The 63,826-nt window shown below is 44.2% G+C and overlaps 2 protein-coding genes across 2 annotated transcripts; one reads left to right on the forward strand and one right to left on the reverse strand.

The window, feature by feature from the left end:
- Positions 1–9,274: 9,274 nt before the first annotated feature.
- Positions 9,275–20,876, forward strand: LOC142198472 (centromere protein H-like). Its single transcript, XM_075269507.1, has 10 exons — positions 9,275–9,315; positions 9,854–9,994; positions 11,294–11,349; positions 12,882–12,924; positions 14,505–14,576; positions 15,337–15,393; positions 15,948–16,011; positions 17,395–17,446; positions 19,183–19,340; positions 20,790–20,876. Exons 1-10 carry the CDS (start codon positions 9,275–9,277, stop codon positions 20,874–20,876), a joined length of 771 nt encoding a protein of 256 aa, XP_075125608.1.
- Positions 20,877–23,446: 2,570 nt separating this feature from the next.
- LOC142197321 (ADP-dependent glucokinase-like) lies at positions 23,447–36,428 on the reverse strand. Its single transcript, XM_075267518.1, has 6 exons — positions 35,761–36,428; positions 29,465–29,624; positions 28,803–28,993; positions 27,538–27,634; positions 25,868–26,004; positions 23,447–25,195 (listed from the first exon to the last, which is right to left on the reverse strand). The coding sequence occupies exons 1-6, from the start codon at positions 35,942–35,944 to the stop codon at positions 24,528–24,530; spliced, it is 1,437 nt and encodes a 478-aa protein (XP_075123619.1). The 5' UTR covers positions 35,945–36,428; the 3' UTR covers positions 23,447–24,527.
- Between the last annotated feature and the right edge of the window lie 27,398 nt (positions 36,429–63,826).

The following is a 63,826-nucleotide window of genomic DNA, read 5'->3' on the forward strand; positions in this document are numbered from 1 at the left end:
CAAGTTAGCTGCTGAACAGGTGACCAAAAAGGCTCCTGTTTCTTACACTTAAAAAGTGGTTATACGCCGAAATCCATGAACCCCATAGATCAAAACGAGGTCCGCCAGGTTTCTGCCTGGTTTCCGCCGATTTTATACTGAAACGAATGAAGAGAAAAGTCGTCCTTGCAGGACTTTTCTCTCCACCGATTTTAAGTGGGATCTACAGCGAAGTTTCGTATAGAGACTCCAATGTAGATGTGAAGTAAATCAGAATCTAGGGTAGGTGCTCAGTCATTGGACAGTTCAATAGAAAAGTAAAAGTAATGCAGCACCAATAAATAAAAAATAATAATACAAAAAAATTAATATTAAAAATAGAAAGCGACAAATGCAAGAATATCTGTAAATTTATCCTAAGCCTGATATTTCACCAGATGTCTACTGCATTAGCATTGGAGCAAGGGGAGACAAGTGACACAAAATTGGCACATTCATAGTCCAGTTCACATTTTGCATTTTGGTTTATCGGCAGGTTTTTGGTTTTGTTTTTTTTCAATCTGAAAATAAAAATGAATGTCTGTTCTTTTCCTGCTTTTGACTCATAACCACACTGTAACTAGGTCATAGACCTTGTTTTCCTTCCACAGCTGTTGGATTGCATTGTGAGAGGTCAAGTACTAACTTTATTGTTCTTTTCAAGTGAAGGTTCAATCTGTAAATCATCTAAGGGTGCATGCACACTGAGTAACGCCGGGCGTGTATGAGAGCCGTACACGCCGGCGTTACAGCAGGGCTGCCGAACACTTCCCATTCACTTCAATGGGAGCGCTCGTAACAGCGGCGTTTACGAGCGCTCCCATTGAAGTGAATGGGAAGTGTTCGGCAGCCCTGCTGTAACGCCGGCGTGTACGGCTCTCATACACGCCCGGCGTTACTCAGTGTGCATGCACCCTAAAGGTGTTTTTTGGGACTTTATTTAGCTACAGCTTATTCATTGTGTAATGGAATTCTGCAGCTTTATAATATACTTTTATATTTAATCAGTTTTTATTGAAAGTGTTTTCATAGAACGGGGAAAAATAAGGACACTATAACAAAGCAAATAGAGGCGTGCAAGTCTCCAAAACATGAATAAAGGAACATATTAAGCAAATAAAGCTTATACCTTCTGTTCAACATAGATTAGAGGCAACTGGGGAAACAGAGTTGGAGAAGAAAATAGGGTGCGGGGACCTAAAAGAGGTCCAGTTTCCTAATGGGATGAGGGATGAATAAGTGGTAAGATCAAAACAGCGCCAAAAGTCCAGTTTCTTTAGTCCAAATCAAAGGTAGAGTTTTATTTTCACTCAAAAAGGTAGTGCAGCAACAAAAGGAAACAATACAAAATTAAATCCCTGCCCGGCTAGGCTCTAACTAAACATAGAATAGGTTACCTCACCTAGAATAATAGAAATCCAGAAGCCAGTTGAATCACTCAGGACACAGCTCCAAAAATATGACCTCTCTGTTGGCTCTCCAGCCAAGCTCTGCCCCCAGCCTGCTGCTGAAGCTGACTTCCTAAGCTCCTTTAATGAGCAGACTCTCTGTAGCTGAGTCATTGCCGGAACATCCCCAAAGTGTGGACTGGAGGAGGTGTAATGACAGGTCCCACTACCAACCTACCTGCCATTCCTAAAAAACCAGCCCAGTAACCGAAACTTTGAAATAACCCTCAGCAGACAATAGTTATCTGCTGAGAAACGTTCTTTCTGGAGTTTTCTCATCTCACCCACCTTAGTAGTCTGGGTGAGACGTACACCCCCTCCATTACCTGACCAGCCATCGGCTTACACTGTGGTCAGTGATAAGGAAGGTTTATTGACATCCAAAGTCCGAAAACGCTTTCAAGTTGAATCGTGAGTATCAAATCCATGCATCAGCAAATACTCCAGCTTGCTCTCCATTCCAGTAATAATCATTCTGCTCAGCAGATGATTTGAGGTTTTCCTTGCATAAATAATGCTGTATTTATATGTATTGTTTTAATTTATTTCTTCAATAAAAGATAAAGATATATTTAATGAGGTTGTAGGTGGTACGTTTAGTTTCAAAGGTATTTAAGCTAAAAATGCAGCGATCATCAAGGTAACACTAGATACCATTAGATAAAATACAAAGTAAACACGGGAGAAACAAAGAGAAAACATGGGATTCAACCTATGGTGATGGGGAAAAATATAGAAATAAATGGCGCTACTACGGTGTTGAGCAGCCAGAAAATTCTGCCCATTAGGTTGTACTCTGTAAAGGTATTCTAACAAATAAGTCACTCCCTTTCTCAGCCAGTTTGATCATATATTCTAGTGCACAGTGTGATCATATACTCTAGCGCAAAGTATGTGTATCTATTTATATAACATATAGACACTGATATGTCTTTGTTTTCTCCAGGTTTCTAATGCAAATGGAAATTACTTGATGTAGCACTTTTGTATAAATAATATAGTTTTACTTTGTAAATCTAATAGATTAAATGGTCACTAACTGTTCAGACAACTTAGTCTCATTTGATAGAGCATGTCATTCTAGACCAAAATATAATGCACTTTAATTAAAAATGTGTCGGCCTTCTGCCTGAAAAAATCTCACCTTCAACTAGGTATCTCCCTTTTAGCGCATTTGATGCCCACTCCTTGTTGCTAGGGAAGATCTGTCCATAGATACCATCCAAAGTCAAGATATCTTCACATAGTGAATGGAGAGGGGTGGGGTCGATGCATTTATCTTCTATTTGCAGTTCAATGTTCCTAGATCCCCTGTAGTATGGTTACTTGAGGTTTCTCAGCTATTTGTTTGCTATTATGCAGTTACTCCTGGGGCGTATTGGTTTGACATATTTATTTTAATTCGCAAGTCGCTAGACATATGAAAACTTAAACTAGGTTCACATCTGTGTCAGAGTCTCCATAGGAAACACCACTGCAGGTTCTGTTGAAAATCACAGAAAATCGTACGCCCAGACCCTGGCATCCTGAATCGCTGGACACATAACATACCAGATCACCTGGCACCATAATACTTGACCATCTGGTTCTATTCCTGACTACCGCATAACAGCAAACTAACTGTAAAGCCGGAACTCAACATGTATTGCACCTAACAAAGGGTTCACTACCCGAAACAATGTATCTCCATCTTAAATTAACTAGAAGCATAAACTTTTGGCATGCAATACAAGTTTGTTTACTCGATTGTAACACATTGGGTGGTGGTCAGCCCCTCAGGGAACGTGCACCGTCTTCTGTTTCTTGATCCATAACCTGAGTGCTGTCTGAACCTCTTCTTCTTGATTAAAGTGACAACAAAGAACTTGATCCAGAATAAACTCAATAAAACAAATAGATTTGCAGAACTCCAAAAATTCAGAGAAAAGGCTGATTCAGTTTCTTGGATTATCAGTAACAAATCCAATATAAACAATAGGAACATCACACCTGATAAGTCACTTAGTCTAGGTTCACATCTGCGTCGAAGTCTCTGTAAAAGACTCAGAATCCACTGAGAATCAGTGGCGAGAAAAGTCTTGCATGGAGGACTTTTCTCTCCACTGGTTAAGGCGCGGTCCACGTGGCGAAAACCGTGGCATAGTGAATGGAATTCTAGAAAATCTCTTTCACACATTGCAGAAAAATATGTGCAGCGGTTAAGCTGCGATTTCCAAAACCTATGGAAACATTGGTGTTTTCCCTATAGGTGTAATGGAAGCAGAAACTGAAAAGAACTGTGTGAAATGCATTGCTGTCGCAGTTTTTCCGGCAGCGCATTTTTGCTAAAGAGATCAAGTAGAAAATACAAAATGCCAATCAACATTTGATTTTCACTATATGTTATGGTCTGGGGATCCCTGACCACGGACTGGCCCCGGACTGATAACTTCTCAGTACGGTACAGGAAAAACATATATAAAAACCAACAATAATAAGTATGAGCAGTTTGGACTTCTAGTGTGGATCCTCCTACACCCTGCCTCGCACAACTAGAAGTAGCCGTGGGCCCGACTAACTTGCCTGAAGGGGCACGAGCACAGCCGGAGAAGTAGCTAACCTGCAAAGGGAAATAGAGCCCCTGTCTAGCTTCACGTTTACGAAGGAGAGGCAGATACAGAACAAGCCCCCCACGGATGTCCAGACTTGGACTAACGGTGAACGTGAGTAACGCTAAGCATAGGGAGAAAATAAACGTGAAACACAGAATAACTGAACTAAGCAAGGGATAGGAAAAAACAGTACTAAGTATCACACACTATAAAAACCCCTACCAAAAAAATTCCAAACCTCCAAACAGAAAAAATAGGGCTCGCTGCGCCCGGAACACTATGTCTGGATAGGAGCTCAATACTTAGCTAACCAGTCTTGTGTGAACAGGAGCAAGAAACTGGATGGGCCGGGATGCAGATGGTAACAGCTTCAGACAACAGACCATACTAGAGCACAGGTACAGACGTTTAAGACCGGCATCAGAGAACAAGTGCAACAGCCTTATATAGTAAGAGAAGGCCTCGCCCATGGCCTGTCAAGTATTAGCACTGCAGAGAACTTAACCCCTTCAGAGGCCAAGACACACCAGGCACTGATCCATCAGGCCACTCACCACGTGATCCACGCCCGAGTGCCAGAGCAGAAACTGCATGTCTGGTGTGAACATTCCCCTGCCGTGCATCAGGTGGTTCACGCGCTGAATGCCGTCCGGACACTCTGCGCCTGAACCTAACAGGCCGAGACTGCTGAGACCGGGTCATAACACTATAACACAGAACAGTTTGGTTGTAAGGGAATTGCAATAGGAGCAATTCCCCAGAAGCTGCTGGTGAAGCCTGGGGGTAGGGGCACAATAGACAGTGAGCCCTAAGCTGAATTGCCCCCACTGTCCCTTCCTGCTTGCCAGTCCTATACTAAGCAGTAAGCGGCAACTGGTCGACGGGCCCTTCCTATGTAAGTGACAATACAGAATGAAGACAAAACAAACAACAACAAGGGATGTCATCTAGCCAAGGGTCCAGTAACGGTTGAGAAATGCAGTACAGAAACAAAATCCAAGAGAATAGTCACAAGGGAAGCCAAGGGTCAGAGGTCAGTAATACACTAGTAGCAGAAAGAGGAGCTTAGCAGGGACAAAGTCTAAGGACAGAGTCACAATAGCCAGCAAGCCTGTGTGGGCGGATGGCTTACATAAAGGAAGCCCAGGACCAGCCCTAGGCTTGATTGGTAGACAGGCTATCAATCACACAGGCAAGACTAGAATTAACTATTTGATGAACCAAGGGAAACAAGGTTTAGGAGATGGTTGTGATGGAAATTCAATTACAGAGATAGAGCAGTGTTCAAACAGTGCAACGAAAAACACTAAGCAAATTATCAAACTGAACACGCCTCCTGTGCCGCAGCGTGCGAATGGAAGGTGGTGCAGAGACTCGAACAGGAACTAGCGGTAAATTCCGTGCGATAAAAAAAAAGCTAGCAGCACTCATTGAAGTCAACGGGAGGCTTTTTTTTCAGCGTGGAAAATTTGGCACCATAAACAGTGCCACATTCCTACTTGAGAATGGACCCTAAGGGTCCCTTTTGATGCAGTTGTTGAATCGAAACTCAAAATGAGGTGTGTGTCATAAAAGGAGAGAACATATTATTGACAGATATCACTTCTCTTTTTTCCATTTATATCTGGTTTTGTCTCAAAAACTGCATCAATAAAACTGCAAAAAACTGTCAAAACCTTAGCATAGCGTCTATAGTGTCTCATTATGACTTGCAATTGTGACAAGATAATTGCAATAAGTTAAACATTGTTGAACTTTAATCACAAGTTGACAGGCAAATCTAACAGCTGCATTAAAGGGGTATTCCCATCTACATAATCCTATTAATATTATAAATGTGAAAGTTTGTGGGTTTGTGAGTTTGGATGTTCGGATGTTTGTTCCTCAATCACGCAAAACCCACTCGACCGATTTGGCTGAAAGTTTCCACAAACATAGTTAATACACCCGATTGCGCAATAGGCTACTTTTCATCACAATAGCGCACATACGTTTGTGCCAGGACCCCCACAAAACCCAAACTCACACCACCATCTCTGCAATCTAACACACTTTGGACCATAGCAAGCCACAAAATTCATATTGCCCTCTCCAGCCTCGCCCCTAACCCCACACAATCACATATACATATACTTTACCACTCTGCCCGTCACCTTAACGATACTCCAGGAGGCGCTCTATAACGCTCCAGAGCAGCCATGTTTGCCGATCCCCACCGCTCTGACAATCTGCGACACCGCCCACCCATGTCAATACCCCTAGGCGGTCTAATAAATGCAAAAAAAAAAGTTTAAAAAAAAGTAAAAAAAAATATAAAAACAAATAAAAAGGATTAAAAATTCAAATCACCCCCCTTTCCCTAGAACACATATAAAAGTAGTTAAAAACTGTGAAACACATACATGTTAGGTATCCCCGCATCCGAAATCGCCCGCTCTACAAAGCTATAAAATATTTTTCCTGTTCGGTAAACGCCGTAGCGGGAAAAATGGTCAAAAGTGCCAAACTGCCGTTTTTTCACTGTTTTGATTCTGATAAAAATTTGAATAAAAAGTGATCAAAGCAATAACATTTCCCAAAAATGGTAGAACTACAAAGTACACCCGACCCCGCAAAAAAAGACGCCCTATGCATCCCCGTACACAGACGTATAAAAAAGTTACGGGTGTCGGAATATGGCGACTTTTCCCCAAAAAATTTTTTAACATAGTTTTGGATTTTTTTAAGGGGTCAAAATGTAAATAAAACCATATAAATTTGGTATCCCCGGAATCATAACGAAACACAGAATACAGGGGACATGTCATTTTGGCTGCACAGTGAACGCCGTAAAACCAAAGCCCGTAAGAAAGTCGCAGAAATGCATTTTTTCTTCAAATCCACCCCATTCTGAATTTTTTCCCTGCTTCCCAGTACATTATATAGAATAAATAATAGTGGCATCAGGAAGAAAAATTTGTCCCAGAAAAATTAAGACCTCATATGGCTCTGAGAGCGGAGAAATAAAAAAGTTATGGGGTTTAGAAGGAGGGGAGTCAAAAACTAAAAACCAAAATCACAAAAATGCCATCGGCGGGAAAGGGTTAACTTCAAATACTTCTGTCCCAAAGTCACTATGTAAAGTTTCTCAGAACACCATATATATATATATATATATATATATATATATATATATATATATATATATATAGCAGCTCAAATACAAATTAACTTCAACACAAAAGTCTCACGGATTCTCTGAATTACAGAAACAACAAGATACAAAGTTACATTTCATATCCCATCCCTTATACACAGTACGAAAACCTTACCCACGCCTGTATATACTCACTGCTACAATCACCGCTGACGAAGTCGCGGGTACCAGCTAGTTATTTTATAATTTGTAGATGATTAAAAGTTAAACATTTTTGCAAATGTAAGTAATTAAAAATTCTGCAGAGTTTTAAAGATTTTCTCTAACTTTCTTAGTGGTGACAGTCTGTTATCTTGATCGGTTGCCAGTGGATACGACCACTAATGCAGAAACTTTCTAAGGTCAGAAAATCAGCCATGATTTCTTTATTGTGGCCGTGATATCTTCTGATACATGTAGTGTCCCTGCCTGATATCCCGGCTACAATAAGAAAATCATGGCTGGGTTCCTGACAAGTCCCAGACCATAGAAAGTTTCTGCATTAGTGGTCGTATCCATGGCAATCGATCAAAATAACAGACGTCACCACTAAGAAAGTTAGAAAAAATCTTAAAAACGCTGAAGAATTATTAATAACTTATGTTTGCAAAAATGTTTAACTTTTAATTATCTACAAATATAGATATGATTATGTACAAGGGAATACCCCTTTAAGTTCACTGTATGTCGATGGGACTACTCACATGACCAATATTTTTCACAGATCCTTCATAGGATTATAGTTATCTACATTGCTAGCAGTCCTTGCCTCACAACAGAATATTGTTCTGTAGTGATCTCTTGGTATATTGTTCAGGCTGGTAAAACCTCCTCACACACAAATGTGTGAATGTAGCCATAGGCTGAAGACCCACATTGCGGAAACGCAGCTTTTTTTGTTGCGGCTTTTGGTGCATTTTTTTGAGCCAAAGCCAGGAGTAGATTAAGCAAGAAGTTAGAAGTATAAGAACTTCCTATGTTTTTCCAATTGCTTTTGTAGCCATTTTTGACTTTGGGTCAAAAAACCGCAGCAAAATCTGCAACAAAAAAAAGCTGCGTTTCTGCAATGTGGGGTTCATTCACATGGAGGAAAATGGTGCTGAATTTGGTGCTGAATTTAAGCGCTGAAAAAAAAGCCTCCCATTGACTTCAATGAGTTTCAATGGGTTTTTTGATCCGGAAATACGGGTAGCTCTCCACTCCGGATTAGGCCCAAATGAATGGACCTAGTTGGGAGGAGGGAGTGTCATCAGGTGGACTCGCGAGGCGACTCCACCTGAAGAATGAGCATGTCCGTGCCGGAACAAACCACTCCCAGAAAAAAGAACTGACCGGCTCCCATTGATTTCAATGGGAGCCATGTTTTTGGTCAGGATTCTGAGGCTGAAACGGCCTAAAAATCCTGACCAAAATGCTCCGTGTGAAGCAGCCGAACTGAAATTCTGCTAGCAGAAAAAGGAAACCATTGAAGTCAATGGGAGGCTTTTTCTTTCAGCGCTCAAATTCCTCACCATTTTCCTCTGTGTGAATGGACCCTCAGGCTCAGTTCACATGGGGTATTTTGGTCAGGATTTTGAGGCTGAATCCACCTGGCTGAATCAGGCTTATACGCTGGCTGAATCAGCGGCGTTTAAAACAGATCCCATTGCTTTCTATGGGAGCCGCCATACGTGAGCTCCCCATGGAAATGAATGGGCTGCTTTTTTCCAAAGCCAGGAGTGGCTTCAAAAGGAATGAGAAATATACAGGAAATTCTTCTACTAATCAGATGCCTTTTTTTCCAAAAGCAGCCCATTCATTTCTATGGGGAGCGCACGTATGCCGGCTCCCATAGAAAGCAATGGGATCTGTTTTAAACGCTGTTGATTCGGAAATTTCCTCCGTGTGAACATACCCTTAGGTTAATTTGAAGGCACAAATAAGAGCCATTCTTGACTGGCTGATTCCTAAGTGGGAGGATGTCAGGGTCTGATAAATAAGGGTGGGGTCCCTAGGGCAGTGATTGTGCAGTGTTCATGGGGTGGCCGCTTGGTGGAATCATCATGGCATCTAGGAAAAAAGCAGCAAAAAGAGATATGAACAGGTCAGGATTAGTAATGGGTAGTCACCTTCTATCTTCAGAAAGGAAATGCTGGGACCTGTAGTGCCATGCTACTATTGATGGTCTGTTTTAAAATAATTAGTGGAAAGACATATAAGAATATACATTTTTAAACTTAAAAATTTTGCTGCAATATCCATATATTATACAAGTGTATGAAATGCCATCACATCACAAAAAAAAGTCTCCAATACATGCTAAGTCTGACTTGTCCTTAGTCCTAAATTGGCGGTCTCTGAGCTTGAATTCTGGCTACCTGGCTCCCAACTAGAAGCATAAATAATAGAAACCCCACCATTGTGCATTAACTAATATTACTTGTATGACTCAGGGGGACCTTGGAAAGTTCATGTCCATGATGGAGGTCTCTAACTCCAGAGGGCATAAGTTTGTCTTTACTCATTGCAATGATTTATTGGGTTTGTGGTTTCCTTTAACTGGTTTTCTGCCAAGTCTGGAAACTCTGTAATAAACTTATACTTAATGTATGTGGATTGAAACCTTTAGTATTTGTTGACAGGGAGCAAGTACCTGAATTATTTGTCCAGATGCGTAACACAAGTGTCAGATGCCTAGAAATCTGCCTGTCTTGTACCAGGAGAGGACATAAAGACCCACAGAAAGCTGAAAAAGTGTCTGAATCCTATATGCAGATTGTTCGGTGAGTTGGGACAGCTTTGTATAAGCTTATACATGTGTTGCTTGTAAGTTTGCCTTGACCATAGTGAGGGGAATGAAGCTAGTCTCATCTTGATCCATTCCTTATGAAGCTTTGTGGCTTGCCTCTATGATATGTCTGTTCTTCTCATGTGTATTTTCCTGAAAAAGGGGACAAAAAAAGAAACCTAATATTCATATAATGCCCCAGTTCCCGTACTAGCCAGCAGGTGGCGTCCATTGCACCTCTAAGGCTGGGTTCATTTAATATGTTTGGCCAGCTTTCACCAGATTTTTCCCATATTGGTATTGTAGGGGGGGAACTGAAGACACAAAATTGTTCTATCTTGGTACACTTGTAGATCCGGTTCACAGGTTTTATTTGTAACTTAAAGTAGGAATGAATGTAAAAAGAAAAATAATACAGCCCATAAGCATTCCTCCATGTATGTATTCCTCATGCTTTTGGTTTTAAAACTACAGTGTGAACTACTCTAGATCCAGAGTCCAGATCTTCCTATTGTGACAGAATAGCACACCAAGCAAATCCTTTTGCTTTTGGGGGGCACCTGTAGTAGATGCATACTAAGGGATTGTTCACACAGCAGAAATTTTACTAGCTAAGGTTAAGGCCCCATGTTGAGCAGTTTTTTTTTTATGGCAGGTTTTGCCGCAGTTTTTTGAGCCAAAGCCAGGAGTGGCTACAAAAGGAATGAGAAATATACAGGAAATTCTTCTACTTATCCCTTCTATTCAATTCACACCTGACTTTGGCTCACAAAACCGCAACAAAATCAGCAACAAAAACAGCTGCGTTTCCGCAATGTGGGGCTTCAGCCTCAGGGTCTATTCACATGAAGTTTTTTGATGCTGAATCCACGTCAGAATCCACATGGAAAAACCGCCTCCACATAGAGTTCTATGGGTTCCACTCGCTTTATTTTTCCGCTAGCAGAAAAAAAAAAAGCTTCCTTCAGGTGGATTCCGCCTGCAGAAACCAATGCAGTCAATGGGAGATGGAAAATCCTCGTTGCGGATTTGGGCGCGGAATTGGCAAAATCTGCACGGAAAAACCGCAAGCAGTTTTTTCAAGGTCCATACACTGTGTTGGAGGAAAAAATAAAAACAAAAACAGACTCAAAAAACGCTTAAAATTTTTTTTTCCTAATTCCTGAAGCGGATTTTTCCTCAACAAAAAAACTCAGTGTGAATGGACCCTAAAAATTCATATTCTGTAGCACATGTAAGCATGAATACGTATTTATTGAACATGTAGATATACATCCGTCTTTGTTTCCTGCAGGTTTGGAAGGCAAATGAAGCAACAGTTGATGGATATGAAATCTGAATGTCATACAAGTTTGTATTAGCCAGCTTTTGTATAAAATATGTGGCTTTGTCTTTGTAAATCCATTAAAGAGAACCTGCTAGAGAACCATCCTAACTCTATACTATAGCTGCATTGTACATGCCACTGGGCAGTGGCGGAACTAGACTGAGCCCCCCAGCAAACTTTTGACTTGGGAAGAGGGGGGGGGGAGGGGCCTCCACGGCATAGTGCCCCTTTTCCTGGCACCCACACAGTATAACACCACATTTACACATACTATAATGTCCCAGAGTGGCCTCCAGACAGTATAATGCCCCACCATAACCCCTGCACATACAGTATTATGCTCCATAGTGGTCCCTGCACACACTATTATGCTCCATAGTGGCCCCTGCACACACTATTATGCTCCATAGTGGCCCCTGCACACACTATTATGCTCCATAGTGGCCCCTGCACACACTATTATGCTCCATAGTGGCCCCTGCACACACAGTATTATGCCCCATAGTGGACCACCTATGAACAATTATTATACTCTGGGGTCTTTTCAGATCGGAGACCTAGGGGAGGATACAAACATAAACACAATTACTAACCTCTTCCTGGCTCCTGCGCACTCCCCTCTGCTTTTGGCCCTCTTCAGTGTTGGTACAGACGTTACATGAGCCAGGTCAGCTTTGCTACCCATAATGACCCTGGCTTGGCCCATGAGACGTCTGGGACGTCACCAAATAGGCCCAAAGATTTCCAGAGCCCAGGAGAGGTAAGTAACAGTGTTATTTTATGTTCTCTCACCTCCCCTAGGTCTCCGATCATTATATTCTGGGGTCTCAAAAGACCCCAGAATATAATGATAGCAGTGGTTGTTGGGGTTCGCGGGCCCACGGCTTCACTTACCAATCACTGCTCCTGCTCACAGCCATCTTAACTTCCCAGGCAGTCGTGAACAGGAGTGAGGATCGATAAGTAAAAAAAAAAATAAAAAATTATGCTGTGTGACGGGTTATTACGCGACATTATACTGTATAGTGCCTTTATGGAATATCATATTATTTGGAGGGCTGCTATGGGACATAATTTTCTCACAGGTCTTTGGCATGAAAGGGGGATAGACTTTCTAAACAGCCCAGGGTTCATAGTACCTTAAATACACCCCTGAGTGCGGTTGATGTTAACAGGGTTTTTATTTTGTTTTGTTGCGTAGCCCCTGAGTCTGTAGGTCCTACCACCTGGGGGTATATGTGCCTCAAGCTGAGAACCACTGGGATTGTGTGCTACCTTTTTTTCTGTTGTATTATATGTGAATCTGTAAGATAAACTTCTGTTTTAAACATGAAGTATGCATGTTCCAATATGGGGACTCCTATGGGTGGTATATTACGGATGGGCATAAGGGCCTCCATTCTCCTGCACCAGTTTCCACTATAGCATCTGGTGTAAAGACTGAACCTTAGAACAGACATTGAGTCCGAAAAATTATTGGAAGCCATCGGAAATGTGAAAACTTTTGTATATTTGTGACCTCTTAATATACAGTACAAATGCATTCTCTTTCTAGGAGGACTCCCCAAAGGAGATGTAGATACATCCTTAAATGTGAGGTAGGCTAGTTTTCATAGTCGAGATTCACGTGGTATATATGTTGTGGTATATAGTTTCATTAGGCCTGTCTCTGTTGAGTCTGACATGACACACACAAATGCCGTCCATGTAATATAAGGCCAGGTTTACATGGGTTTTTTGGGCCGGATTTTGACGTAGAATCAATGGGAGTCGGTCATTTCCTTCTTCTGCGAGCGGTTTGTTCCCGCTCACGGAAAAAAAGAAGCGACATGCCCGTTCTTCAGGCGGACTCTGCCTCACAACACTCCCTCCCGACTAGGCCCATTCATTTGGGCCTAATCTGGAGCGGAATGCCACAACTGGATGGCGGTGCAGTAACCTGTGCTGTTTTCAGTTCATGAGTTGTACAACTTATTAATGAAAATGTCATATCTGATTACTACAGTGACCAGTCCATACTAAGAGGCTGAATGTGAGCAAGGCCATATGTTTACCACCCTATTTCCCAGTCACATGTAAAGAACCGTGCCTCATAACATTAGAGTCGTATACATATACAGGAATATTTTTTGCCATTCCCCATTTGTGACACAATAAAGGAGTTGTCCCAATGTAGAAAATGATGAACTAATTGCAAGATAGGAGATAAGTCTTTGACCACTGGTCCCATGTTCCCTGTTTGACTGGTGCGAAGATCACTTGAGTTCGCTGCTACTCATTCATCCTGTATAGGGGTGATGGAGAGGGATAAATAAAGTCATTGTAACTTTAATTCTTTTTATAGATTATGGTGCTGAGGGTCCCCTTAATATTTTTATGGGTCTGCTTAGACTCCTACTGCATGGTTATCGGCCCACTCCTCAGAGTACAGGGAAATCGAAGGCTGCTGTAATAATGCTTTAGACCAGGGGTGCCCAATAAGTCGATCACGATCTACTGGTCGATCGCAAAGGACGTATGGGTCGATCGCAGGATGCAGCCAGGGATCCCCGGTGTCTGCTTGTTCACAGTGCAGGATCAGAGTCGACTCTCAGCCTGCGCTGTGAACAAGCACTCCGGACACTTGCAGGCCAGGCAGCAGCAGCTCCGGGGGATGACGCGCTCCCCGCTCTTAGGGATGGAGGGAGCCGGGGTGCTGCTTGTTCACAGCGCAGGCTGAGAGTCATCTCTGGAAACTGGCAGGCGGGGCTGCCGCAGCCCCAACCTGCCAGTGTCCAGAGATAACTCTCAACCTGCGCAGTGAACAAGCAGACACCAGGGATCCCTGGGCGGCCACAGAACGCCGCCATCTCCTGCTCTCACACTCTGCCTGACCCTGCCCACATGCCCCACCCACAAGAAGTGGGTAGTAGATCTTTTGCCTTGGTCAGTTTATAAAGTAGCTCACATGCTGAAAAAGTGTGCGCACCCCTGCTGTAGACCATTCCCATAGTCAGAGCACAAGATCTGATAACCAGCCACATTTTGCACTATTTGTGATCTAGCAATATAGAGGTCCTCTTTACTTCTATACTCTGGTTTGGGCCTTTGTCGATTGGTGTGCACCTACTTTGCATTACTGCTGTGACCAAAAAGTACCATCCTGACTCTTTGCTTTTTTATTTTTCCCGGGGGGCAGTCTGAACCATTCTCATGTGCCTTTAAGAAATGAAATTTGTTCTGTGAGAAACAAAGCACTTGCGCTTATGCGGTGAGTAATTTCTTCACATCTACATGGCAGTGAGAGTTATATTAAACTATTGCACATTTGCTTTTTTTTTCCCATAGCCAAGGTCGTAACTTGAGGGGGTGCAGAGAGTGCAGTTGCACCAGGGGCCCAGGAGCCTTAGGGTCAGTGCACATGGAGTTTTTTGGCGCTGAATCTGTCTCAAAATCAGCCTCCAAAAAAGCCTCCCAATAGAACTATTGGGAGGCTGATTTTCAAGCAGATTTAGTGTCAAAATCAGCACCAAAAAACTCCATGTGCACTGAGGGGGGCCATAAGCACTGGCATCAGTATTAAGATTGCAGCTTCCATCTGGCCCATAAACCAAGGAGGCCCACAGATTACCCTAACCACACTAAGGTGGATTAAACTCCTTAGCACCCGTAACCATCACTATCAAGAATTTGCTGTAGGGTAGAGGGCCCCAGACAAAAGATTGCAACGGCGCCCATAAGACTTGAGTTATGCCACTGCCCATAGCTTTAATGTGGGAAAAACATATTGAATAGATTGTACAAATGTCCATTAAGTATACTTGTAGTAGGGGCGTGAACTACTTATCTGACTCTTGAGACCCCTTACGTACATTTCTATATTCATCATTGGGTACAAGTTGCTTAGTTTTTATTGCAGCATGCCTGGTATCGTTTACGGTTGTTGTACCCCATAGTCAGACACAACCATTTATTCATGTCATCAAATCATTTTATTATACAGATATCATGAATTTTATCAATTCTCTTAGGATGCAGACTTTCAACACCTTGCTGAGCACCATGAAAAAAGATGCCATCCAACGCCAGTAAGTGAAGCCATTTTTATGTAGTTTATTAGACGTTTAAAACTAGAAGTCTGACAAACGGATAGGAGGATTATCTATCTGAACCTATAGCGAGGGTTTTTTTTTTCTAGACATTTTTAATTTCAGTTTAATTTATGTGCTAGGAAAGCTCACAAAACATATAGTAAATGCATCCATAGACCCCCATTTACCTAACAGAGGCTACAAAAACTTCTGTTGGAATCCATTGGAGTTTGCATTTTTTGGGGGACATGGAAAAGTCTTTTCTGTTTAATGCAGTTGCATTTAGTTTTTTTTTTTTTTTTTTTTAAATGGGTGCCGGAAAAAAATATTGTTTTAGTGTGAAACACTCCTAAGAAAACAGATAACAAATTCTGACTTTTGCAAAAAGCACAATTTGCATTGTGTCAGATTGATACATTTTTCGCAATAAGAACTCTACTCCAACAAAACGGACTTTAAATATACCGTACATACAAATTCCCTCCTAAATATCTGTTAATGTGAATTTATTTTGTTAGAAATGGTTGTCCTCATTTTTAACTTTATTGTAGACCCATATTGGGAGTGATGAATCATTCCATGAATATTTGTACGCTGATTATGCTAATGAAACAGGTAAGCAGTTATTTGATAAAGGTTTTAATATCTCTTTCTACCTGGTTCTGCTCTACATAGAGATCTGTACTTTGAAATCACTGGGCGAAAAGTCCAGCAAGTGCGACTTTTTTATCCAGCAGTTTTAGCTTTAAATAACGGGCACCCGACAGATCCCATTATAATCAGTGTTCAGGAAAATACTTTGGGAAAGTATTTTAAATACAAATACTAAATACTTTCATCCCAAAGTATTTTAAATAGAATTACTACTTCAAAAGTATTTTAAAAATACTAAAATACGTGAAAAATTTAAACAAAAAATGTAATAAAAACAAAAAATGGAACAATTGAACATAGGCTAAAAGAAGCTAATTTACTGTATTTCATGACATAATCATACAGTAATATATTCCCGATCAGATACTTTAAAAAAAAAAAGTAACATGTTAAAAACGTAGAAATTGTTCGTTATCATTAATAAATTAACAGGTTAATGCAGCGTGAGTGAGATTCTCGTCAATTTTCCTGAATCTTGGGACACGTGAGAATTCTTTTGAACGTATTTTATTTGTTTTAAAAAAAGATATTAATTTTGTTTTTTATATTTCATATAATATTTAATTTGAAATAGTTTTTTTATTTAAATTTTTAATAGTGTGGTAAAAAATAAATAGTCCAAAAGGAAAAGGCTTTTATCACTTTCAGCTCACGCACCCCTAAACTGTATGTCCGGTTTTAAAAATTTGCTTCGGGGTTGGGGATTGCAAAATAAAAACCAAACCATGATGTAATTAAATATCTTACCCTTAAGTGCTTAAGGACGTTGGATGTTTAGTTTATTTGACCCGTGAGTAATTTGACAGGCCTTGTAGTAAGCAGACACTTTTTGTCCTGCCCCTGCCGCTTCGGATTTAGTCTTGTTAATTTTGAAAAAGTTCCGTCCAAAATTGCAGGGAGATGTGGGTCTTCGAGATCTCAATCATTGTCAGTTGCGTCCCCTTCGCTGGTATTACGATTTTCCTCCATTTTTGAAGTAATTTTACGGAATGGATTACGCGATTGGGATGATTAAAAAATAAAAATCACGCTTCACTACAAGGCGGACTAATTAAAATATGTGAAATAATTCCTAAAGTATTTTAATTACAAATACAAATACCTGACAAGTATTTTAAATACTCCCGAACACTGATTATAATTAATAGGGTCCATCAGGTTCTGTATGTGACCATTGTTGTATCGGTCTACTTATCCGTTGTTCTGATCCTCTGACGGGCTAGAACAAAGTCAAAACTAATGTGAACCTATCAGTAACAGTAATTGTATATTCAGGTTTATTGGTAAGTTTTGGTTATGAGAGTTACTACTATTATGTGAGATGGCTTTTACTCTCTTACTTAGAGCAATACACAGTTGGAGGAGCAATTGGCTGTAATACGTAGGCGCAGAATAGGTAAGTTCTGATTTACTGAAGGTAATGTGGTAGCCTGATGTATCGATTTAAAGGGGCTCTATCAGCTAAATTATGCTGATGGAGCCCCATATATGTGTGAATAGCCTTTAAAAAGGCCATTCAGGCATTGCTAATGCTATATTAAACTATCCAACTACCTACCCCACGTTTTAAAATAATACCCTAAAAAAGAATATGCTAATCAAACCGTATTGTGCACGCTGGGCGGGCATGCACGGTCCGACGTCATCTTTAGCCACACCTACATGTCCTTGCAGCGATGTCCTTGGGTCCCGTCTTCCTCGTCATCTTCTTCTGGCGTCATTGCTTGTAATCCCACGCCGGCACAGTAGCAGGGGGACTGAGTATGCTTAGTTTCCCTGCTACTATGCCAGCACGGGATTGAAGACGAGGAAGACTGGACCCGAGGAGTAGCAGGGGAACTGAGTATGTTCTAGCTACCTGCAAGTTTTTCACTCATATTCCAATGGCAATACACACAATCACTCCACTTGCACAATCCAACACGGATATCCAAACTGAGCTACACGCATCAGAGGATTAGATACACAGGTCAGCCAAAGGACTAGATACACGTGTCTGCACACAGTTTCAGATGACGAAGGATTAGATATGCGCGTCTGCACACAGTACCACACGACCGAGGATTAGATACGGGCATCTGCACACAGTTCAACATGCTGGAGGATTAATATATGCACCACTGCACACAATACCACCAGGGGGAGGATTAGATATGTGCCTCTGCACACAGTATCACATGCTGGAGGATTAGATACGCACGTCTGCACACAGTACGACACGCCGGAGAATTAGATATGCACCTCAGCACACAGTACCACACGCTGGAGGATTAAATATGCACCTCTGCACACAGTACCACACGCCGGATGATTAGCTACACGCCTCTACACAATACCACACGCTGGAGGATTAGATACGCGCCTGTGCACACAGTTCCACATGCCGGAGCATTAGATACGCACATCAGCACACAATACCATAAACCGTAGGATTAGATAAGCACCACTGGACACAGTACCATATGCTGGAGGATTATATACACTGCTCTGCACAGAGTACCACACAGTTTTACTCCAGGTTTCCCTAGCAACTCAGACATTTTTCTTCACTGCTGTATGTCAGCTTTAAAGAAGCAGGGCACTGTGGATTACGCAAGGTCACATTTACACAGCTTTACTCCAGGTATCCATAACAACTGATCGCAGGTTTTTCACTAATATCCAAAATATATGTATATGATCACATCACGCTTATGGACACACACAAACGACATACAAAATACACCATTGCAAAACTGAACAATTCTTATGGGGCCACTACACAAACAAAAACTGAAATATACCCGTGCAAAGCCGGGTCCTACTGCTAGTAAAGTATAAAAGTGAAGACTGGTTATATACTTCGTTTTTGTTTTTTTTTCATACATACAGATTAGTTAATACCAATTTATGCAAAAATACATACAATTTGCTTCCTTGCCATTTTTTTTTTTTTTTTTTAAACACAGCATGCTCTGGGATAGACTTTTTTCTTTCTAGGCATTTCCCTATAAACTACTTTTATAAGGGAGAAAAAGCACTGGAAAAAAAACCCCTCAAAAAAGTGCTTGCAAAAAATGCCCAAAAATTCTAGTAATAGTAGCATTTAAAAAAAAAAATCTTAAAGTTTTTATAAATATTATTTTCCACCAGAAACTCGTTTGAAACAGCAGGAACTCTATAAAAAATTAAAATTTTTTGAAAAGACAAACCAGAAAATCCGAGACCTGGAAACAAAGACACAGGAAAAAGGAAAGGAAACAATACAAAACGTGACACATAAAATCCTCATAATTCAGGAGATTTTTCAGGTACGCAAATTGTTTCTATGAATAATATAACACATGTGAAAGAGTAAAAGCCTCTGTTCACATTGGGTGTTAACTGAATTTTTGGACATTTTTTTTCATTGTTTGGCAGCATTTGTGACATTAATAAATCTTGTGATATACAAATTTTTTGATAGATCAAATGTTGGCATGTTTAGATATGTTCACACAGAGTTTTTTGAATCCGCCTTAAAATCCACCTGCAAAAAATGAGTCACTCGCATTTCTTTTTCTGCTAGCGATTTTTATCAGCTAGCAGGAAAAAAGTGGCATGCCCTATCTTCACGCAGATTCCGCAGCTGAGTTAGCTGCAGCGTCTGCGGCTTGAGACTCCCTCCTGCTTAGGCCCATTCATCCGGGCCTAGTCAGGAGTGGGATGCTGATACATTGCATTGGCATCCCGTTGTGGCTTGTCGCACGGAAAAGTCACATAGCAGAAAAGGTTTCCACCATGTGAACTTACCCTTTCTGTGAAATCCAGGACTGTTGTGCTCATATGCAACTGCATAGATCAAGAGAAATGGTCTGGTTCTTGGCATCTCTCGCTCTATCCTGCTGTGGGTACACATGACTTTTCACAGCAATGTGCACAGACGTGGTTTCTGAACTAATACTCATCATTGTATGGGGGCACTCTTGTATGGGACCGCTATTGATTTCCATGGATTCTGCAAGCTTTTTTTTTTCCACTAGCAGAAAATTCTGCTGGTGGAAAAAAAAATAGCTAGCGGCACCCATTGAAGTCAAATGGAGGCTTTTTTTTTTTTCAGCGTGGAAAATTCAGCGCAAAATAAAGTGCCATTTTCCCTCAGTATGAATGGCCCCTTAAAGGATTTGTCTGGGTTTTTTTGTTTCTTTTTATGGCCTATCCTCAGGATAAGGCTATAAATAACTGATCCATAGGCAGCCAACACCTGGAGTCAGACAAATGAGTGACCTCTTACAAAAACTGTTCATGACCCCATCGTTTTTATATGCCAAAGTTGCATATGAGTCTTTGTTAGAAATAATAGTTGAGAGCTTCTTCTTAAGCTGACAATGAAGCAAAAGAGATAATTTTGTGTTTTATTTTCCTGTTTTTGATCAACTTTTTCTGCGTGATACCTACTGGTTGTTTTTTTGTTTTTTGTTTTTTTTTACTTCTACCAGACTAGAGATGAGTGAGTGGTATTCAATAGAATACCTTGCCGCCATAGGATTGCGTGTAAGTGGCCGAACAAGGGGTTAAGTGCATTGAATATTCGATGCGTTTAGCCCCTTGGTGTTCAGCCGCTTACACGCATTCCTATGGCGGCGAGGTATTCGATAGAATACTACTCGCTCATCTCTATACCAGACTAGTAATATGTTGGTTTCAGACTTACAGTGCAGTGTTTCATTGTTCTAGCCTGAATCTAATGAAATGGTTCTGCTTTTGATTTTGCCGGACAGAGACTTATCTTGAGTACCCAGATGAACTGGGCTGAAGACCCCCATTTAAAGAATCTGTTACTGAAGATGAGGGACCCTCTATTTTAACCAGCTTTTACACTACACGATGCAGTCTGCTGATCCAGTCTAAGGAGGAAGAATGATTTCAGCAGGTGTTATTTATTCTATTTTCTTTACGACTTATTTATTTAATTACTATAATAAATGTAATTGTTCATCTTTCATTATTTACTCTTGTGCTGTTTCTTTTAAATGTTATTTAGACCACATAAAATTTATATTGGCTGGAATTTTTTATCCAGTTGTATGTAAAAGCACCAGACTTAGTAATCTGCCTTACTATGTATTTTTGCATTTATTTATTTTATTTAATTTATTTTTTATCCCTGAGGCCCAGTTCACATCTTCGTTTGGTATTCTGTTCGGGAAGTCTGCTTGGGGACACCCGAACAGAATAAGATAATCCTTTAATAGTCCCACCATGGGGGAATTCAGTGAGTTACAGCAGCATGGATAATACAGTGATATATTACAAGAAAGAACACATACAAGCTCAGAATAGCAGAAACAAAAGATACTAGGAGTCATAGGAAATTAGAAGAAAAAGAGAGACTCAGGATCATTTAGTTCTCTGTGCGGAGTGATCTTCGCTTAGCCTGAAGTTGATTGTACAGCCTGATCGTGGGATATTACGCATTGCACAGTACCTGTTCAAATGAGACTTGTCTGGAGGACCTGTCCTGAAATACATAGTAGATAGCTGGCTCATGAGCTTGCTTACATCACTCATGTGACTACTGTAGCCAATCACTGGAATCAGCAGTGGTGCTGGCCAAGTGAAATTCTTACTACTGCAACTACCACTGCCTTCGTCTCTGTCACCATTGGCGTAACTAAGGTTTTGAGGGCCACAGTGCTAACTTTTCTCTGGGGCCCCCTACCTCCTCCCTAGAGCGAATTCTTGATAGTGATGGTTACAGATGCTGCAGTGATATCTCAGATAATTGAAGGGGGTACAGCTGTAGTACCCACAACTGTGCTTTTCAAGAATACGGTGAGTGAGCAGCACCCAGCATATAAACAATACTGGGACAGTCTAATATGTTCCAGAGTGGCCCCCACACAGTATTACCATATGTACTCCGCTGTGGGCGCCACACAGTGTTATATGATCCCAAGAGCACCCCATCCCCCAGCCAGTGCCATTATTATACGCTCGGGTCTCCTCATTGCATTTTTCTTCCCTTCTTTTTCAAAAACTTAGTTTTGACAGGTTTTTTTTTTTTTATCCTCAATGTGTGCATGGGATTAGCCAGAATCTCATTCACTTTGCTGGTACCGTAAAATGCAGAGTTTCTGCAACATGGGACATTAGTCAAAATTAGATTATTGGATATGAAAAGGGTTAATGATCTTGTATTTCTGCAGCAATCTCGTTCACACAATGAGAAAGATTCTCCCCCACTCAAGATTTTTATTACTAATTTGCCTGTAATTGATTAGATCTGACTAAAGTTTGCTCGACTTCTCCTACTCCTAAGATTCTCTAGATGTATTGCAAGCTTTGCCGTGCTCCATTTCATGCAGTGATAAATAACACATCCATCCCCTACTTCCACCATCACTGATATGTCTTGTGTTCCACCCCACAACACCTCCATATACTGTAAATTACATCATCACTGTAAGGGGTCCACCTGCCACTGACTATTGGATGAGAAGCTGTCAGCTGATGTAAGGTGACACCAGAATGTCACAGTGACTCAGACATATGCAGACTTCTTTTTACTGTGTGATAAATGTAGTGCTGGCCATTTTAGTTTGTCTGAGATAGTTATTTGGTTTAGTTAAAAATCGAACAAATTTGGAATATTTGTGTTGAACTCGGCTCATGACAAATCTGATTGCTCAAGTCTAATCCCAAGAAACTGATCTATAAATGAAGATACAGATGTATGTAACCCAAGACAGTCACTTCTGACCAGAATTAAAATTTTAATGAGTCAAAACTAAGATCTTGGTCCTTACATGGATGAGAGGAATAAAACAGATAAAATGGTCCAGAATGCATCGGAAAGATTCCAAACAGTAAGACATTCGGAAACATACAATGAATGTTGATTTTCATTTAAAAGAACATAAAAACATATACACAGAACATGTGTGTTCACATCAGACACTTCTTGCTAGGGAACGGCGCACAACATGCTTAAAGAGGACCTTTCACCACTTTTGGGCACATGCAGTGTTATATACTGCCAGAAAGCCGACAGTCGGCTTTCCCGATCTGTGCCCGGTGTAAAGAGCTTACGGTGCCGGTACCGTAGTGCTCTATGGTCAGAAGGGCGTTTCTGACCATTAGCCAGAAACGTCCTTCTGCCTCCCCACTGTGGAGTGGGGAGGAACTCCCCCCTCCCGCTCCTGATAATGCTTGTCTACGGACGAGCTGTGTGAGCAGAGGGAGGGGGCGTTCCTCCCGGCTCTCTGTACAGCGCGATTGGCGCCGCGAGGCAGAAGGACGTCTCTGGCTAATGGTCAGAAACGCCCTTCTGACCATAGAGCACTACGGTACCGGCACCGTAAGCTCTTTACACCGGGCACAGATCGGGAAAGCCGACAGTGCGCTGAAATCAGCGCACTGTCGGCTTTCTGGCAGTATATAACACTGCATGTGCCCAAAAGTGGTGAAAGGTCCTCTTTAAGGTTTTCTAGGAGATTAAATGGAGTCTGTCAGCATTGAATTGCTTATGAACCTACTCCCAGCAAATTGTGCAGGTGATTCTACAGTTTCCAAATATGCCTTTGTTGTTCAGCTTTGGAGCCCTATTTTCAAGTAGATCACCATTATATACATATGTAAATCAGGGGCAAAGTATTTGGTCCTGGACATTGGAGCAGAGCCCAAACGCCCAAGGAAGCCAAGGAATGTGCAAGCTAAATAACGCAGCAATACTTGGAAACTTACATCACCTCTACAAGGTACTCGGATTAATTTTACAATGAATTTACGGCTCATAGACTTTCTTTAATAGGTTACCATTATCAGATCGGTGGGGGGTGGGGAGGGAGTCATACAGTCATCACCTCTGTAACCAACTGTCTGCAATAGCCAGGTATTGAATCCCCACAAATCTGATAGTGATGAACTATATTACAGATAAGTCATCAAATGTATTATCCCGGTATACCTACCCTGCATACAGCATATCCACATGATATGCCATAAATGTGAGATATAGATTACTGGCCACGCATGCTTGCCTAGATTTTGTACCTTTAAAAAGTACCATAAATGTAGATATCCATGCAAATATGGCCACTTCTCCATTCTCAGAGTCATGAGGCAGGTATTGGGCGTCCCTTTTTCTTGAGAAGTGGGTCTCACTTCTGGGACGTGCACCTATCAGACTTATATGGCATATCCTGTGGATGCCCCATACAGGATTAAGGTGGTCATACCCTATTAAGTCCAGGTCTCCTGCATTTCACCTACTCTAAGTTTTTAAATGACAAGCTTTGCCCTTTGATGTAATGAGTTCCTGCAGGCATGAGTTTGTCCTGATGTGAAGGCAGAATGGGTTAAGATGGTAAACCCAATGAGTTCTCCAAGGTAACAGAATTTAAATATGGCTCAGATCATGTCAGTTTTTGTTAACGTTTCCTTATTTCGCAGCATCAGAAATATAGCTATCCAGTTTGGTAAGATTTGTCAGTCATTGTGTACCCCATAAAGCAAATTTAGATTTGCAACACAAGTCCTGCAGCAGAAATGTTATCTCCGCCACCTGCGGTTTGGAATACTTCAGTACAGACCAAAACAGGTGCTAGACATATTTCATAAGTCTCCTCTTCCCAACAAGACACCGGGCGGCTTTCTTTGAAAGGTATCCTCTGGCTGCCCATTTCACGGCTGACAGAGAAAGAATCATCCATGATAAGTTTGGCCTTGCGTGTGTCAATCCGGGCAGATCCACACACATGTCTGTTGGCCGTCAGAGAAGCCTTAGCCGTAGCAGACATTGTGTTCTTCCACATAGATCCTTTGGTCACCATCATGGCTTGAAAAGCTAAAGTGTGTACATGTAGTCGGGTCAGTTGTCTCTGACCCTTTTTAGGTTCTTGGGATCGGAGTAGCTGATACAGTTCCCGCATTTGGTCCAGAATGGAGGCCACACGAGGATATGGGTCTGATAACACTGTAATGTTTCCTCCTTTAATAAGACTCAGCAGATTGGGAAGCTCCTGTTCATTCATACCCAAAGAATCAGAGTAAGGAATTACATATTCCAGCAAATCCCTCATTAGACTTTGTTCCACAAAAGAGGCCATCTCGAAGTGGCTACCAATATTCTGGTCCATGGACAATAACATTTCTTGAAGTGCTCTAAGTCTGGCTTCACGCTGACCTGTCAGATAAAGACAGAACTGTATCAGAAAATAGCACGATCCCTTCAAATACTCTAAAACCGTGATGGCGAACCTATGGCACGCGGGCCAGAGGTGGCACTCAGTGCCCTCTCTGTGGACACCCATCTGTGGAACACTTTGTACTGTGTGGGGCCCACTGCGGAGCAAATTGTACTGTGTGGGGGCCCACTGCGCAGCAAATTGTACTGTGTGGGACCTATTGTGGAGCAAATTGTACTATTTGGGGGCCACTGTGGGACAAATGGTACTGTGTGGGGGCCACAAAGTATCTGTTTTATAGCAGACAAGTGATATTATCACAAACCGTCAGTACACTACCGATCCGAACAGTATTAAGGTTAAATTGCCGTGTTGGCACTTTGTAATAAATTAGGAATTTTTGGGTTGCAGTTTGAGCACTCAGAGCAGTGATGGCGAACCTTTTAGAGACTAATACATTTCTTTAGTTATTAAAAATGATAGGGAAAAGAAAAAAAAAAAGTAGTTTGGGGCAAGTGTGTTATATGTGGATCTGTACCATGTACAATCTCTAGAGCTAACAGCTCCCAGAAATAAACTAAAGCAGATCAAAACCACGATCTGTAAAAGACACAACAGAAAATTCTCAATTATTACATAATCCACTAGTTTTACAGTCTGGATGAACTTACCTGCTTTAAAGGGAAAGCTGTCCATCATCTGTAACCCCCCAATCACAAGGAGATCGGGCTTGAAACCTGCCAGTTGCGATTGAAAATCTTCCAGGGAATCAATCAATGGATTGTGAGAGTCACTGTGCACTATGTACCTGTGTAAAACCAAACACATGCATTAATAAGCCCCTATCCATTTCTTAATACAGAATATCCCTTTAGTAATGGCACCGATTAGGATTAATAGCTATTTAGGCAACACCCTTTAAAACCCACACCCCTTTTGAGTATGTGTTGGGCAAACCTTGCAAGGTTCATTAGGCAGTTTTCATTCAGATCATTAACGATATTATATTCCGGGGTCTCTTAAGACCCCAGAGCATAGTTAGTGGAGGCCCAGGGAAGGTGAGCAAACAAAGAAAATAGTGTTGCTCACCTCCCCTGAGCTCCGATGCTACTTCTGATTGTCTTCAGGTCCCCTGAATTACATCAGGAACCGCTGAGGAGAGCAACTGGGCCTTAGCAGTCACAGGGCGTCATGATTGGTCATGCAATGTTGTGTGATCATAGTTATCACGTGTTTATCTGTGTTTCATGGTGCCACATGACCCCTGAGGCCCAAAAACAGGTCTCAGCAGTCCCTGATGTAATTCAGAAGCCTGCGGCAGAGCCAAGGAGAGGGGAGTAACACGGTTTTTATGGTTTGCTCACCTTCCCCAGGCTTCTACTTATACTCTGCTGTCGGAGGAGACTCCACAGTATAATAATAGGTCGGATTTTCAGTCCGAATAAAACTGCAGGAAAAAGCTTGGGAATAACGCAAGAACCGAACCGAAATAAGAAACGCCCAAAATTGTGTCAGTTATCTGGAGAATGGTCAGTTGCAGGTATTTGTCGATTACCTAAGCCCTATGATATAGTAGTTGTTTCATGAAGACAACCACTGTCCATATACTGTATTAGGGGGGGGGGGGGGGGGGGGTTCTGGAACTTACATATTAATGACCTATTATCAGGATGTGTCCTCAATATGTGATTGGGGGTGTCGTGTATTTGACTCCCACCGTCAATCAGGTTTTGAAAAGGCCACAACACTAATAAGCATTGCAGGCCATTCCCTGTACCAATAACGTCACATGTTACGGCAGCAGATCAGTCCAATTCAGGTGAATGAGGCTGAGATTTAATACCACGCATAGCCCCTACTCAATGTACAACGCTGTGCCTGATATCCAAGGAAGAGATCACAGCACTCCCAGAAAACCTCTAAGTATCGTCTTCTATGGGGGACTACATTTGTCCACAGCAGAGGATATATGTGATCAGAGGAAACTTTCCTTGGCAATAGAACCCGATTCCAGGAATTGGACCCCTTATATTTAAGAACACGTGTGTGAAAGAAGCAATTGTCTTTCTCCTTTAATTGGGCTTATGATTGGTGGAGGAAGGGTGGGGGTTCAACATTGAGAACCCCACAGACCCAGAGAACAGGGTCCCATTTTAACTGTATGCATGAAGCCGCAGGTTGAGCAAGCAGTTTCATTCATCTCTATTAAGTCTGCCAGAGATAGCTTCCCTTGCTAACCCGGTTTAACCCCCAAATAGCCGCAATAATAAAAAGTTGTGGCTTTTTGTTGTTTGATTTTTTTTCAAATTAAGTTGGGTATATTAATGTGGTATATGGTCACCTGTTGGCACGACGCGATATGTGATTTCCCCATTTAGCTCCAGTTGGATATTCCATTATGAGGTGAATGTCGGCATCTGTTAGTGGTTCGCCAGCAACTGCGAATAAGGAAATTAATTAATGCCCAAACAAAGTCCTCACATGGCGTGGTTATTACAGATTATTGTTATGGATTCCGCACTGAATATTATGCTATAAACTACAATTCTAGGTAATCTAGTCCTATGCCCCTTGATTTAGAGAGCCCATTCTGGCCAACCACTGATGGATATCAATCCCCAAAGACAGGTGATAGGTTGTTTATTGGAAAATCCCATATATGAATTATATGATATATATCGTCACACAAACTAGGGCAGCCATTCTGGCAAATCCTGTCCACACTTTGCAGAAAAATATCTGCAGCGGAAGTGTGTTTTTGTAAATGACAGCATGTGAATCATATCTACAGAAATGTGTTTTCTGTGGACGTTCTATGAAAAGAGCAGTGGTCTTTTCTGCAGCATTTTTCAGCTGTGGTGTGCTAAGCAAAGCCTTAAAATCCAATAGACACTAGTTTAATTCTGCCGTAATACTTCACATGGTGCAACTGCATTGCTGGGGGTGTTAATTGAATAATGTGGATGAGACTTGTAGAAATCTCATTCACAATGTTTCTATGTTATATAGCTGTGATCAATCCCTGTGTGTCCCCGACATTACAAATGACAGCGCCAGAGTTGGGGGATAAATTATGAATGCAGAACATTATTATTAAAAAAGCAAAACACCCACAGGTCTTGACATACTGTATCTAACGTTGACCATACTGTACACATAAGCATACAGTTGGGCCAACATCTATCTTATCTTCTCCATAAACATGTATGCTTAAACCAGCTGAGCATGCACAGGGAGATAAACCACTGCCAAACTGTTCTGGCACCTGTTTATTTCCGGCAGGAACATAGGACTAGGTGCAAGGCCATTTAACACATAGATAAATGTCCTCACTCATGGCCCCCAACATAATGTCCCCTATGTGACCAGTGAATCAATATATTACATACAAGATAATAAAAAATAAAAAAGTTAAAAAGTCAGCATTGCCTTTAAGGCTCTGTTCACATAACGGTCAAGATTTCCACTTCTGACTGTTCTTTAATAGATAGAAGCGGAGCAATAACAGATCTCAGCGCACTTTTTTCCAATCTTCTGCTTTTGACAATTATTATTGTTGGGTTATGCTGATAATACACTGAATTATTATTTATCATGGCATCTTACCTGTGATTCGTTCAGACAAGACACTAATTTCTTCTGTACTCAGACGTCCCCCAAGGAGAATGTCACATCCTTCAGCAGCTAAGCGATTGGCCATAACTGGAGCATTCCCGCCAAGAGCCCAGCGCATTTCTGAAAGTCTTTTTGATGCATCTACAAGTTTCCTAAACAAGGTCTCATTGGACACATATCGCCTGTTTAGATGGAAGATGACAAAATATAGTCAAATATGTTGTTTCATGAGCACAACCCCTAGATGGACTACCCTCTTCTAGCCAAAGTGGAGAGCCGCTGACTGTTTTATGATGGAGGACAGAGTATCTGATCAGTTGGGGTTGACAGCAACCCCTGCCCAGATCAGCTATTCAGGGGTGCATTCAGTGCATGGATGCAGAAGCAGATCGCTTCATGCCCTGTATAGTGGCAGGACGCCATTACTGCAACTTGGTTCCCAGTGTCCCTTAAGGCTCCATGCAAATGGAGTGCTGCGGTACATGCATGGCTACTGCACATGACTGACAGAACATTATATTCGGCAATGTCAATAAGTCAGTAAACAGAGCGTTGGCCATGCATGCCCACTACTGCGCCATTCACATGGGGCACTTGGGATCTTCCTTTCTCTTGTTCGCTGCGTAAGGGGCTTGAGGGAAGAAGTTACTTACTCTGAAGCAGCGCCTGGAGGAAAGAAGTATGCAAAGCTCTCAGCCAGTTGTGCTTCCGTCTCTATAAAGTTATGGTGGATAGGGTTGTAGCTCGGTTCTATGGCGGCCTCCTGCATTAACGCCACTCCATCTACTATGATGTCGAGGCAACCTCCAAAACCTACACGGAGAAAAGGAAAGTTTTACAGAGACATTTGCAAAGAATAGAATGTGATTTATTGGGAACAAGCAAACATTATAGTAAATGGCAAGATGAGAAATCAAGAAGATTAAGCCGACCTGTAAGTCATTTGGATAAGGTCACTTGACATTGAAATACATTTCCATGAAACTATCAACGGTATTGTGTAACTGGTGTAGAACTAGATATTGGAGAGCTGCAAGTCCTCATCTGCCCCTACAGGGAAAATACTATTGCTTGGTTGTAGCAAAATCTCCAGTATCTAATATCTCTGATGTCTTTGCCAGCCTGTCCGCACGGACCCCCATAAATTGTTGTTCATAAACCATTTGGTTTATATGTTTTAGTCTTGACCTGTCTGTCATACATATATACAATATGTCCTCTCCTTAATGCAATACAGTCATAACCTGTCTTATTATTTTGTAGGCGCTTTACTATAGATTACTGTGAATCTAAAATACGTTTTGCCTGCTATATAGGATACACGTATGAAACAAATGGCGAATTACGGAGAATTTGATGAATCCATTGTCTGCCTGAGTAAACATTCACACCTTCTCCAATCTCTGTCCCCTGCTGTCACAACTTACCTTACTAAAATATTTAACCTCTCTCTCTCTTCTGGAATCTTCCCATCCTCCTTCAAGCATGCTGTTATAATCCCGCTACTGAAAAAACCCTCCCTGGACCCATCCTGTGCTGCTAACTATCGACCCATCTCTAACCTCCCCTTCATCTCTAAACTTTTGGAACGCCTGGTTTATTCTCGGTTAATCCGTTATCTCTCTGCTAACTCTCTGCTTGACCCCTTACAATCTGGTTTCCGCGCTCTGCACTCTACTGAAACAGCTCTCACAAAAGTCTCTAATGATCTACTAAAGGCTAAATCCAATGGTGACTTCTCTCTTCTTATTCTTCTGGACCTCTCTGCAGCTTTTGACACTGTTGACCATCAACTTCTCCTCACTATGCTCCGCTCAGTTGGCCTCAATGACACTGCACTCTCTTGGTTCTCCTCTTATCTCTCAGGCCGCACTTTCAGTGTATCATTTGCGGGCTCTGTTTCCTCTCCTCTTTCCCTTGCTGTTGGGGTTCCTCAGGGCTCGGTCCTCGGCCCCCTGCTCTTTTCTCTCTACACAGCCCCCATTGGACAAACCATCGCCAGATTTGGCTTCAGGTACCATCTTTATGCTGATGACACCCAATTATACACATCTTCCCGTGACATCACCCCTGCACTCATACAGAACACCAGTGACTGTCTCTCTGCTGTCTCTAATATCATGTCCTCGCTCTATCTGAAACTAAATCTCTCTAAGACTGAACTACTACTGTTTCCACCATCTAACAGATCTGTCCCTGATATATCCATTGCAGTCTCAGGCCTTACTATAACTCCTAGGCAGCATGCCCGCTGCCTTGGGGTCATATTTGACGCAGACCTTTCCTTCACCCCTCATATTGAATCACTCGCACGTTCATGTCACCTCCACCTCAAAAACATCTCCAGAATACGCCCTTTCCTTACCAGAGATACACTAAAGACACTTATTGTCTCTCTGATTCATTCTCGCCTTGACTACTGTAATTCCTTACTAATCGGTCTTCCCCTCACTAAACTCTCTCCTCTACAATCTATTCTGAATGCAGCGGCCAGGCTCATCTATCAGGCTAGACGCTACAGCGATGCCTCCGGTCTGTGCCAGTCGCTACATTGGCTGCCTATTCATTATAGAATAAAATATAAAGTTATTACTCTCATCCACAAGGCTCTCCATAATGCCGCACCTCCCTACATTTCTTCCCTCATCTCTGTCTACCGCCCAACCCGTGCTCTCCGCTCACTCAATGACCTAACACTTACATCCTCTATTATCAGAACCTCCCACGCTCGTATACAAGACTTCTCCCGAGCTGCACCACTTCTCTGGAATGCTCTACCCCGGACAATCAGATTAACTCCCAACTTCTACAGTTTCAAACGCAAACTAAAGACGCATCTTTTCAGACAGGCCTATCACAATTCCTAATGCACAAAATTGTCTGAACACTGTATAAGCAATGCCGCCCCTGCTACCTCTTGTGTCACCCCCTCTACCTCATAGATTGTAAGCTCTTTTGAGCAGGGCCCTCAGTCCCATTGTGTGAAATGACGTTCTTTGTTATGTATGTCTGTATCTGAACCCTATAAATTGTACAGCGCTGCGGAATATGTTGGCGCTATATAAATAAAATGTATTATTATTATTATTATTCTAGGTTGGACGGCTAAGGAAACAAATCCCTAAAGCAACAGAAAGCTGCCTGACTGGATCTTCAAGCAGAGAAAGCTGAGTAATGTACTCACTGTTTACAGAGATCTCACTGACATGGAGGAATCTCTGCATTTATAGTAAATCTTTACCGCTAGAGTTCTTTCATTGTCCAGGCCTACCAGCAGTAATATAGTCTGAGCCTCATGCGGCACCCAAACCTCTACATTCTCACCCCTAAAGCTGGCCATGTACATCCCAAAAAGGCCAAGTCCAGCTGACGGTGGAATATGTAGACTTTACGTTGCCAAAAGCAGATTGGTTATGGTGTTGTTAGTGGTGGGACTGCTCCTACAAATGATCCCATCATCACTCCACATCCATGTGCATGTTATATTTTGACATTTCCTTAGACAACCACTTTTTTATGTGGATAGGTTTCCGTTCGGGGGTCCCCAAACAGACTCCCCGAATGGAAACCCAGATGTGAACCAAGTCCATGAATGAACTTATTATTAATGTGCACAGTCATACAACAGATCTATATTTTTTGATGAGATTTGATGAAAGGGTCCCCCAGAGTTAGGGCCCGTGCACACGGAGTTTACGCGGCGCATTTTAGTATAATACACGTGTATAGAATACACGTGTTAAAATAACACTCCCATTGACTTCAATGAAATTTTTTTTACACGTGTTAAAGATTACATTGAAGTCAATGGGAGTGTTATTTTAACACGTGTATTCTATACACTAGAGATGAGCGAGTATTGTTCGGATCAGCCGATCCGAACAGCACGCTCACATAGAAATGAATGGACGTAGCCGGCACGCGGGGGGTTAAGCGGCCGGCCGCCGTCAAAGCAGAAGTACCAGGTGCATCCATTCATTTCTATGGAGCGTGCTGTTTGGATCAGCTGATCCCAACAGTACTCGCTCATCTCTACTATACACGTGTATTATGCTAAAATACGCTCGCGTAAACTCCATGCGCACGGGCCCTTAAAGTCCTGCTATGAAGTGGAATTCCTCTGGAAGGTACTGAACGCCCGGCATGCAGCCAATCTGGCGGGATTGCTTGGACGAACAATCCCACCATCGACATCAATTGGCCGATATGTGGGCTAGTTTAACCCATTTATGCCAGAGGCTATATATTTGTGAGTTCCAATAATGGAACTCTAGGCATAAACGGGTTATGAAAAAAACATTTATGGGAATTGATCGTCCCAGTTCAGCAGATCAAGTCATACAACCAGTGGCCTAAAGTGTCCAACAGGCTGAAAGTTTTTGGACAGGCTAAATTTGGCTGTTGTGAACCCCGAAAGGGTCTGCAACCTTGGCCATGTTACATAAAAATACTCTGATGACCAAAAGTCTCCTACAGATGATCTGCAACAGGATCAAAGTGTGACGCCAAACTGTGGGAAAAGGCTGAACGCTTGATCTACATGTTTTGGGGTTGGCACAATTTTGATCAGTGTCTATGTGAAGGAACTGAGGGGTTTAGATGACAAAGTCATTTCTTAGATTACATAAGAGCTGGGATTATAGATGTTCTGGAACTGCATATGGAAATGAAGCGATACCGAGAAACGCACCAAACCAGATGAGCGAGAACTGGGGATATGGTTTATATAGACTAGCCCAGTGACAACTGACAAATACGTCCCTTTTACATTTTAACACTACATTACTGAAAAATGTATGAAGCCCAGTGCACATCTATAGTGGATTATACTCCTGGACTGTACACTATATACATTGACATAAATGGCTACTCATTTACAAAACTACACATCCTTTCCTGCCTCGAGATACACTGCATGTGTCACTATATAAACAGATCACTGTGAAAAACAGATTTTTTTATTATTTTTTTTAAATATTTATCTGTACTTTTCAATGTCCCTGGATTCATGAAAAATAGATGACATACGGAGTCCATCTGTTTTTTTTCACGGACTTCTATTGATGTAGTGCCTCCCCCTCAAAAAAAAGTCAGAATGAAGACACAGATTAATGGATATACGGTATACGTGGTCTGCGAAAAATGTCAAGGCTGCAATCTTATGGATGAGGGGACCCCTCCCCAGTGGTTGGACTCCCACGGATCAGACAGTTTTCATCCATTTATTATGTAGGTGATAACTTTGTGACCACAATACAACTTTAATGCTGACCACAGAGAAATAATTCCCTTAGTGATAACGCGTTCCTCTCCATGACTCAGCCGTTCTTCCCCCCACCACCGGGTTTCAGTGATTTGGACCTCTGAACCCTCCCTTGTTACGTTGCTCATTGATCACTGTATATGTTTACAGGATAGCAAATGACCAATACCTTCCATAAAGGACACATATGTATATACCATAGGTGAGGTGTGAATTTACACAACCATCAGCTATAGTAAAACCTATAGCGGGAGCTCTTAAATCACGGCTAGCAATACTTTATTACATAAGCAGCCTCTCTGTGTAATACTACACTGATGTACTAGGGGGATGGAGATTTACCTGGATGTGTGGTTAGACTGTAAGCTCTTGTGACCAAGCTCTGGAAAATGCAGATGTGTATATAAGCCTCTGTAACGTCTGATTTTATCTGTACATGTATATTCTGCAGAATATGTTTGTGTGATACCAATAAAGATAACATATTTGGGCACCACCACATCATCTTACATCCAATAACCCCACAAGCGCACTCACATTACCATACAGTCAGATACCATCTCTAACCCAACCTTATGGTCTTGCAATGTCATAGATCTGTGATTTAGGCCTCATGCACATGACCTTGTTCTATCCTGGCTCTTCCTAGCTAGCTAGCATACTGACCCATTCATTGCAATAGGCCCGTGTTATCCATTGGTTTGTGAGTACCTGTCACCAAGCTTATAGCATGTCGTATTCTGCTCAGTGTTTGCAGCACGGACTAGCCCATAGGAGCCTATGGGACACAGAAAACATACATCATAAATATGGAATCCATGTGACATCGGACTGCAGATCTGCAAATACAAAATGACACACTGATGCAATACTGAACGTCTGGACATATGGCCTAAAGCTGAAGACACACGGACCGCAAACACTGAGCTGTATATTGTGCAAATTACATACGGTTGTGTGCATGAAGCATTAATAATTGCAAAAATAATCAAACAAGTGTCTCCCCTCCCCCCCTGATACTACTACAGCAACTCACATATGTGAAGCAATGTCAGACTGATATTCTTTAGGCCCAACAGATAAAAGGTTTCCAACAAGCCCTAGGAAATAGACCACAGTTCCCTTCAAATCTGGGTGTCTTTTACTTTTACATTATAGTGTTAGCACCTGGACCTGTCAGAGGATCCTTCGGTTGGACAGTCCAACAATACCGGGAATCCATAGCCATTTTCGGAGTTACTTCTCGCCGCAATGCTCTTTGAACAGTACGCAGGTTACAGGCGAGTACTATACAAGCAGTTCTCCAAGACATCGGACTAGGTCATCTGTAGTATATCAGTCCAGTGAGCATATATGTAATCATTAGTAGAACAGTACTCAGGAAAAATGCATGAATAGCAATCGCCTGTATGCCGTTGTATACTGTGAGAGCACAAGCAACTGTAAATGGGAAAAGTATCACCATGTCCATCATAGTTGTGTTTTATGCCACCACAAAATAGTAGGTACCCTGTCCATAGTGATGGAACCACTTCAGCACACACACAATTATTATATATACACACACACACAAATAATATATATATATATATATATATATATATATATATATATATATATATATATACATACACACACACACACACACGATTGTGAGAGACGACTACATACACATACTGGACTCACCAATTGCTATACGAGGTGGTCGATCCAGATCCAAACCAACTTTTTGCTCAGCCCGGAGCAGAGATGACAGCACTGTATCCAGGCGGTCCTGCAGGTTATCCTTTTCCACATGGCGAAACCAGTAAGCAAGCAGCAGAGCAAGCAATGAGAGGAGGGGGAGACACAGGAGCTTGGGGGCAGCCATGAGGGAATCCTGCACAGTCAGCACTACTACTGCTCTTCCTGTCAGTGCAGCACTCACACTCACACTCACACTATGCTTGTGCAGGTGCAGAGCCCAAACTTCCAGATGCTGCTCAGTGCGATGACATGTGCAGACTCCTCACTGAATGACACCGCCTGACTATACACAGCGCCTCCTACTGGCCAGCGCACATCATTAGCACAGAAGCCCCCGCAGCAGTGTCAGCCACTGCCTGTACCGACCATCCCCGCAGAGCCGAGTCCTGACTATGGCTGTGGCAGCAGGTGAGGGCAGCCTCCGTCCATCCAGTCACACAGCTCTCCCCGGCCGGGCCTCTTCCTCTGAGGTAGGAGGGGTTGTCAGGACACACACACGGAAGCGACACCCGGATTTGTGCTCCATCCTATGGAGTAGTCAGCGTGTCCGCCCTCCTCCAGCTGCGGGTGGCAGGGAGGGGCTCTGCAGGGCTGAGGCGGGGGTGTCGTCCATGGCTCTGCTCATCTGCTTTACATTGTGTCCTCCTGGTTTATTATTACCCCTCCGACATGTTGTGGAGGAGGAGACGCCTGTGATGCTCCGATGTGAAGACTCAGCTGCTGCAGCACCTCTTATAGAAGTACTAAACTTAAAGTAGGCACGAATATCTACGTACATGGTTTCTCAGAAATGGAGGTATATGTGTGAGACCCCCTAAGGGCTGGTATTACTGTGACATTTCTGTCCGCCATCCCATTGAAGAACATTTCAGTCTCTGCTAATATGGCTGATACCAGAGAACAATAGATTGTATTCAAGTGGATCAGGACTCATTCACATTCACCCTCGGTTCACCTCTGCCTTCGAGGATTCTGTTCCCCTTGAATGGAGCAGCATTTTTCTCTCCACATTTTTCTTGCGGAAACCACACAGACCCCATTATAGTCAATGGGGTCTGCGGGTTTCCAAAGTAACCCGCTTTTTTCGGGACTCCCCGAACGGAAACCAGAACGTAGATGTTATTCAAGCCATAGTTGGATTTTTTCTTTAGCCCCACCATTCCTGAACAATCATTTTAAATAATGCTGAAGAGCCCAATATATTAATTATACTCTCTACTGTCAAGTGGGCGGTACTAGACTGGCATAGACAGACAAGAACCGCCCACCTGACAATAAAGAGTCTAATAAGCATATTGGGTGCTGAGACTAACTGCACTGATTGCTCAGGAATGGTGGGGGGGGGGAGTCCAACTATGCCAGAATCAAAGGAACGACAAAAACGAGTCTGTTCCGACACATTATGGCTATGCCCCATCCCACTACTTAGATGTACCAGTGGGACCCCCCTATCCCCCCAACCTACCCCTAATCTCTCCCTCTTTCTGCTCTCAGTTTTTCCCCAGCTTTCTCTTGCTCTTTTTCTCCCCCCCTCTCTTGCTCCCTTCTCTCTTTTTGCCCTTAGACACGATTTAGCTTGTTGTGCCGCGTTGATCTTGCCATATCTTTGTGTTATTTATTAACTTTTCCTTTTTTATTTGTTGTGATATTGAATAAGTTTACGTTCCGTTGCACGTACCCCTGTGTATACCTGTCCAAATAGGTGTAACTGCCTTGCCTCACTTCCTAATAAAATCTGAACCATATAAGATATGAAGAGGAGGAGGAAGAAGAAGGTCCTTTATCATATGTCCATATCAGATTTTCATCCATTATAATGTCCACTTTCTATCTGTTCGCTCTCTGTGGTTTTCCTGATCTTTTATCATTATCGTTTTCACAGCTGTTTTAAAAATAGGAAGGAAGTTCATTTTGGCTCCGTCCATCGCAGAGGTCATTCGGCGAATGTCAGTTTCGGAGCTTTCTGTAGGAACGGTATGTGAAAAAGGAAGTGGACACGGGTGGCCTCCACGTACTGTCATTCAGATTCATAAGCCATTGACTTGAATGAGTGTGTTTTATAAAAAAAAAATACAATGTACTTCATTTTGTTTTGTTTTTTATGAGTAACGGGGATGTGTAAAAAAATAATGGAGGTCTGAACTCGCACATAAGGTACTGTCCGGGGAAAACACAACACCCTTGGCTATCTGCCATGGGTTCTACAGGCAAAATACTCATAGGATTTTTCAGACAAGCATTTTGCGCAGTATGAACATGCTATTACACAGAGGAAAATAGTGAGGAATTTGGTGTGGAATTTTCCGCGCTGAAAAAAAAAGCCTCCAAATGATTTCAAAGGGTTCTGCTAGCTGGGGGGGGGGGGGGGGAGCTAGCAGAACCCATTGAAATCATCGGGAGGCTTTGTTTTCAGCGCGGAAAATTCCACACCAAATTCCTCACTATTTTCCACAAGAAATGCACCTCACTTGCCAATCTTCACAAATGTGGAAGAAGCTGGGTGGGCGGGGGCCAGTTTTCTGGCGTGAGTTAGGTCGGGACCCTACGAAAAACTGCGGCGTTTTACAGTCACAGCAAAGTGGATGGGATTCTAGCAAATCCCACCACCGCTTTGTGGGAAAATACACGCAGTGGACATGATGCAATTTCCAAAACCTTTTTAGTAATCACAGCATGCCAATTATACCTACAGAAACGCCGGCGGTTTCCTTATAGGTTTAACTGAAGCAGAATGTGAGCAGAGGAAAACTGCAAACTTTCTGTGAAAAGCACTGCAGGATAAACCACAATGCACCGCAGTTTTTCCCGCAGCACTTTTTTGCTGTGGGATGAGACATGGAGCCTTAGGGTCAGTTCACACGTGAACTGCCCGCGTGGGTTTTGACACCGAGAGAGACGCAGTGAGCCGCGTCTCTCTCTTGTCAAAACCCGCCTGCCGCGACCATCGCGGTCGCAGCTTTCCCCTCCGCTGTCGGCTCAAATGAATGAGCCGACATAGGAGGGAGCTGCCGGGGGCGGAAGCCGCACGGCTGAGCCCGCGCGGCTTCCGCCTGAAGAAAGGGCATGTCCTTTCTTTTCGCCGATAGCGGAAAAAAAAAGCCCGGTGGTCTACATAGACCACCATTGTAAAGGGGCAGATTTTGAAGTGAAATCCGCTGTCAAAATCCGCCCCTTTGTTCACGTGTGAACTAGCCCTTAGTTTCTTTTGTTGCAGATTTTATTGTGGTTTTTTGAGCCAAAGCCACTAGTGGATTGATCAGTAGGGAGAAGTATAAGAACTTCCTTTATATTTCTCATTCCTTTTATAGCCATCTTGGCTTTGGCTCGAAAAAACGCAACAAAATTTGCAACAAAAAAAGCTGCGTTTCCGCAACCTGGGGCCTACGCCAATTCCTTAAGGCCGTTCACATGGAGTAAACGCAAGCTGATTATGGCAAAATACACGTGTAAAAATCAGACTCCCATTGACTTCAATGACTTTTTTTTACATGTGTAAAAAAAACACATCAAAATACATGTCAAAATACACTGCGATTTCCAAAACCAGCACGGGGGTATTGTGATCTGTAGACCATCTGAGAATTGTCTGCTGTCTTAGGACTACAAGTCTCAGGAAAGTAATTTCCTTGCTCAGCATGTGACCTGACGACTTGGACTAGTATTAGGGGCGGTGTGGTTGGCTCTGTTGTCCGCCCCATGTTGTAATAGTCACAGTTCTAGTATTGATTTTCCTTCTGAGTAGGGCAGGGAGCAGATATACACGTGTATGATACACACATTGTAGGAGGAGGTGAGCTCAGCACTTCTCATCTGGCAGTAACACAATAAGCACACGTGGCATTTACTTAGAGATTATGTGTAATGTGAAGGGAATGAGTAACAGAGGAGCTGCACTATCCCAGCTACACACAGACCTGCTATCTGGCCTTTATCACACGTCTTTATCTAATGCTCTGTGATTTTCATACCTTCTGTGGTCTTTATGGTCCGTGTATATGTATGCGTGTGATCCATGTGTGCATGTATGTGTATGGTCCTAGTACATGTATGTATGTGTGTCTAGGTATGTATGTGTGTATGTATGTGTGTGTGTGTGTGTGATCCATGTGTACATGCACATGTGTGGTCTGTGTATGTGTGTGTGCGCGTGTGCCCGTGTGTGATCCATTTGTATGTATGTGTGTGTGAATGCATGTGTGTGGTCCATGTATATGTATGCGTTTATGTGTGCATGTGATCCATGTATTATACCCCATAGTGGCCCCTGCACACAGTATTATGCCCCATAGTGGCCCCTGCACACAGTATTATACCTCATAGTGGCCCCTGCACACAGTATTATCCCCCATAGTGGCCCCTGCACACAGTATTATGCCCCATAGTGGCCCCTGTACACCATATTATACCCCATAGTGGTCCCGGCACACAGTAATATACCCCATAGTAGTCCCTGCACAAAGTATTATACCCCATAGTGGCTCTTGCACACAGTATTATTCCCCATAGTTGCCCCTGTACACAGTATTATTCCCCACAGTGGCCCCTACACACAGTATTATACCCCATAGTGGTCCCTGCACATAGAATTATACCTCATAGTGGTCCCTTCACCCAGCAGTATGCCCCATTGTGGACTCCCATGAACAATTATTGTACTCTGGGGGCTTTTCAGACCACAGAGTATAATAATCAGAGACCTAGGAGGGATATAAACATAAAAAAACCACTGTTACTTGGCTCCGCTGTACTTCCGGCTGATGGTGGCCATCTTCAATGACGTCCAGGACGTCACATGACCCGGGGGGCCTGCGTCCTTTGCATTGTGACGTCAGGGACCACACACAAGTAGGCCCAAAGCCAAACAGAGAGGTAAGTTACACAAATTTTTATGTTCTCTTACCTCTCCTGGGCCTCCGATCATTATACTCAGGGGTCTTTTCAGACCCTCGTGTATAATAATACTGTCTGAAGGTCACGCAGCGTCACTGATCGGTCCTGGCCGCTGCCAGGATCGGTAAGTAAATAGGGCCCGTTACCATCTGGAGTAACTCCATCCAGCCGGTAACGGACTATTAAAAAAAATAACCACAGCGGTAGTGGTTGTCGCCGGGCCCTGTGGTAGCTACCCCGGTAGTTACGCCCCTGGTGTAAATGTTTTATATGTTTGTGTATGGTGCATAAATTTTAATTTTGATCATAGTTCAAAAAATAGTTGTAATAGTTTATACTACATAATATGTATTGAATATGTAAAATCAATAAAAATGTTGAAATTTAAAAAAAAAAAAAAAAAAGTTGCTCACATCAAGGTTAGGACAAATTAGTAAAATGCCAAAATACTGTAATAAAAATTTAAAGTGGAAAAAAATATTTACTGTAGCTCTGAAAATGCCAATTTCAGTGTGACACTGAAATTTTTACTTTAGCATAACCAACAATTAACATACCGTATATACTCGAGTGTAAGCCGAATTCTTCAGCCCAGTTTTTGGGCTGAAAAAGCCCCCCTTGGCTTATACTCGAGTCAGCAAAAAAATAAATAAATTATTTATTTATTTATTTTTTAGGGGGGGGGGGGGGGTCTATGACCAGCCTCAATATTAATGTATAGAATCTCCCATAAAATAGTGCAAAAAAAAAGAAAAAAAAAAAAGTTCTAAATCCCTCCTTTCCCTAGAATACATACAAAAGTAGAAAATTACCGTGAAACACAAACACATTAGGTATCCCTGTGTCTGAAAGTGCCCGGTCTACTGAATATAGGAGATCTGCAGTGCTCCTGTTCCGTCGGGAAGGGGTTAATAGGAGCACTGCAGATACCCTATATTCAGCCAGGCTGAATTCCAAGTGGGGGAAGAAAAAACAGTCGTCAAGCTCAGGGAAGGGGCAGACAGACAACCAAAACACCCCCTCCCCTTCCCCAGCACTACTGCACCAAAAAACTCCGGCCATTTTAATTTTTGAAATTTTCCAGTAGCTGCTGCATTTCCCCCCCTCGGCTTATACTCGATTCAATAAGTTTTCCCAGTTTTCTGTGGTAAAATTAGGGGCCTTGGCTTATATTCGGGTTGGCTTATACTCGAGTATATACGGTATTTTCCGTGAGCAAAGCCGCCAGGTATTCTAGTAGTGACAAAATAAAATACAAGAACATTATAAGCAATACAATACAGCGGTGGTCAAATAGGCGTATAATGGAACAAAAAAAGTTCAAGGTAGCCGTAGCCAAATGTCTGAGTGTCCAGATGGTGCTGTCAGGAATAAAGGCAACAATCCAGTAATAACCAGTCAGTATATGTATATGAGATTATATGGGCAATAAAAGTGATACACAAGGAAGTTATGGGGGAGGGGAAGGAAAGAAAGGAAGAGATAACTTTGTAGTAAAATTGTTTGCAATGAACAGACTGAACCAGCATTAGGGTAACAGCAGTGTTGCCTATGATATATTCTAGGATAGTAGAGGCTGTCAGAGATTTCTCATTCGCAAATATCTATTATATTTGAAGGCAGTATAGCGGATCGGGGACATTCGTTCTACCAATCCAGGAAGACCACACCTTGTCGTGATGTGGCCAGGTATTGTTTATAACAGCATTGATCTTGATGATAGAGTCTACATGCTCTACAACTTCTGAGAGATTCGGGCATATCCTGCTTAAAGGGGTTGTCCCATGAAAAGCATCCTATCTATACTGCTAGTTTATGTGGATTTAAGACTTTTCCTGAATGCATTGCTTTATCAAAACTGCTTTGTTTGGCCGCTATTTTAATTTATTGTTGACACTGCGTTTCTATGGCCACTGGGCTTATCTGCTCATTTCCCAAGTGAGGTAGCTGCCTGATCTCAGGGGGTAAGGGAGAGGCTGACAAGCTCTCACCTCCCCCCTCCTTAGATAGGGGAGGGGGGAGGTGAGAGCTCCGGGATTACTGTGCTGTCTATCTTCAGCTTTTCCACTTATCAGCCGGTTTAATTGAATTTGTCTGATAAGGGCTGAGATAAGGAGTCTGGTACCTCTGTATGTAATGCAAACCGACTCAAATCCAGCTGTTACATCATTTTGCACATCAGCTTTATACTGTGGTATTTACAACCAATCCCTCATTACTGACTGCAAACATAGCAGATAGCAGAGCAAGTGAAACCCCGCCCACCAATGTGCCAAGAAATCCAGGAAGTGAAGAGCGCACAGAGCCCTGCAGGCTGCTGAACAAGAGTTATGGGAATACCTCTTTAAGGTGACCATACACTTTAGTGTCTTTGCTGATGATACAAAACTCTTCAGAGTACTGAAAACTGAGCTCAGTTGTAAAATATTACAGAAGAACATGCCAGGGACAGCTTCAGTGTAGATACTTCCCTCTCCCCTCACTGGCACCTGCCTGGGTTCTGCTACACTCCACTTGTCGTAACACAGCGGAAAATGGCTGACAATATCTGCTCAGCTCATGAACGGCTGGTACAGGTCACCGCTGTGGTCAGTGACTATTGGACAGACATCTCAGCCACTAAAGGCCATGTTGGGAGGGTGCGGGAAGGGATGCGGAGATAAACAGGACTTGGGCAAGCCTTGGCCCACATGACCACTGCACAAGACTCTTTCATACAGCTCCATATGTGCATGGACCAAAAGTCACCTACCCTACCCTATCCATTCCTATGAAATGCACTATACAGTCCCAGTTATCACAGCCAAGCTCCTGTTCCTGTACCATTACCATGACCAATGTACTTGAAAAATTCTTACCTCCCAGAATTTTTTTTCTCTTGAAAATGATATATGGTTGTCTTCAGTTATCGCAACTACGCTTTTAGAAGTTACTACTTCAGACCACCATGTTAGGACCTTGTCATGCTTACATATTAAATGTGTACACAATCAAGGAAATATAGGTATATATCGCATGGAAATGATGAAACTAGGGATTTGATCAAATCGCAGAAGATGTTAAAATAATAACAACTAAAATGTTCGAAATTCGAATCGAACAGCCGCTCACTGTTCGTGTGTTCGAACGGGTTTCGAACCCCATTATAGTCTATGGGGAACATATACTCGTTAAGGGGGAAACCCAAATCCGTGTCTGGAGGGTCACCAAGTCCACTATGACACCCCAGGAAATGATGCCAACACCTCTGGAATGACACTGGGACAGCAGGGGAAGCATGTCTGGGGGCATCTAACACACCAAAGACCCTCTATTACCCCAACATCACAGCCTAACAACTACACACTTTACACACTCAATACCACCTCTCTGACAGTAAGAAAACACCTTGAAACATGTGTATTTGGCACTTGCAGTGAGGAGAGCTTGTCACCAGCAGTGAATTTGGCCCTTGTAGTAAGTTGAGGTTGGCACCAACATTTGTTTTGAAAATCAGGGTGGATTGAGCCTCTAACCAGCAGAGTTTGGGCAAATTCATGGTGGAGGGAGCCTCTAAACACCCCAGTTTGGGCAAATTCATGGTGGAGGGAGCCTCTAAAAACCCCAGTTTGGACCAATTCATGGTGGAGGGAGCCTCTAAAAACCCCAGTTTGGACCAATTCATGGTGGAGGGAGCCTCTAAAAAACCCAGTTTGGACCAATTCATGGTGGAGGGAGCCTCTAAACAGCCCAGTTTGGACCAATTCATGGTGGAGGGAGCCTCTAAAAACCCCAATTTGGACCAATTCATGGTGGAGGGAGCCTCTAACCAGCCCAGTTTGGACCAATTCATGGTGGAGGGAGCCTCTAACCAGCCCAGTTTGGGCAAATTCATGGTGGAGGGAGCCTCTAAAAACCCCAATTTGGACCAATTCATGGTGGAGGGAGCCTCTAAACAGCCCAGTTTGGACCAATTCATGGTGGAGGGAGCCTCTAACCAGCAGAGTTGTGGGAAAGCAGGGTGGAGGGAGCCTCTAAACAGCCCAGTTTGGACCAATTCATGGTGGAGGGAGCCTCTAAAAACCCCAATTTGGACCAATTCATGGTGGAGGGAGCCTCTAACCAGCCCAATTTGGACCAATTCATGGTGGAGGGAGCCTCTAACCAGCCCAGTTTGGACCAATTCATGGTGGAGGGAGCCTCTAACCAGCCCAGTTTGGGCCAATTCATGGTGGAGGGAGCCTCTAAAAACCCCAATTTGGACCAATTCATGGTGGAGGGAGCCTCTAAACAGCCCAGTTTGGGCAAATTCATGGTGGAGGGAGCCTCTAAAAACCCCAGTTTGGACCAATTCATGGTGGAGGGAGCCTCTAAAAAACCCAGTTTGGACCAATTCATGGTGGAGGGAGCCTCTAACCAGCCCAGTTTGGACCAATTCATGGTGGAGGGAGCCTCTAAAAACCCCAGTTTGGACCAATTCATGGTGGAGGGAGCCTCTAAACAGCCCAGTTTGGACCAATTCATGGTGGAGGGAGCCTCTAAAAACCCCAATTTGGACCAATTCATGGTGGAGGGAGCCTCTAACCAGCCCAGTTTGGACCAATTCATGGTGGAGGGAGCCTCTAACCAGCCCAGTTTGGGCAAATTCATGGTGGAGGGAGCCTCTAAAAACCCCAATTTGGACCAATTCATGGTGGAGGGAGCCTCTAAACAGCCCAGTTTGGGCAAATTCATGGTGGAGGGAGCCTCTAAAAACCCCAGTTTGGACCAATTCATGGTGGAGGGAGCCTCTAAAAACCCCAGTTTGGACCAATTCATGGTGGAGGGAGCCTCTAACCAGCAGAGTTTGGGCAAATTCATGGTGGAGGGAGCCTCTAAAAACCCCAGTTTGGACCAATTCATGGTGGAGGGAGCCTCTAAAAACCCCAGTTTGGACCAATTCATGGTGGAGGGAGCCTCTAAAAACCCCAGTTTGGACCAATTCATGGTGGAGGGAGCCTCTAACCAGCCCAGTTTGGGCAAATTCATGGTGGAGGGAGCCTCTAAAAACCCCAATTTGGACCAATTCATGGTGGAGGGAGCCTCTAAACAGCCCAGTTTGGACCAATTCATGGTGGAGGGAGCCTCTAAAAACCCCAATTTGGACCAATTCATGGTGGAGGGAGCCTCTAACCAGCCCAATTTGGACCAATTCATGGTGGAGGGAGCCTCTAACCAGCCCAGTTTGGACCAATTCATGGTGGAGGGAGCCTCTAACCAGCCCAGTTTGGGCCAATTCATGGTGGAGGGAGCCTCTAAAAACCCCAATTTGGACCAATTCATGGTGGAGGGAGCCTCTAAACAGCCCAGTTTGGGCAAATTCATGGTGGAGGGAGCCTCTAAAAACCCCAGTGTGGACCAATTCATGGTGGAGGGAGCCTCTAAAAAACCCAGTTTGGACCAATTCATGGTGGAGGGAGCCTCTAACCAGCCCAGTTTGGACCAATTCATGGTGGAGGGAGCCTCTAAAAACCCCAGTTTGGACCAATTCATGGTGGAGGGAGCCTCTAAACAGCCCAGTTTGGACCAATTCATGGTGGAGGGAGCCTCTAAAAACCCCAATTTGGACCAATTCATGGTGGAGGGAGCCTCTAACCAGCCCAGTTTGGACCAATTCATGGTGGAGGGAGCCTCTAACCAGCCCAGTTTGGGCAAATTCATGGTGGAGGGAGCCTCTAAAAACCCCAATTTGGACCAATTCATGGTGGAGGGAGCCTCTAAACAGCCCAGTTTGGGCAAATTCATGGTGGAGGGAGCCTCTAAAAACCCCAGTTTGGACCAATTCATGGTGGAGGGAGCCTCTAAAAACCCCAGTTTGGACCAATTCATGGTGGAGGGAGCCTCTAACCAGCAGAGTTTGGGCAAATTCATGGTGGAGGGAGCCTCTAAAAACCCCAGTTTGGACCAATTCATGGTGGAGGGAGCCTCTAAAAACCCCAGTTTGGACCAATTCATGGTGGAGGGAGCCTCTAAAAAACCCAGTTTGGACCAATTCATGGTGGAGGGAGCCTCTAAACAGCCCAGTTTGGACCAATTCATGGTGGAGGGAGCCTCTAACCAGCAGAGTTGTGGGAAAGCAGGGTGGAGGGAGCCTCTACACAGCCCAGTTTGGACCAATTCATGGTGGAGGGAGCCTCTAAAAACCCCAATTTGGACCAATTCATGGTGGAGGGAGCCTCTAACCAGCCCAATTTGGACCAATTCATGGTGGAGGGAGCCTCTAACCAGCCCAGTTTGGACCAATTCATGGTGGAGGGAGCCTCTAACCAGCCCAGTTTGGGCCAATTCATGGTGGAGGGAGCCTCTAAAAACCCCAATTTGGACCAATTCATGGTGGAGGGAGCCTCTAAACAGCCCAGTTTGGGCAAATTCATGGTGGAGGGAGCCTCTAAAAACCCCAGTTTGGACCAATTCATGGTGGAGGGAGCCTCTAAAAAACCCAGTTTGGACCAATTCATGGTGGAGGGAGCCTCTAACCAGCCCAGTTTGGACCAATTCATGGAGGAGGGAGCCTCTAAAAACCCCAGTTTGGACCAATTCATGGTGGAGGGAGCCTCTAAACAGCCCAGTTTGGACCAATTCATGGTGGAGGGAGCCTCTAAAAACCCCAGTTTGGACCAATTCATGGTGGAGGGAGCCTCTAACCAGCCCAGTTTGGACCAATTCATGGTGGAGGGAGCCTCTAACCAGCCCAGTTTGGGCAAATTCATGGTGGAGGGAGCCTCTAAAAACCCCAATTTGGACCAATTCATGGTGGAGGGAGCCTCTAAACAGCCCAGTTTGGGCAAATTCATGGTGGAGGGAGCCTCTAAAAACCCCAGTTTGGACCAATTCATGGTGGAGGGAGCCTCTAAACAGCCCAGTTTGGACCAATTCATGGTGGAGGGAGCCTCTAAAAAACCCAGTTTGGACCAATTCATGGTGGAGGGAGCCTCTAAACAGCCCAGTTTGGGCAAATTCATGGTGGAGGGAGCCTCTAAAAACCCCAGTTTGGACCAATTCATGGTGGAGGGAGCCTCTAAAAACCCCAGTTTGGACCAATTCATGGTGGAGGGAGCCTCTAAAAACCCCAGTTTGGACCAATTCATGGTGGAGGGAGCCTCTAAAAAACCCAGTTTGGACCAATTCATGGTGGAGGGAGCCTCTAACCAGCCCAGTTTGGACCAATTCATGGTGGAGGGAGCCTCTAAACAGCCCAGTTTGGGCAAATTCATGGTGGAGGGAGCCTCTAACCAGCCCAGTTTGGACCAATTCATGGTGGAGGGAGCCTCTAAAAACCCCAGTTTGGACCAATTCATGGTGGAGGGAGCCTCTAAAAACCCCAGTTTGGACCAATTCATGGTGGAGGGAGCCTCTAAAAACCCCAGTTTGGACCAATTCATGCTGGAGGGAGCCTCTAAACAGCCCAGTTTGGGCAAATTCATGGTGGAGGGAGCCTCTAAAAACCCCAGTTTGGACCAATTCATGGTGGAGGGAGCCTCTAAACAGCCCAGTTTGGACCAATTCATGGTTGAGGGAGCCTCTAAAAACCCCAATTTGGACCAATTCATGGTGGAGGGAGCCTCTAACCAGCCCAGTTTGGACCAATTCATGGTGGAGGGAGCCTCTAACCAGCCCAGTTTGGGCAAATTCATGGTGGAGGGAGCCTCTAAAAACCCCAATTTGGACCAATTCATGGTGGAGGGAGCCTCTAAACAGCCCAGTTTGGGCAAATTCATGGTGGAGGGAGCCTCTAAAAACCCCAGTTTGGACCAATTCATGGTGGAGGGAGCCTCTAAAAACCCCAGTTTGGACCAATTCATGGTGGAGGGAGCCTCTAAAAAACCCAGTTTGGACCAATTCATGGTGGAGGGAGCCTCTAAACAGCCCAGTTTGGGCAAATTCATGGTGGAGGGAGCCTCTAAAAACCCCAGTTTGGACCAATTCATGGTGGAGGGAGCCTCTAAAAACCCCAGTTTGGACCAATTCATGGTGGAGGGAGCCTCTAAAAACCCCAGTTTGGACCAATTCATGGTGGAGGGAGCCTCTAAACAGCCCAGTTTGGACCAATTCATGGTGGAGGGAGCCTCTAAAAACCCCAATTTGGACCAATTCATGGTGGAGGGAGCCTCTAACCAGCCTAGTTTGGACCAATTCATGGTGGAGGGAGCCTCTAACCAGCCCAGTTTGGGCAAATTCATGGTGGAGGGAGCCTCTAAAAACCCCAATTTGGACCAATTCATGGTGGAGGGAGCCTCTAAACAGCCCAGTTTTGGCAAATTCATGGTGGAGGGAGCCTCTAAAAACCCCAGTTTGGACCAATTCATGGTGGAGGGAGCCTCTAAACAGCCCAGTTTGGACCAATTCATGGTGGAGGGAGCCTCTAAAAACCCCAATTTGGACCAATTCATGGTGGAGGGAGCCTCTAACCAGCCCAGTTTGGACCAATTCATGGTGGAGGGAGCCTCTAACCAGCCCAGTTTGGGCAAATTCATGGTGGAGGGAGCCTCTAAAAACCCCAATTTGGACCAATTCATGGTGGAGGGAGCCTCTAAACAGCCCAGTTTGGGCAAATTCATGGTGGAGGGAGCCTCTAAAAACCCCAGTTTGGACCAATTCATGGTGGAGGGAGCCTCTAAAAACCCCAGTTTGGACCAATTCATGGTGGAGGGAGCCTCTAAAAAACCCAGTTTGGACCAATTCATGGTGGAGGGAGCCTCTAAACAGCCCAGTTTGGGCAAATTCATGGTGGAGGGAGCCTCTAAAAACCCCAGTTTGGACCAATTCATGGTGGAGGGAGCCTCTAAAAACCCCAGTTTGGACCAATTCATGGTGGAGGGAGCCTCTAAAAACCCCAGTTTGGACCAATTCATGGTGGAGGGAGCCTCTAAACAGCCCAGTTTGGACCAATTCATGGTGGAGGGAGCCTCTAAAAACCCCAATTTGGACCAATTCATGGTGGAGGGAGCCTCTAACCAGCCCAGTTTGGACCAATTCATGGTGGAGGGAGCCTCTAACCAGCCCAGTTTGGGCAAATTCATGGTGGAGGGAGCCTCTAAAAACCCCAATTTGGACCAATTCATGGTGGAGGGAGCCTCTAAACAGCCCAGTTTGGGCAAATTCATGGTGGAGGGAGCCTCTAAATACCCCAGTTTGGACCAATTCATGGTGGAGGGAGCCTCTAAACAGCCCAGTTTGGACCAATTCATGGTGGAGGGAGCCTCTAAAAACCCCAATTTGGACCAATTCATGGTGGAGGGAGCCTCTAACCAGCCCAGTTTGGACCAATTCATGGTGGAGGGAGCCTCTAACCAGCCCAGTTTGGGCAAATTCATGGTGGAGGGAGCCTCTAAAAACCCCAATTTGGACCAATTCATGGTGGAGGGAGCCTCTAAACAGCCCAGTTTGGGCAAATTCATGGTGGAGGGAGCCTCTAAAAACCCCAGTTTGGACCAATTCATGGTGGAGGGAGCCTCTAAAAACCCCAGTTTGGACCAATTCATGGTGGAGGGAGCCTCTAAAAACCCCAATTTGGACCAATTCATGGTGGAGGGAGCCTCTAACCAGCCCAGTTTGGACCAATTCATGGTGGAGGGAGCCTCTAACCAGCCCAGTTTGGGCAAATTCATGGTGGAGGGAGCCTCTAAAAACCCCAATTTGGACCAATTCATGGTGGAGGGAGCCTCTAAACAGCCCAGTTTTGGCAAATTCATGGTGGAGGGAGCCTCTAAAAACCCCAGTTTGGACCAATTCATGGTGGAGGGAGCCTCTAACCAGCCCAGTTTGGGCAAATTCATGGTGGAGGGAGCCTCTAACCAGCAGAGTTGTGGGAAAGCAGGATGGAGGGAGCCTCTAACCAGCAGAGTTGGTGGAAATCAGGGTGGAGGGAGCCTCTAACCAGCAGAGTTGGGGGAAATCATGTTGGAGGGAGCCTAGTATTAGCAGAATTGTGCAACGCTTATGGTGGATGAGTATGAGGATGCGGAGGAATTGGAGAGGTTGAGTACAGACATGGAGTTTCATGTTGGGGTGCTTTACACAGGTGGGCACAAAAATGAAGGCTCTATCCAGTGGTGGTTCATTTTTATCAAAGTGAGTCGGTCGGCACTCTCAGCTGACAGACGGGTGCGCTTGTCAGTGATGATGCCACCGGCTGCACTGAACACCCTCTCAGATAGGACGCTGGCGGCAGGACAGGACAGCACCTCCAAGGCATATAGGGCAAGTTCAAGCCACAGATCCAACTTCGACACCCAATACGTGTAGGGCGCAGAGGGGTCGGAGAGGACAGGGCTGTGGTCGGAAAGGTATTCCCGCAACATGCGCCTATACTTCTCACGCCTGGTGACACTAGGACCCTCCGTGGCGGCACTTTGGCGAGGGGGTGCCATCAAGGTGTCCCAGACCTTAGACAGTGTGCCCCTCGTTTGTGTGGACCGGTGAGAACTTGGTCGCCTACTGGAGGAACTGTCCTCCCTGCCGCCAACGTCACATGCTGGAAACATCTCCATCATATTCTGCACCAATTGCCTGTGGCAAGCATTGATGCGATTGGCCCTCCCCTCTACCGTAATAAAAGACGAGATGTTGTTTTTATACCGGGGGTCAAGGATAGCAAAGATCCAGTACTGGTTGTCCTCCATGATTTTGACAATACGCTTGTCGGTTGTAAAGCACCCCAACATGAACTCAGCCATGTCTGCCACAGTGTTAGTTGGCATGACTCCTCTGGCCCCACCGGAAAGTTCAATCTCCATTTCCTCCTCATCCTCCATGTCTACCCATCCGCGCTGCAACAATGGGACGATTCGAAGTTGCCCGGAAGCCTCCTGTATCACCATCACATCATCGGACAACTCTTCTTCCTCCTCCTCCTCCTCCTCCATTAAACGCGATGAAGCGGACAGATGTGTGGACCTACTCTCCAGCTGTGACGGATCGGATGCTATCCCTGACTCCTCTGTGTGATCTGAGTTATCCCTGATGTCAATCAGGGATTCTCTCAGAACACACAAGAGCGGGATTGTAAGGCTCACCATCGCATCCTCAGAGCTCACCCTCCTTGTGGACTCCTCAAAGACCCGTAGGATGTCACAAAGGTCTCTCATCCATGGCCACTCATGGATGTGAAACTGAGGCAGCTGACTTTGTGGCACCCTAGGGTTTTGTAGCTGGTATTCCATCAAAGGTCTCTGCTGCTCAACCACTCTATTCAACATCTGAAACGTTGAGTTCCAGCGTGTGGGGACGTCGCACAAAAGCCGGTGTTGTGGCACATGCAGGCGTTGCTGGAGAGATTTTAAGCTAGCAGCGGCTACTGTCGACTTGCGAAAGTGGGCGGACATGCGCCGCACTTTCACCAGTAGCTCTGGAACATTGGGGTAGCTCTTTAGGAAACGTTGCACCACTAGGTTGAAGACGTGGGCCAGGCATGGAACATGTTGGAGTCCGGCAAGCTCCAGAGCTGCTACCAGGTTCCGGCCGTTATCACAAACGACCATGCCTGGGCCCAGGTGCAGCGGCTCAAACCATATTGCCGTCTCATCGAGGAGGGCATCCCTCACCTCGGAGGCAGTGTGCTGTCTGTCCCCCAAGCTGATCAGCTTCAGCACAGCCTGCTGACGTCTACCAACGCCAGTGCTGCAACGTTTCCAACTCGTAGCTGGGGTCAATCTAACAGCGGAGGAGGAGGCGGTGGCGGAGGAGGAGGCGGTGGCGGAGGAGGAGGCGGTAGAGGAGGAGGAGGAGGGGGGTGTTCTTCTCGTGTCCCTGCCAGGAATGTTAGGCGGGGAGACGAGGTACACCGGGCCAGTTTGGGAAGCAGTCCCAGCCTCAACTACATTCACCCAGTGTGCCGTCAGTGAAATGTAGCGTCCCTGTCCGCATGCACTTGTCCACGCGTCGGTGGTCAAGTGGACCTTTGTGCAAAGCGCGGAACTAAGGGCCCGCCTGATGTTTAGTGACACGTGCTGGTGCAAGGCGGGGACGGCACACCGGGAGAAGTAGTGACGGCTAGGGACGGCATAGCGAGGTGCCGCAGTTGCCATCAGGTCCAGGAAGGCGGGAGTTTCAACAAGCCGGAACGCCAACATCTCCTGGGCCAGCAGTTTAGCGATGTTGGCGTTCAAGGCTTGCGCGTGTGGGTGGTTAGCAGTGTATTTCTGCCGCCGCTCCAATGTCTGAGAGATGGTGGGTTGTTGTAAAGAAGCGCCTGATGGTGCCTTTGATGGTGCAGGAGAAGGAGATAAGACAGGAACAGGGGAGGATGAGGGAGAAGTCAACAAAGTGGCGGAGGCAGATGAAGTGGTGTCCTGGCTCGTCCTCTGGAGTGCATCGCCAGCACAGTCAGCAGTGGCAGTGGCAGAGGCAGAGGCAGTGGCAGAGGCAGTGGCAGTGGCGTGAACGGCAGGCGGCCTTTGTCCTGCCGTTGCTGCTTGCCACTGATTCCAGTGCTTGGATTCCAAATGACGGCGCATTGAAGTGGTGGACAGGTTGCTCTTCTCAGAGCCCCTAATCAATTTCGAGAGGCAAATTGTGCAGACAACACTATATCTGTCCTCGGCGCATTCCTTGAAAAAACTCCACACCTTCGAGAAACGTGCCCTCGAGGTGGGAGTTTTTCGGGGCTGGGTACGAACTGGAACATCTTGGGAGATTCCGGGTGTGGCCTGGCTTCGCCTAAGCTGCTGACCTCTGCCTCTGCCTCTAGCTACCCTTTTTGGTGCTGCACTTGCCTCAACATCCACACTACTTTCCCCGCTTGACATCCCTCCTGTCCAGGTCGGGTCAGTGTCCTCATCATGCACCACTTCCTCTTCCAACTCCTGTCTCATCTCCTCCTCCCGCACAATGCGCCGGTCAACTGGATGCCCTGACGGCAACTGCGTCACATCATCGTCGATGAGGGTGGGTTGCTGGTCATCCACCACCAAATCGAACGGAGATGGAGGAGACTCTAGTGTTTGAGCATCTGGACACAGATGCTCCTCTGTTAGGTTCGTGGAATCGTGACGTGGAGAGGCAGGTTGAGGGACAATGAAAGGAGCGGAGAACAGCTCTGGGGAGCAGGAACAGTTGGGGTTATTGTTCTGTGAAGCTTGGGAATTTTGGGAGGAAGGAGGACAAGACTGTTGGGTAATAGGAGGAGAGGAGGCAGAGTCTGACAGGCTGCTGGACAATGTGCTGTAAGCGTTCTCTGACAGCCATTGCAAGACCTGTTCCTGGTTCTCGGGCCTACTAAGGTTTGTACCGTGCAGTTTAGTTAATGTGGCAAGCAACCCTGGCACTGTGGAGTGGCGCAATGCTTGCTGCCCCACAGGAGTAGGCACGGGACGCCCTGTGGCTTCACTGCTACCTTGCTCCCCAGAACCATTCCCCCGACCTCGCCCACGGCCTCGTCCACGTCCCTTTCCGGGAGCCTTGCGCATTTTGAATTCCCAGTTAGAAATTGGCACTATATACCAGTAGCAAAAATTGTGGGTGCACGTAACCCCAATATATTCTTTGAATTCCCAGTCAGACAATGGCACTATATACCAGTAGCAAGAAATGAGGGTATTTATAACCCCAATATATTCTTTGAATTACCAGTCAGAAACTGGCACTATATGGTAGTAGCAAGAAATGAGGGTATTTATAACCCCAATATATTCTTTGAATTCCCAGTCAGACAATGGCACTGTATACCAGTAGTAAAAATTGTGGGTGCACGTAACCCCAATATATTCTTTGAATTACCAGTCAGAAACTGGCACTATATGGCAGTAGCAAGAAATGAGGGTATTTGTAACCCCAATATATTCTTTGAATTCCCAGTCAGAAACTGGCACTGTATACCAGTAGTAAAAATTGTGGGTGCACGTAACCCCAATATATTCTTTGAATTCCCAGTCAGACAATGGCACTATATACCAGTAGCAAGAAATGAGGGTATTTATAACCCCAATATATTCTTTGAATTCCCAGTCAGAAACTGGCACTATATGGCAGTAGCAAGAAATGAGGGTATTTATAACCCCAATATATTCTTTGAATTCCCAGTCAGACAATGGCACTGTATACCAGTAGTAAAAATTGTGGGTGCAGGTAACCCCAATATATTCTTTGAATTACCAGTCAGAAACTGGCACTATATGGCAGTAGCAAGAAATGAGGGTATTTGTAACCCCAATATATTCTTTGAATTCCCAGTCAGAAACTGGCACTGTATACCAGTAGTAAAAATTGTGGGTGCACGTAACCCCAATATATTCTTTGAATTACCAGTCAGAAACTGGCACTATATGGCAGTAGCAAGAAATGAGGGTATTTGTAACCCCAATATATTCTTTGAATTCCCAGTCAGAAACTGGCACTGTATACCAGTAGTAAAAATTGTGGGTGCACGTAACCCCAATATATTCTTTGAATTACCAGTCAGAAACTGGCACTATATGGCAGTAGCAAGAAATGAGGGTATTTGTAACCCCAATATATTCTTTGAATTCCCAGTCAGAAACTGGCACTGTATACCAGTAGTAAAAATTGTGGGTGCACGTAACCCCAATATATTCTTTGAATTCCCAGTCAGACAATGGCACTATATACCAGTAGCAAGAAATGAGGGTATTTATAACCCCAATATATTCTTTGAATTCCCAGTCAGAAACTGGCACTATATGGCAGTAGCAAGAAATGAGGGTATTTATAACCCCAATATATTCTTTGAATTCCCAGTCAGACAATGGCACTGTATACCAGTAGTAAAAATTGTGGGTGCAGGTAACCCCAATATATTCTTTGAATTCCCAGTCAGAAACTGGCACTATATGGCAGTAGCAAGAAATGAGGGTATTTATAACCCCAATATATTCTTTGAATTCCCAGTCAGACAATGGCACTGTATACCAGTAGTAAAAATTGTGGGTGCACGTAACCCCAATATATTCTTTGAATTACCAGTCAGAAACTGGCACTATATGGCAGTAGCAAGAAATGAGGGTATTTGTAACCCCAATATATTCTTTGAATTCCCAGTCAGAAACTGGCACTGTATACCAGTAGTAAAAATTGTGGGTGCACGTAACCCCAATATATTCTTTGAATTCCCAGTCAGACAATGGCACTATATGGCAGTAGCAAAAATAGTGGGTGTATATAGCCCCAATTCTATTGCTAGGGGACTTGCAGGGTATTTCTGGGGTGAAGGTGGGGGGCACACCGTTGGAACGGGTATCGGGGGTATATATCGGGTATACGGGAATACACTGACAGTGTATTCCATTCAGGATCCTGGGAAAGCTGGGTTGCGGCGATTGAGCCCGTCAGTGCCACGTTACACTGACAAGCTTCTCCCTGGAATTTAGCTCTTACAAGAGCTGTTGGTTGTCTTCTCCTTCCTATCCTAGCCTGTCCCTGCCTACCCAGAATCTAAGCCCTAGCTAGCTGGACGGAAACCTCCGTCCTCGGTGAATTGCAAGCTCAGAATGACGCGAAGCTGGGCGGCGCTGTTCTTTTAAATTAGAGGTCACATGTTTTCGGCAGCCAATGGGTTTTGCCTACTTTTCTCAACGTCACCGGTGTCGTAGTTCCTGTCCCACCTACCCTGCGCTGTTATTGGAGCAAAAAAGGCGCCAGGGAAGGTGGGAGGGGAATCGAGTAATGGCGCACTTTACCACGCGGTGTTCGATTCGATTCGAACATGCCGAACAGCCTAATATCCGATCGAACATGAGTTCGATAGAACACTGTTCGCTCATCTCTAGTCATTTCCCTAAAGAAAGTCAGTGATATTGTTCTGTGAAGCTTGGGAATTTTGGGAGGAAGGAGGACAAGACTGTTGGGTAATAGGAGGAGAGGAGGCAGAGTCTGACTGGCTGCTGGACAATGTGCTGTAAGCGTTCTCTGACAGCCATTGCAAGACCTGTTCCTGGTTCTCGGGCCTACTAAGGTTTGTACCCTGCAGTTTAGTTAATGTGGCAAGCAACCCTGGCACTGTGGAGTGGCGCAATGCTTGCTGCCCCACAGGAGTAGGCACGGGACGCCCTGTGGCTTCACTGCTACCTTGCTCCCCAGAACCATTCCCCCGACCTCGCCCACGGCCTCGTCCACGTCCCTTTCCGGGAGCCTTGCGCATTTTGAATTCCCAGTTAGAAATTGGCACTATATACCAGTAGCAAAAATTGTGGGTGCACGTAACCCCAATATATTCTTTGAATTCCCAGTCAGACAATGGCACTATATGGCAGTAGCAAGAAATGAGGGTATTTATAACCCCAATATATTCTTTGAATTACCAGTCAGAAACTGGCACTATATGGTAGTAGCAAGAAATGAGGGTATTTATAACCCCAATATATTCTTTGAATTCCCAGTCAGACAATGGCACTGTATACCAGTAGTAAAAATTGTGGGTGCACGTAACCCCAATATATTCTTTGAATTACCAGTCAGAAACTGGCACTATATGGCAGTAGCAAGAAATGAGGGTATTTGTAACCCCAATATATTCTTTGAATTCCCAGTCAGAAACTGGCACTGTATACCAGTAGTAAAAATTGTGGGTGCACGTAACCCCAATATATTCTTTGAATTCCCAGTCAGACAATGGCACTATATACCAGTAGCAAGAAATGAGGGTATTTATAACCCCAATATATTCTTTGAATTCCCAGTCAGAAACTGGCACTATATGGCAGTAGCAAGAAATGAGGGTATTTATAACCCCAATATATTCTTTGAATTACCAGTCAGACAATGGCACTGTATACCAGTAGTAAAAATTGTGGGTGCAGGTAACCCCAATATATTCTTTGAATTACCAGTCAGAAACTGGCACTATATGGCAGTAGCAAGAAATGAGGGTATTTATAACCCCAATATATTCTTTGAATTCCCAGTCAGACAATGGCACTGTATACCAGTAGTAAAAATTGTGGGTGCACGTAACCCCAATATATTCTTTGAATTACCAGTCAGAAACTGGCACTATATGGCAGTAGCAAGAAATGAGGGTATTTGTAACCCCAATATATTCTTTGAATTCCCAGTCAGAAACTGGCACTGTATACCAGTAGTAAAAATTGTGGGTGCACGTAACCCCAATATATTCTTTGAATTACCAGTCAGAAACTGGCACTATATGGCAGTAGCAAGAAATGAGGGTATTTGTAACCCCAATATATTCTTTGAATTCCCAGTCAGAAACTGGCACTGTATACCAGTAGTAAAAATTGTGGGTGCACGTAACCCCAATATATTCTTTGAATTCCCAGTCAGACAATGGCACTATATGGCAGTAGCAAAAATAGTGGGTGTATATAGCCCCAATTCTATTGCTAGGGGACTTGCAGGGTATTTCTGGGGTGAAGGTGGGGGGGCACACCGTTGGAACGGGTATCGGGGGTATATATCGGGTATACGGGAATACACTGACAGTGTATTCCATTCAGGATCCTGGGAAAGCTGGGTTGCGGCGATTGAGCCCGTCAGTGCCACGTTACACTGACAAGCTTCTCCCTGGAATTTAGCTCTTACAAGAGCTGTTGTGGTTGTCTTCTCCTTCCTATCCTAGCCTGTCCCTGCCTACCCAGAATCTAAGCCCTAGCTAGCTGGACGGAAACCTCCGTCCTCGGTGAATTGCAAGCTCAGAATGACGCGAAGCTGGGCGGCGCTGTTCTTTTAAATTAGAGGTCACATGTTTTCGGCAGCCAATGGGTTTTGCCTACTTTTCTCAACGTCACCGGTGTCGTAGTTCCTGTCCCACCTACCCTGCGCTGTTATTGGAGCAAAAAAGGCGCCAGGGAAGGTGGGAGGGGAATCGAGTAATGGCGCACTTTACCACGCGGTGTTCGATTCGATTCGAACATGCCGAACAGCCTAATATCCGATCGAACATGAGTTCGATAGAACACTGTTCGCTCATCTCTAGTCATTTCCCTAAAGAAAGTCAGTGATTTGATCAAATCTCTGAACTGTTTTAGTGAAATGATGAAATAATATTATTTAGATATGAAAAGTATTGATTTGGTAAATCAGCATTATTAAATGTAGAGCAGGTAATACAACAATAGTCATTGAAACTAACAAAACAAATAGGTACTTAAAGGGGCTCTATCAGCAAAATCATGCTGATAGAGCCCCACATATGCGTGCATAGCCTTTAAAAAGGCTATTCAGGCACCGTAAATGTTAAATTAAACTACCCCCCCCCCCCCCGTTTTAAAATAATAACTTAAAAAAGAATGTGATTTACTTACGGAACGTGCACCCTGGGCGGGCATTCAGGGTGCGCCGTCTTTTTCTTCCCCGCCTCTTCTTCCTCTGACGTCTTCGGGTCCCGTCCTCCTCCGGCGCTTGCTCGCGGACACTGATAAAAAAAAAATAGCCCGGGCTATATTTTTTTATCAGTGTCCGCAAGCAAGCGCCGGAGGAGGACGGGACCCGAAGACGTCAGAGGAAGAAGAGGCGGGGAAGAAAAAGACGGCGCACCCTGAATGCCCGCCCAGGGTGCACGTTCCGTAAGTAAATCACATTCTTTTTTAAGTTATTATTTTAAAACGGGGGGGGGGGGGGGTAGTTTAATTTAACATTTACGGTGCCTGAATAGCCTTTTTAAAGGCTATGCACGCATATGTGGGGCTCTATCAGCATGATTTTGCTGATAGAGCCCCTTTAAAGGGATCCTATCACTCAGACCCAACTTTTTGTAGGTACCACGTCGGAATAGCCTTAAGAAAGGCTTTTCGTCTCCTACCTTTCATCGTCTTCTCCGCGCCGCCGTTCGCAGTCTGCTCTGCCCGAGGCCTAGAAGTTACAAGCCACCTCCGGAAGAAGAAGATGAAAAGGACGCTGGTGACGAAGATGGAGGCGGGGCTGGAGAGTTCTCTCGCAGCATTGGGGACACCCCCAGTACTGTATGAGCACTGAGGCCCAGCCCCAGTGCTGCGAGACAGCTAATTTACATGCCGACAAGAACCAGGATAGTAGGCGAACGGCCGCTTTCTTAAGACACAAAGGTGTTTTCTTTATCTTGCCGCTTGTTCAAAACACGTCCCGATAATTTCATTAAACTGTTCTTCAGATATAAATTTGGTCAGAGTTTGATTTTTCTATATCTGAACCCATTTTTCAAGTAGACGTCAAGTAGAACCGAAGTCTGCCGGAGCATAGGAGAGGTAAGTAACAGTTTTTCTATGCTCCCTCACCTCTGCTCCGATCTTTATACCAGGGGTATTTGAAAAGACCGCCCTGAGTATAATGATAATGTTTGTGGGGTTCGCGGGACCGTGGCCTCACTTATTGATCATGGCTCCTGCTCATAGCTACCTCTGCAGAAGAAGCAGTGCCGGTGGCTGTGAGCAGGAGCGAGGATCGGTAAGTAAATAGGGCCAGTTACCTGCTGGAGTTACACCAACAAATAACGGGCTATTTAAAAAACAAACAAACCTACAGCGGTAGCAGCTGCCGCCAGGCCCCCTAATGTCCCGGGCCCTGTGTCAGCCGCTACCACTGCTACCCAGGTAGTTATGCCCCTGTAAACTGTTACTAATACACAGTGACTGGGTACGGCTCTAAATCTACTGACATGCTGAATTTCTGTAGTGTGACTTGCTACATGTGACTAGATGGTCCTTAGGATTGGAAAGTTCCGGTAAGTGAACTACTGCCTTAATGTTATAAAATATCTGACGTGATAATCTCGTAAAAATATATTCACACACTTAAAAAGACAACACTTGCTCACATTTATTCAATGTATTATCAGCTCAACTGATGCTATACATGAACACATTTACATAGTATCAGGGAAATATACACAAATAAGGGAAATTATGAAGAATTATGGCACATACAGAAATAAAAATAAAACCTGCAGTAACAATATAGAAGGAAGTTTCCCATCACAGAAGATTTGTGAAAATGGCCCACTGAGTGGAATTGCTAGAGGTAGCACAGAGTCAGTGCATGCAAGTATACGGTGTGCTGCCTGGCCCTGGATCTCATCATGTCCGGGTTACTTACTGTGTGGGCTTGTGGTGCAGCATGTCGCAGGTTTTCGGTTTTGTTTGAGTTGTTACAGCGTTTCTTCTTCATTGATTCTTATGTGTTTGTAATGAGGAGGCAAAATTGGACCACAATGTCCTTATGTGAATATAGAGGAACATCATACTTAAAGGGATCCTATCAGTCAGACACATTTTTTGTAAGTACCACGTTGGAATAGCCTTAAGAAAGGCTATTTGTCTCCTACCATTCGTCATCTTCTCCGTGCCGTTTGCCTACAATCCCAGTTTTTCTCAGTATGTAAATTAGCTTTTGCAGCACTGGGGGCAGGCTCCAGCGCTCAGACAGCACTGGGGGTGTCCCCAATGCTGCGCAAAAACTCTCTCCAGTGCCGCCTCCTCTTCGGCAGAGTCATCTTCAGCCTCTTCTTCCAGCGGTGGCTTGTCACCTCTAAGGCCTCGGACCTTGGGTAGAGCAGACTGCGCATGCCCACAGGCCACAAGAAAATGTCCACTTACAATACTGTGCAAGCGGCCATTTTCTCGTGGCCTGTGGGCATGCGCAGTCTGCTCTGCCCAAGGCCTGAGGCCTTAGAAGTGACAAGCCACCACCGGAAGAAGAGGCTGAAAGTGACGCTGCTGAAGAAGAGGAGGCGGCGCTGGAGAGTTCTCTCACAGCATTGGGGATGCCCCCAGTGCTGTCTGAGCGGTGGGGCCCGCCCCCAGTGCAGTGAAAGAGTCAATTTACATACCGAGAGAAACCAGGATTGTAGGCGAACAGCGGCGCGGAGAAGACGACGAAAGGTAGGAGAATAGGCTTTCTTAAGGCTATTCCAACGTGGTACTTACAAAAAATTGTGTCTGACTGATAGGATCCCTTTAATAAAAATGTCTAAGATGACCATATTGAGAAGTTGGTGGTTTGTATGAGCTCTAAGAGACCTTGAAAGTCTTAAGGGGGAACAGTTTGCAACGTGCTGGGAAAGGAGCATGAACAGTGTAACAAAGCCTGGAATATGCCAACAGACTCCCAGAATTATCGGAACTATCATAATCTTGTGCTCTTATTCTGAGAAACCTCTAAACACAAAGTCTTTCTTCTAAATGTTATGACAGATTAAGAGCCGTATAAGAGCAGAGCATCATGAATAGGGCGCCATGTAAATAATTGGCGAGAAACGCACTTGGCATTGACTACGCTCACTGTCTTATAGAGGGGGATGCCAAGCAGCGGACCCACTGCTATGACTCTCATATGGCCATAGGACATAAGGATAGGCATTAATCAAATTATTCATCCCTTTTATTAAAAAATTAAACAAATAATTCATAACTCATATCCTGTATTTTAATTCTTATGTCTGGATTCCAAGTATGGTATTATTAACTATATGTATATTGTATGAGGCTCAGAATCGATTCAATGAACTGTAGTGAAATCCAATTCCTATCCTCAAAAGCAGGATTCCCTTAAAATGACTATTTGTAGGTGTATAAGGTTTCATTGTATTCCTACTGGCTTTTCACAATAACAAGAACTGAATATTTCTAGAATTCTGACAGTGAAACTGTCTCTGTAAACCCAAATAGTGTGTATATAGAATATGAATAAGATCACGCTAGCAGATATATGAAAACAGAACTGCTGTATAGTATGCACTAAAGCTAGAATTTCAATTACTCATACAGTCCTATGAAAAAGTTTGGGCACCCCTATTAATCTTAATCATTTTTAGTTCTAAATATTTTGGTATTTGCAACAGCCATTTCAGTTTGATATATCTAATAACTGATGGACACAGTAATATTTCAGGATTGAAATGAGGTTTATTGTACTAACAGAAAATGTGCAATATGGATTAAACCAAAATTTGACCGGTGCAAAAGTATGGGCACCTCAACAGAAAAGTGACATTAATATTTAGTAGATCCTCCTTTTGCAAAGATAACAGCCTCTAGTCGCTTCCTGTAGCTTTTAATCAGTTCCTGGATCCTGGATGAAGGTATTTTGGACAAACAATTCAAGTTCAGTTAAGTTAGATGGTCGCCGAGCATGGACAGCCCGCTTCAAATCATCCCACAGATGTTCAATGATATTCAGGTCTGGGGACTGGGATGGCCATTCCAGAACATTGTAATTGTTCCTCTGCATGAATGCCTGAGGATTTGGAGCGGTGTTTTGGATCATTGTCTTGCTGAAATATCCATCCCCGGTGTAACTTCAACTTCGTCACTGATTCTTGAACATTATTCTCAAGAATCTGCTGATACTGAGTGGAATCCATGCGACTCTCAACTTTAACAAGATTCCCGGTGCCGGCATTGGCCACACAGCCCCAAAGCATGATGGAACCTCCACCCAGTTCTGGGCGCCTCAATTCAAGAAAGACATCGATATATTGGAGCAAGTCCAGAGAAGAGCAACCAAAATGGTGGAAGGTCTGCAAACCATGTCCTATGAGGAGCGGCTAAAAGAACTGGGATTGTTTAGTTTGCAGAAGAGAAGGCTAAGGGGAGATTTAATAGCAGTCTACAAATATCTGAAAGGTAGTCACAGTGCAGAGGGATCTACCCTATTCTCATTAGCACAAGGAAGTACAAGAAGCAATGGGATGAAACTAAAGGGAAAGAGATACAGATTAGACATTAGGAAAAACTTTCTGACAGTGAGGGCAGTGAGAGAGTGGAATAGGCTGCCACGGGAGGTGGTGGGCGCTCCATCAATGGAAATCTTCAAGCGGAATCTGGATAAACATATAGCTGGGATGATTTAGGAAAACCTGCACTCGCAGGGGGTTGGACCCGATGGCCCTTGAGGTCCCTTCCAACTCTACCATAAGAAAAAAAAAAAAAAAAATTTACAGTGGGTAGCAAGTGTTTTTCTTGGAATGCTGTTTCTTTTTGGACGCCATGCATAACGCCTTTTTTTATAACCAAACAACTCAATTTTTGTTTCCAAAATGAAGCTGCCTTGTCCAAATGTGCTTTTTCATACCTCAGGCAACTCTATTTGTGGTGTACGTGCAGAAACGGCTTCTTTCTCATCACTCTCCCATACAGCTTCTATTTGTGCAAAGTGCGCTGTATAGTTGACCGATGCACAGTGACACCATCTGCAGCAAGATGATGCTGCAGCT

The sequence above is a fragment of the Leptodactylus fuscus genome, chromosome 3 (assembly GCF_031893055.1).
Source record: "Leptodactylus fuscus isolate aLepFus1 chromosome 3, aLepFus1.hap2, whole genome shotgun sequence".
In the NCBI taxonomy this organism is placed as follows: Eukaryota; Metazoa; Chordata; class Amphibia; order Anura; family Leptodactylidae; genus Leptodactylus; species Leptodactylus fuscus.

What these genes read in the sequence shown, in the direction of transcription:
- LOC142198472 (XM_075269507.1), top strand. Translation starts at nt 9,275, where the DNA reads ATGGCATCTAGGAAAAAAGCAGCAAAAAGAGATATGAACAG. An exon ending in TGATTATGCTAATGAAACAG is followed by an intron (nt 16,012 to 17,394) that starts GTAAGCAGTTAT and finishes TCTCTTACTTAG; the next exon opens with AGCAATACACAGTTGGAGGA. An exon ending in AATACGTAGGCGCAGAATAG is followed by an intron (nt 17,447 to 19,182) that starts GTAAGTTCTGAT and finishes ATTTTCCACCAG; the next exon opens with AAACTCGTTTGAAACAGCAG.
- LOC142197321 (XM_075267518.1), bottom strand. Translation starts at nt 35,944, where the DNA reads ATGGCTGCCCCCAAGCTCCTGTGTCTCCCCCTCCTCTCATTGCTTGCT. An exon ending in ACCACCTCGTATAGCAATTG is followed by an intron (nt 29,625 to 35,760) that starts GTGAGTCCAGTA and finishes TTCTCCGTGTAG; the next exon opens with GTTTTGGAGGTTGCCTCGAC. An exon ending in CTTGTCTGAACGAATCACAG is followed by an intron (nt 27,635 to 28,802) that starts GTAAGATGCCAT and finishes CCTTATTCGCAG; the next exon opens with TTGCTGGCGAACCACTAACA.